General features: G+C 37.5%; 1 long non-coding RNA gene across 1 annotated transcript; it reads right to left on the minus strand.

Annotated features, from left to right (window-relative positions):
* Positions 1-4,818: 4,818 nt before the first annotated feature.
* LOC119714628 (uncharacterized) lies at positions 4,819-56,909 on the minus strand. Its single transcript, XR_005261984.2, has 3 exons — positions 56,826-56,909; positions 9,493-9,624; positions 4,819-5,258 (listed from the first exon to the last, which is right to left on the minus strand). It is a non-coding gene; the product is annotated as an uncharacterized lncRNA (long non-coding RNA).
* Between the last annotated feature and the right edge of the window lie 15,180 nt (positions 56,910-72,089).

Raw genomic sequence — 72,089 nt, forward strand, 5'->3', positions numbered from 1 at the left:
GCCTGTTCTCCCACGTGCCGGGTGACAGGACGAGGGGGAATGGGCTTAAGTTGCGCCAGGGGAGTTTTAGGTTGGATCTTAGGAAGAACTTCTTTACCAAAGGGGTTGTTAGACACTGGAATGGGCTGGCCAGGGAAGTGGTGGAGTCACCATCCCTGGAAGTCTTTAAAAGACGTTTAGATGTAGAGCTTAGGGATATGGTTTAGTGGGGACTGTTAGTGTTAGGTCAGAGGTTGGACTCGATGATCTTGATGTTTCTTCCAACCTAGAAGTTCTGTGATTCTGTGATTCTGTGTAATCTGATCTGGTGGGTGGCGTCCCTGCCTATGTCAGGGGTTTTGGAACTGGATGATCTTTAAGGTCCCTTCCACCCTGAGCCATTCTATGATTTTATGATTCTATACACATATCCTTGGAAGTTATTTCCTGTAAAAGAATAATTAATCTGATGGTCAAGTCAACATTTTTACAGTATAAGTTTAATAAGCCAAGATATTTTTACACTGTTTATGGGAAAATGGGGCCTAATTGAAATGATATATTTAGCTGATTCTTTCTGAAGAACATTTTGTCTCACTCTGTTGGTTTTATGTGGCAAGGTTTTAGTAATGGGGGTTCTGCAGGGGTGACCTTTGTGAGAAGAGTCCAGGGTTTGCCCCATGTCAGACACAGCTGATTGCAAAGACAGAGATTGAAGAGTGAGAAAAATATGAGAAAAACAACCCTGTAGACACCAAGGTCAGCAAAGAAGGAGGGGGAGAAGGTGCTCCAGGTGATGGAGTAGAAGTTCCCCTGCAGCCTGTAGAGAAGACCATGATGGAGAATGTTTTCCCACCACCACCCATGAAGGATAATGTTCACACAGTGATCACTGACACCTGTGGAGGACCTCATGGAGCAGGCTGACATGCCCTGAAAGAAGCTGCAGTTCATGGAGAGACCATGCAGAAGCAGGCTACTGGAAGGAATTGCAGCTCATGAAGGATCCCATGAAGGAGCAGTGTGTTCCTGAACAATGGCACCATGTGGAAAAAACACATGACAGAGCAGTTCGTGAAGAGCTGCAGCCCATGGAAAGGACCAATGTTGAGCAGTTCATGAAAGACTATATCCCCTGGGAGGGAGTCTACACTGGAGCAGACAAAGAGTGTGACAAATAAAGAGTGGCAGAGACAAAGATTTATGAACAGACTGCAACATCCATTCCCCATCCCTCTGCACCACTTGGGGTGGGGGAGGACGTAGAAGAATGTAGAATGAAGTTGAACCTGGGAAGAAGGGGTGGGAAAGAGGGAAAGGTGTTTTTAGATTGTTTTAAGTTTTCAGTATTCTGTCTGTTATTAATTGGAAATAAATTAAATTAATCTTCCCCAAGTGGAGCCTGTTTTGCCTTGGACAGTAAGTCTCCCTGTGCTTATCTCTACCCATGAGTTTTTCAGCCCATTTTATCCACCTGTCTTTGCTGTAGCATGGTCAGCATGGGACAGTCAGACAAGGTTAACCCACCACAAACATTTTTTTCACATCTCAAATGTATGGGGATATATAAAATATAAATATAAATAGTACAGAAATTATAGGTGATTATTTTGAAAATATTTCAATAATTTTTAGTCTTATTAATCTTTTGCCCTGTATTATAAAGAAACAACACTACCATGTGCTACAACAAGCACAAAACAGATTTGTTCAAAAGTACTTCTACATATAAGGGAAGATGCCATAACAGTATACTATTGAGTATGAATAGGTCCCCTCCTTTCTTCCTTACTCTTCTTTCTTCTCTCCCTTTTTGTTACGCTTTCTCAATTTAAGTAATTCTGAACAACATAAATCTCAACAAATCTAAACATAAATCTCTCAACACCCATTTCAGGAAAGGAAGCACTGTTTCAATTTCATAGAGACAGCAAAGCATAAATGTGAAGTCCAGGGTCACAGAGGAAGTTTGTGGCTCAGCTGAGTTATCAGCTGAGCATGTTTTTTTTTCTGAGTTTCAGATGAGTACTTCATTCACAACACATTTCAGCCTCCTAATAAAGATTTGTCACCAGTAAGTAAAATTCTACTAGCAGCTGGACTTATAAAGAATTTCTTCACTTTGCAAATGATGGTAACATTTAAAAGAAGTTTCAGGGATCTGCATATGAAAACTTGAGAATCACTACTTACAGAAGAATATACACCTGTAAATCATCAGCCACAAAGAAATTCAATGGGTAGTATTAAAATTAATCAAGAAAAAATCATTAGGATTAATTAAATTTTTCATTAATTAAATTTGTTTAATTTAAATTTAATTAAATTTAAATTTATTTAATTAAATTTTATTTTTTTTCTCTGAGCATAACATACCAACTCTGTCCAACTTCTTGACAAGACCTTTTCTCCCTTATAGCTGTTTGTGCCAGACATAGGTAGCAGATAAGCTTTATGTTATGTGAAGGCAGAAAATAGCTCAGGCAGCAGACAGAGCTATGATGGGGCTGAGGCAGGCTCATCAGACACCAGCTGGACAGCCCTGCAATACACTGCAGCTCCACTCTGGCATATTCCAGAAATGGCATATCAAGAACCTTGGCACTGAGGATGCTCGAGAAGAGTATAACAGGCTCACAAATGCTTAGTAGCTATTCCTCATGTGAAAACACAAACCAGGAAAACAGTTGTGTCTGCTGAGGCAGATTCCCATTCAGGAAACAGAAGTGACCTTTTCCTAGAGGTCTAGCTGGCAATCAGACCTTTAGCTCTGGGGATCAAGAAACACAAAAAAGGGAGAAACATGCTAAGAAAAGCAATATGCAGTTTTACTAGGGTATCCCAAAGGCAAAGTATCCCAAAGTTTGACTAGGGTATCCCAAAGGCAAAGTGCAGTTATTGTTTTTTAAAATCTCTTCATATATAAACTAAACTCAAATCATGCCCCCAGGCATATGAGACTACAAGTAGTATCATGTTAAAAGGAGAGAAAAGTAAAATGTGTCATATTTTTGTCCTGCATTAATAGCAGACAGACAAACTGAGATTGTGTTGTATTCTGTCAAAGCTTCAAGTTTTGAGATATATTAATGTCCTGATTTCAGTTAGAACAAAATTAATTTTCTTAGAAAATTCTTCTAAGGAACCAGCACCTGGTTCCTTAACTGCTTTCAAAGGGAGTTGTGGGTGGTGCCCAGAATCTCTTCAAATTTATGACTGTAATTACAGAAAGCAAATTAATCCCATGTTTCTATTCATTTGCTCTGTGTGAAGAGCATAGAGCTTAAGAGCACATAAGGAAGAGAGTGAAAACAACAAAGGAGTAAGGTTATTATTTTAAGGTAAGTCAATTAAGTTTCCAAAATATCTTCCAGAAACTAACACAGGTCCTCCATAGATGGAGATCTTTTTACTTAAGAATATTTCTTTCTTCTTTTTGCTTATAAAAATGAATTAATTAAGAGAAAACAACCTTAAATGAAATACCTGAGAATGCAGGTAAAGATTAGGAGACCCTACACCATTAAATTCCGAGACATAACTTCCAACCATTAAAATGGTCCCATTATAAATCATAATTTATGTCTGAAATAGAACCAAAGTTTAAGCTTCAAGAGTTTGGCCATTCTGGGTGGAGAACTCTGTTTAGGGCTTCCAACAGATGTTCAACTCTTACAAGCTGGTTACTCAGAAACTGGGTGGGGAGGAAAGAAAGAGCATGTGATTTATATTTGTATGAGAATCAGGGCAACTTATTTTTGAATACTTTTTAATTTGGCTGACATGCAAATTTCCTCAGTTCTCAGTATTTTTCCTCAGTACAAAATTTTCTAAGTACAAAACCATAAATCCGTATTTAATCTGAGAAATCAAGCAGGATACATAGTTTATATGTCACTCATACAAATTCAACAGAAAGACCAGTTTATTTGTTCTAATAAACATGCCTAACTTGTATCTTATGAGTTATATACTTTCTTTCTCCTTCAGCAGACTCACTGATGACTCTACAGATGCCCAGTACCTACACAATGATTACACACAGATAAAACCAGGAGAAACCTGTTATTTGAAAATGGAGGTCAACCATTTGGTTGTTTCAGCTTGTTAGTTTGATTTTAAACAAAAACTGTATTCTTTCATCTCCTCACCTCACCTCACAGTTACAATTGCAGATTTCATGTGAAAGAAACATTTTCCAGTCTAATTTTCAAGGGCAAAATGGCTGTGATAACATCCAGAGCAATGTGGGTGATATAAGGAAAATTGAAGACAAAAATGTCAGTGTGTTGTTAACAACGAGATGGTTGATAGTACTGAATTTTGTTTTTGCACATAGGCTGAAAGGAGAAAGTTACTATGTTAGCATCATGTTTCAATAAAGACAAGCCTCCAGGGAAACAGCTCAAGTACACAAAGAAGCAAGAAGCAAAATGTGCTGGAACCCTCTTGAAGGGGGGAGACAGAAATATGCTGTTTCCATGCTGACTTGGCTTCCTTTTAGGATAATGTGAAAATATACCTCTGTTTTGGCCAACACCATTCCAACACCATTCCAGACCAAAAATACATATTCAGTCTGCCAGTGTAGTATACCCTGCTACTGAATACCTTCTTCACTTATTTTCAGACTTAATAGCCTCACTGACATATGTAGCCTGGAAACTTTTCAAAGCATAAAAATATAAAGAATTGCAATACCAAATCTATGACCAGAGTTACATGGCTCATCAGAATATTCATACTGAAAGTAAAAAAAGTAAGCAAAAGCACCAATAGAATGTAAATATATGTCTCTAGTACAAGCACAAAGAGGAAATGAAGACAGAGATAACAGAGTACATTTAGCATATGTGCTTTTGTTTAATGTACAAATACTACAGTTAGAGATGAACTGCAAAATATAAAAGTATGTGTATAAGTGTTGTGAATCAGAGAAGTACTGAAAATATCTGAGGTCACCAAAGTCTCTGAAAACTACTTACTAACAATGTTTTAACACACACATGCACATAAAAAGATCAACACAAAGACAGTGTTTGAGGAATTGTTTTGTTTTGCATTTTTTAATGTTCATGCTAAAATGGAAAAACTTCGAATGGTAAGTTAATGAATCTGTAAATTTTTTTTGTCAGCAGAAATGATATTACTGGGGAAAAGCTCACCCAGAAATTCTTACTATATTCATTATGTGCAGACTTCATTTCAGGAAACAGGCTTTATATTCTTCTTTCGACTATAAGCTCAAGTAAATCTCTTGGGTGCTTCAGCTTTCTCATCTGCAAAGAGACATGATTAACTTGTTTTATGTGGTAGCTGAGCCAGTGACGCAGAGCGATACATAAAGACAAAGTGTTATTACACAAGTACAAAAAAAAATATGTTTTGAAAATTCATTTGGCTAGAGGTAAATTGATGTTTATTATGATTTACATCTAGTAAGACTATTGATGTAACCCCAATAGTAGAACTACACTGTTAGGGAGAAAATTATCATATAATCATAGAATGGTTTGAGTTGGAAGGGACTTTAAAGATCATCTATTTCCAATTTGAAAATTTAAATGAATACCTAAAATGTGAGTAAGCAGTTACATAATCAGGAAAAAGCAAGTCTTCTTTCAAATACCACTTTAATCAATTATTTGTAAATTGGTTGTTGAAACTATTTAGAAATATTTTTCTTTTCATTTTTACATTATTAGAATATATAGGGTTAAGCAGAAGAAACATATTGCATAGGATTTCACTATGATCTATAGACTGTGAGGTGCGACTCAGATTTTCAATTATGAATGAAAAGTAGAGAATAAGATTAACTTATGTATGTCTACAAATTGAAGGGGCTGCATATTTACAGGAACTCGTGATAATAAACCATTTCAATTGGAGCTGCACCTTGGAGAATGTGGGATCCAATTCAAAATACAATGAACACATAATTTAAGGTGTAGATGATGTATAGGTGCTAAAATAACAGTTCAAAACATAAGTGACATAAGTATTACAAAACTGCACATAAGTCAGCTGTGTCACACTGTTGAAGAAGAGAAGACAAATACATGAAATATGTAGTAAAAGCAGTTTTACTCCTAAGGCATTAAGTAATTCTTCAAACCTGTTGGTATCTGCTGCTTCCCAAAGCATTTTGGTTTTGAATGCTACATTTCAGGAAGATATTAATCAGCTGAAGAGAACCCAGAGATTAGCACTGAGAAGCAGCACAGGTCTAGAAAATCTGATTGATGAAGACACATAAAAAGCATTGTGGTATGAGACATCAGTCTTCAAATGTCTTTAAACTAGTTATAAAGAAGAAAACTATTTTCCTTGTCATTTATGTTAAGGGCAGAGAATAACCTGCTGAAATAGAAGAAGGAAGATCAAGATTAGATTCAATGAAGCACGATATCAATGGAAGTGAATGCCAATGAAAAATATTTGATTTCAATCCTTGCAGCCTTTACAAATATATAGATAGATAGATACTGATTTGAGGTGGGGAATGGTCATTACAATATCTCGATGCCACATCTAGCAAAAAGCAAAGCATTTAACACTGTCTCCCATGATATCCTTGTCATTAAATTGGAGAGGAATGGATTTGATGGATTTAATTCCTTACTCGGTTGGTAAGGAATTGGCTGGATGATCATGCTCAAGCCATTGTGGTCAATGGCTTGATGTCCAGGTGGAGACCATTCACAAGTGGTGTTCCCCAGTGGTCAGTACTGGAACCAGTGCTGTCTACTATCTTTGTCAGTGACATGGGCAGAGGGATTGAGTGCAACCTCAGTAAGTCTGCTGATAACACCAAGCTGTGTGGTGTGGTTGACGTACTGGAGAGAAGGGATGCCATCCAGAGGAACAGGCTTGACAGGCTTGAGAGCTGGGCCTGTGCAAACCTTATGAGGTTCAATAAGGTCAAGTGCAAGGTCCTGCATCTGGGTCAGGACATTCCCAAGTACAAATTGAGGCTGAGCAGGGAATGGATCGAGAGCAACCCTGACTAGAAGGACCTGAGGGTGTTGGTTGACAAGAAGCTCTGCACAAGATAACCATGTGTGTTTGCAGCCCATAAAGTCAACCATATCCTGGACTGCATCAAAAGAAGCATGGCCAGCAGGTCTAGGGAGGTGATTCTCCACCTCTACATGTACTCTGCTCTCATGAGATCCCACCTGAAGTACCGTGTTCAGCTATGGGGCCCCCCAGAGCAAAAGAAGGGCATGAACCTATTAGAACAAGTTCAGAGGAGGGCCACAAAGATGATCAAGGGGGTTGTAGCACTTCCCTTATGAAGACAGACTGAAGGAGTTCAGGTTGTTCAGTCTGGAGAAGAAAAGGCTCCCGGGAGAACTTATAGCAATTTTCCAATACTTAAAGTGGGCCTACAGAAAAGCTGGAGAGGGACTCTTCTGGGAGTGATGGTGGACAGTCGGCTGAATATGAGCCAGCAGTGTGCTCAGGTGGCCAAGAAGGCCAACAGCATCCTGGCTTGTATCAGAAACAGTGTGACCAGCAGGGCTAGGGAGGTGATCGTCCCCCTGTACTCAGCTCTGGTGAGGCCACACCTTGAGTATTGTGTTCAGTTTTGGGCCCCTCGCTACAAGAAGGACATCGAGGTACTTGAGCGGGTCCAAAGAAGGGCAACCAAGCTGGTGAGGGGTCTGGAGAACAAGTCCTACGAGGAGCGGCTGAGGGAGCTGGGCTTGTTCAGCCTGGAGAAGAGGAGGCTCAGGGGCGACCTTATTGCTCTTTACAGATACCTTAAAGGAGGCTGTAGTGAGGTGGGGGTTGGCCTGTTCTCCCACGTGCCTGGTGACAGGATGAGGGGGAATGGGCTTAAGTTGCGCCAGGGGAGTTTTAGGTTGGATCTTAGGAAGAACTTCTTTACTGAAAGGGTTGTTAGACACTGGAATGGGCTGGCCAGGGAAGTGGTGGAGTCACCATCCCTGGAAGTCTTTAAAAGACGTTTAGATGTAGAGCTTAGGGATATGGTTTAGTGGGGACTGTTAGTGTTAGGTCAGAGGTTGGACTCGATGATCTTGAGGTCTCTTCCAACCTAGAAATTCTGTGTGATTCTGTGATTCTTTTACTGGGACTGTAGTGATAGGACAAGGAATAATGGCTTTAAACTAAAAGTAGGTTTAGATTAGGTACAAGGAATAAATTCTTCACTCAGAGGGTGGTGAGGCACTGGCACAGGTTGCCCAGAGAAGCTGTGGATGCCCCATTCCTGGAAGTGTTCAAAGCCAGGTTGGATGGGGCTTTGAGCAACCTGGTCGAGTGGGTCGAGTGTCCCTTCCCACGTCAGGGAGGTTGGAGTTATATGATCACTTACATCCCAAACCATGCTATGATTCTATGAGCCTATGATCTATGCTCAGTGATTTCTGTGTTTATTATAAACAGAGAGAACTGTAAAGCTGAATTAACTCTATTGAAATCATCTGAGTTACTATAGCTGAAGGTGAAAGCATAAACTGTCCTAAAATAACTTTAAAAAACAAAACAAAAATACTGTTTGTTTGTTTTGTTTTGTTTTTCTATTTGTTCAGTCCTCTCAATTTCATTGGTACCTTTGCTACAAACACATCCTTCCAGCTGTTCTGTGCTACTTTCTTTCTCTTGTTTTGAGCAAGCAGCAATAATTTCTTGGCATATGCTGCACACCTGGAAAAAACTTGAGGGTTTTGCTGCATTACACACCTGCAAATAGTTGACAGTTTTTATCTCCCAGCAATCTCCAGGAGAATGACAATAATCAGTGACAGTTTCACCTGCAATTTCAACTCTTTCCTGACACCATGTGTTTTGGAACTGAGGCACCTGAAGCACAACCTGCCTGCTGCTCACTGGGGCAGCAGGCCAAGAAGCCATCACCCAGGGGTACTCCATGGATTTCTCCATGGTTTGCTACAAAGGCTGCTCAGTGTACAATGTGACTTTAAAAAAAATTCTCAGGGTGTCAGTGATATCTTTTACTTTGAATCTGTTAGGTATGGAGATTAGGTATGGGTATGGAGAACCACATATGGAGAATGAGAACCATAAAGTGTGTCATAAGTTCCACCATATGTGGAACCATACAGAGAATGGTGTGGAGAACCATACCATACCATGGTATGGAGAACCATCCTCTCTTCAGAACACTTTTCTGTGAATTTCAGGAAAACAGTGCTGGTTTAAATACAAATCTGATGGAAAAAAGACCTAGTAAAATTTCCATTTAAAAGCTCAGAATTTCATAATCAGAGATAAAGACTCTTTTCTAGTTTGTTTTGTTTTGTTTTCCATTTTTTCCCATATGGTTCCCATATTAAACTCAAAGAAGAGAAAAAAACAGAAAAGGTTGTGATGGTAGCTATTTCTATGTGTTAAAGCAAATTTCAAGAGGGATTTATAATGGAAAGGTTAAAATTATTTGTTGCCAAGAAATCACTGTAAAATCATCCGAAAGCATTTCAGACAGAAAATAATTTAATTTATTAACAGCAAATCTACATTCACCCAAATTCCATTGTCTAAATAAGAGGTGAAAGGGCAGTGTAGGAGGATCTCACTGAAATGACAGCAATGTTACACAGCCTCAAATAATTACTCCAATTCAAAACTCCTTTGTTCCAAGTGATGATTTTCTTCCTGTAATGATGGCAGAGTTAATAATCATTGTCTAGATTTTTATTTGGTAAGTTGAAAGGAATGATTTTATTAGCAAAGCAGTCTTGCTATGCTTTTAAAATGCCAATTTTGAGAGAATCTCATGTATACTATTCCATTAAAAGGCAGGTTGGACTGCCTTATTATTCTTATATGAAAAAAAAAATAAATCTATGTCCCAATTGACATGCTATAGCTAATAAATCTATTTTTAAGAGATTAAATTACTGCATCTGATCAACAACACAGCATCAGAGAGAAAGAGAAATGATTGCAGCATACATTCTGGGTCCTATTCTTCCTATCTACGGCACATAACATTTGCTATTGTCATACTAGCTTTGAAAACTTTTACAATTGTAAATTTAATTAGTAAAGTTCTTTTCTGAAATGAAGCTAGCTTGACTGATACCTTCTTATTTAATATAATACTTTGTGTATTCATTTCATAGTTGTTTACTATTCACATCCACAGTCAAGCTTTTCCCTTTTGCAAATACATTTATTGACAGGCATCAAGAAGCATCATTTTTAGTATATACTGACAATGAAACAACTTTGCTAGCCAAGAGTATGCAACATGTTGTGATTTTTTTTTTCCCTAGAATGAACTTACCATTGCATTGTGTATGCTGTTATTTCAGAAAGTTTTCTTTCTTTAGTAAAAAAAATAATAATCTTGGGACAATTGTTGAACAGTTCATTACCATTTTTTCCCCTACTCTCTAGGAGAGTTAAGACTTCTTGACCAAATTACGTTTGTTTATTATAAAGGAGAGATGAGATATTGTTCTGCTAGAAAGAATTAAGTAACCATAACCTTTTCTATATTTGTAACATTTCTTAATGGAAGGGACCCACACAGAAATATAATAAAGACATGGTTTCATACCACCCAGTGGGTGATAGTGGTTGTAGGGGATGGTCCAGATGATCTTAGAGGTCTTTTCCAACCTTAATAATTCTATTATTCTGTGTTTCCATATTAGCTTGATAGCCCATTTTATCTAATTAAATAGTTATTCAACAGAATTAAAATGTTTTCTCATTTATTAAATCACACCACCATTTTTCTGTCTTAGACCCGTCTGCCAGTCACTTGCAACTTTATTAAATTTAAGCTGTTGAGGTAAGAATTTCCATATGGATTATACCTATTATTATATCTTGGCTTTATTAACTTTGTGAAGATTTTTAATCATTTTAAAGAACAAGACCAAGGGGAAAATGCACTGCTAATTCCTTAATGAATTTTTTCCTTTGTTTGTTTGTTTGGAATGTGGCTTACCCTTACACCCTGAAGAAACTTGAAATTAAGTTAGAAGCCCTCTCCAAGCATCAGACATTCTTTCTGCTGTTTTGAGGCAAAATTTGTTTCAAAGGGAAAAGTTCATGGACAAGATAGACAAGAGTTGTTTTAGAAATTAATTCCCTGGTATGTGCTCACTTCACAGCTAAGAACAGAATTCAGGGTCTTGGTTTTTTTTATCTTATTTTCTGACAGTTTCATCCTTTCATTAAGGCCCACAGAACAAATTACTGCCTACTGCTCTATCAGCTGCTCTGTTAGCTCAGGTGACAGAAGTTTATGTGGTGCATCAAAAGCCCCAGTAACACTGATTATTCACATGGCTATCAGTATAATTCAATATTAAAACAAAAATTATAAAAATAGTAAAAAAAAAAAAAAGTAAAAAAAGTAAAAAAAATAGTAAAAAAAAAAAAAAGAGGCAAAATTAAATTCATTGTATATGAGAGGACATTTCTTTACTGTGAGGGTGACAGAGCACTAGAACAGGTTGCCCAGAGAAATTATGGAGGAGTCTCCTTCTCTAGAGATATTCAAAACCCACTTGGATGCCATCCTGTGCAAAGTGCTCTAGGTGATCCTGTTTAGCAGGAGGGTTGGACTAGGTGATATTCAGAGGTCCCTTCCAACCTCAGCCTTTCTGTGATTCTATGAAGATGAGAAGTGCCACAATCAAGACTGTGTTTATAAATATAATTCAGCCCCTTCTGTACATTATGACATTTTTTTTTTTTAATTTTTTCTTCCCTGCAGAATTTCAGGAAAACAGAAGGGACCAGGCTGAAAAATGAAACATGATGTAGGAATGATGGGGCAATGAAGGAGACTCTTGCCTCAAGGTGCCCTAGTTCATTTGTAGCAGGAAGTAGTAGACATTGAAGACTGCTGGAGATGATCACTGTAATTGTATATTCCTTATTTTCTGAGTGTCTGTCTTAAGACATCTGCAACTTAAGTTGCAGAGCTGCTGTATACTCACGGCTGCATATGAAGTCAATGGAAACTGCTGAAATATGTGAAAGCTATGCAATATTAGAGACAGATGAGACAAATCCCAAGTGCTTCAAGCTAAACAACTTAAAAGTAATAGTTCTTTAGACAATAACGTCTGTGACTCTCAATCCCCATCTATATAAAAAAGATACAAACGAAGTCTTTTCTCACAGTGTTGTCAGAACACAGACATTATTGTTTATGAACCACTCATCTGTGAATATGAACCCCAAAGTAAAATCTACAAGGAAAACCAGTTTGGCCACTGCGGAGGTAAAAAATGTTCATCCAAACTCCTCGTGGCAGTGTTCATTAGGGCAGCATTGTGAATTCTGCACAAACTCTATGCTGCATACGTGGGGAGAAGCAGCAAAAATAAGATGGGATTTCAAAACATAATCAGAATGTCTGCAAATGAAGACAACCTCTACTTTGATTCTAGCATCATCTAAGTAGAAAGTAATTTAATGTACAATATAATAGGTGTTATACTAACACAAACTTATTATTTTATGTACAAATTGTATGAAGATAATGTTATACATCAAAAAGTTTTCTTATTTTTGAGGATTAGCCTTAATAGTAGATTATTGTTGCAGGGAACACCTAAGAAAGAAAAGTCCAGTCTTGGGAGAGTGAGAAACCATTCAACACTCAAACCACACCTCTATAAAAAGGTTGGAAGGTGATGGGATTGTTTTTCCATTTCTTTCTTCTCTATTAATGTTGCTGTATTCATGAAGATTACTGGACAAGTAGATGAAATATGCCCACTCTTTCACATCACAAAGCTTACTCTTATCAAAAGTTCTTTCTGAATGCAGTTAAATGGTTATTTTTTAGTTGATACATGTCAGTTCAAAACAGAACACACAGAGAGGCATACTTAGCATTCATATCAATGTATTATTTGTCACACTTTCTTAAAGTGTATACTGACTCTCATTTAGATGCATATGTCTATTATGTCAGACCCAGGCTCTCTCTTATTTCATAAAGAATGTCAGAATCATTTTGATGAAAAGGTTGGTTTGCTTCCTTTCTTACAGTTTTTCTTTTCTTCTATTTCATCATTCATGGTGAAACACAGCAAAAAAGTGTTAACAACATCCAGCAGTCCCAGTGATGAGGATCATGTATGTACAAAGACACATGTTCATTTTGTTATTACACAGTTTTAGGTCTCCTGAAAAGTGCATATTACAAAAAACATCTGAGAAATGTTGACAGCTAGCAAATACTCTGAAACATTGACAGAGAGAAACAATATACATTAATTGAAATGCATCTGTATGTCATGCATATAGTCAGACCATTGGAGCCCTGCTATCCAGTGTTCTTCTCAAAGAAACCCACTCCCTATGAGTTTGCATTATACAATTCCCACAATAGCTTTTCTAATTAAACAAACCACTTTACACCCTTAACAGAGTACTTGCATTGTGCACTAAAACTTATGAGTCTAGAAGCTATCTGGTGTATCTTATGATTCCTATGGGGAGCAGTTATCTAATATGCATATGCATTAATGTAGTTTTTAGAAATGATGTTCACTAAATCTTTTGGGCTTGATATTTTTACTGCACGGCTAACAATTCTGTGTGTTTTAACCTACCAAGCAGCAGAGAAAGGTTGTAGAAATTCCTGACCTTCCAGTTTAAAATTGAGTGGTTTCAGCTTTCTTTCAGCTCATTCTAAATCCCTTTTCAGTATCCTAAGATATGTTGTAAGCTATCTGAAAAGGATTAATAAATCACTACCCCTCTCACCTTCACTTCTGCCTCTCCTTGTGTTCTACTTTTAGACACTGCTGTTACTGTATCCTCTCAAAGGTCAGATGGATGCTCTTGTAAGCAAAGATCATGTCTTCCTATGAAATCCAATTCCCTTCTTCCCCTAAAAATAGTAATAAAAAAACATACCAAGAAAACAGAAAAAAAAAATATGATTCTGACATGCATTACTTCTAAACACATCTGTATGAACCCAGTTTCCAAGGAAATCTGTCAAAGGACTAACAGAATATATACTCTGGCAACAATATAAAACCTATGATCTCATAGTGAGGCCATAAAAGAAGATGGGGAATCACGGTTGGCATCTCAGCAATGCCTCCTCTACGGATAAATCAGAGGTGCAGGTGGTGTGATCAGTGTGTTGCCTGCAACCATAGCATTGCCCCACATCAGGGGAAATAAAGTAGGCAGGTGTCCACATCCCCATGCAATTCTCTGCTGAGCATACTTTGCCTCAGACACAGACACAGAACAGTGCTCAGGTCTCCTCCTTGGTGTAGACCAGGGGTGTCTCCACAGAGACATTCCAGAAGCCAAATCTCAGAACACCGTGTTCTGGCCATATAAATCCATACACTACGATTGCACAGTGCTTGCAAAATAGCATGTGTTGTTCCATGGCAAGAGAGAAGATTCCTTAATTCCCAGGTAGCCTTAAATTACTAGCAAGGCTCAAGTTCTTATTTGCTGCAAGATCAAGCATGCATTCCTGTTTTATGGGATGCAGTAATAGATGAACTCAGCAGTCCACCCATCATTGCTAGTTTCTTACATCATTCTGTCAAAGTTCTGCTATTATAGAGCCTGGGATCAATTTTAAATATAATTATCCAGTACAGGAAGGATTCTACATTTCTAAAATGTAGAAAAGGTCAGCATGAACAAACAAGGAGAAATAAAGCAATAAAAGACAATCCCATTAAGTGAAGAAATTTAATAGAAAAAGTAATCTATACATATGTTTCTTTATATTGTAAAATGAGAAAACATGTCCTGTACTTTACAACAATGAAGCATGGCAGGTAAATTTTAAAGCAGTAAAGGCACCAAAAACACAGCTGCTAAATAAAATTCAATTTTAATCAAAGATACTTATGTTTAGGAAGCCATTTAGAGGCAAAGGAGACGCCTGCCATTTCTTCATTTATTTTAAATGTATTAGGAGTTAATTCAGTGGGCCAAAATTTCCAGAAGCACTGTAATAATGTGCTCTATTACAACAAAATGACCACAGAACACAGCATAAAAATCATAGAAGGTAAGGTGAAAAGTATCTTCTATTTAATTTTCCTGCTAATAAACAATGTGCCTCAAAGCACAATCTCAAGGGTTTAGTTCGGTTTAATTTTAAATGTCCAGAGAGAGGGATATTTCATCCGTTCTCTTGAGATTGTAATACACTTCCTTATAAACATTTCAGAATCTTTTCTTGACATTCAGCCTTACCTCAGAAAAAAACAATCAAGTTTGTCTCACAAGAATTCCTTTCATCTACCCTTAGTGCCCTGTGACTGTGTTTATCTAAATAGCAAAGTAAAGAGTTACCCAAGTAGAAAGATGTTTCTAAAACAAAGAAAAAGTATGGATTCTAAGAAAATAATTTATTCTTATTTTATTTTTGTTCTTCAGTGAAATCATAACACTCAACTTGAAAGACAGTACTTGTAGAAAATAAGACCCCATCAGGCTCTCTCCCTGAAGAAAAATTTAAGTGCTAACAGAGAAAGATAAAACTTTTGGTCAGATCTTAATCTGATATAAAACTTTCTGTATGTATTAACTTGAGTGCAGGTCAGCCAAGTGAAGATCTGAGGATTTGGACCATTAGGTTAAACACAGTCTTTGGAATGGGATAATCATCGTTGATTAAACTTTATCATTTGTATTATATAAATGTCTCTGAGAACAACTCTTTCTGGATTTTGCTTAACTTCTTCTCATAATGATTTTGCACTGTGAAGGGAGCAATTTTAGGTGAAAGTGGCACAACAACGATGAACAAGGATTTGTTCATGCTAGTATGAATATTTTGACAATGTAAATTTTTTGGATAAAGCTCATAAATGTGTGAAGATAACTACTCTTCTTTTCAGATAGTGGCTAATTTCAAGTCTTAATATGAAATTACATGAGCATATCAAGTCTGAGAATGTTCCAGAGACCACAAAAGTAACATTTTTGGCTAAATAAGTAATTTATGTTTTATAGAAAACTTAAGAATCATTTTCAACCAGGTGGGATTTAGGGCCTGAAAAAAATAGTTACAGAGGATCAGTAGTTCATGGCTGAGACTTCCACATATCTTAACATCATTAATATTTAGTGAAGATCAAGCTCATAAGCAATGGACTTAGAAACCTTTTGTACTTTACGTCACTGAGCCTTCAATCTCCACCCCAAACAACTCGTATTTTCCACTTGCATAAGTGAAATCAACACATCATACATCTGGAAGTAAGCCACTTGGAAATAAAGAACTCACAGTTGTATACTTGATCATCTTATCAGAAATCAAATATCTCAGGGCATATGTCTGATGAGGCTGCTGCTGTGACAGAGAACTTTCTAACTGGGTTTATAAATTGGCTATTGCCATCAACAACACAGTGTAAAAAATGAGTTAGATATAAACCTCAAAGGAGACGTGTTGCCTTGATAAAACTGTTTTCCAAAGTTTTTGTCAATACGACATTATATAATTCATTCTTATGTCTCAAGCCCACTCTCTAATTCTGGCAATGCGAAACCATTTACATGGTCCATAAGACATTGCAGTAGCAACATAAAGCCGTACTAATTGCTTAACTTAATGCATAATCAGTAGTCCTAAGGAGTTCAGTAACACCACTTGCATAGATAAGGACAGTAAAAGTACAGTTTTTGCAGGAGAGTTAAGGAGAAATGATGACAGTCAAGGACTGAATATATTAATATATTGTGTGAACTGTACCTCATAAGTGGCTTTTGAATGTATAATTTATTTTTTTTTCAGAGGAAAACCTTTAAAAAATAAAAACAACTTTACTAAATAGATACAACAACTTTAGTAAAACTCTAAAATGAAATGGCATTTTGTATCAAAAGATACGTTCTGTAAAACTAAACAAAAAATAAATAAATAAATTGATTTTTCGGAAATATTTTTTTTCTGATCAAAACGCTTTATATTATTGATTTCTGATCTCCACATGGAATTTAAAGATCATTGAAATGTAGTACAAATCAGTAAAGGATTTTAAAAAGGGGAAAAAAAAAGAAAAAGAAATTTCAGAAATTTCAGTGAAAGTATAGATTTCCTTGCTCATGCAACAGCCTTCAGACCTTATAATAATGATCTTGGTACATCTATAAATATCCATATAGATATATACATATATGAAGGAAATTGATATTGTGTCCCTAATTATGGAAGTATGAGCAGAATATTTCTGAATAATTGCTGAATGAAAGAAATTGGTAGTTGTCTGATCTAAAGACTTCTGCTATGATCAGAAAAGAGTAAATTCAAACAAGAACCCATCTCTGCTAGTGGAGAAGTGCATTCAATGGATGATAGAAGAGGAAGTGAATGAATGGACCTCCTTTGGACAGAAACTCCTGAAGAAACATAGAGGCAGAAGCAGGGACAGAAACAAAGGGCCCATTTTATGATTATGGAGACTACACTTGGGGTAAGAACAAGTAAAAAAGGTATTATTTTAATAAGACGTAATTATGTGACTTGTGTATTTTTAAAAGTAGAAATGTGAAATACCTGCCATCTTCTGAAACTCAATAGTTACAGTAACAGCTTCTTAGAAGCACTAAAAATCTCATTGATGCCAGCAACTCAAGCAACCTTTTGAGGTATTATGGTATAGAAAAAGATGACTGTGGTAACTTCAACAGTGTGAACTATAAAAAACTCACGTAAGGGTTCTTGAAAGATGTTTATAATAGAAATGCATTTTATAGCCTATCATTTAAGATATTCACAAAAGTTATTGATGTTATAGTTTTATAGTCAGATGGAAATTACCAGAAGATTTAGTTTGTGAATCTCTAACAGTAAAATACACACAGTGCCTGAACTTTAAATGTGACTTTGCAATAGCAATATCATCTGCTACTTGTTAGCAAAGCTAATGGAAATATAAAAGTTTATTTTTTCATAGACATGATGAGGAAAAAAAAATCTTTAGAAAGGCTGTGAAACTTAATTACTCTATGAGCTACTTATCATGTCTGAGTTAAACCATTTCAATTCCTATTTTCATGATTAGTAGGATATTCACTGTAAAGAAATAAAAGATAAATTCTTGATCTTTATCACCCTGAATTTCTTACTATAGTACAAGATTTCTCTCTAATTATTAGAGAGAGTCAGCTTTTCCAAGCGCTCAAAATATTGGTAATATGCTAAGTATAAAATAGACCATATATTTAACTTTGCTACTAATCTACCATGGCAAAAATGTCAGATTAATTAGCATTTGATCTGTAGAATGTATAAGTTATGGTCTAGCTTAAATTTTTACTTTCAAATATACAGTTTTTGTGAATACCACCAACTTTTTTGGGTATCAATTCTCCACCAAGCTGTGATAGGACTTGATGTGACAGTGTACTCTCCTTCACAACCTCCCTGTTTAAGTAGAGAATCCAGCCTAAGCAGATAACCATCAATTCATGATGGAAGTGTCTGGTCATGATGGCTGTACCCTGGAGGCAGGAGAGTGTGGTAGTTTTACCGTGCTGGGCAGCTAAACCCCACAACCACTCTCTCACTCCCCCTCCTTTAGATGAGGAGGGGGAGAAGTAAAGCAAAGAACAACTCACGGGTTGAGATAAGGATAATTTAATTAAAGGGAAATAATTATAATAATTAAATAAAGACTACCATGAACTAAACAATTTAACTAAGGGGAAATAAAAAGGGAAAGGGGAAAAGGGAGGGGAAAAGGAAAAATAAAAAGAAGGGAGGAAAACAAACAAACAAAATAAAGCTATATGGAAGTGCAGAGGAAAGAAATTACTCTCTACTTCCCACAAATGAGCGATGATTGACCAGGTCCTTGAAGCAAGGCCTCAACGCACGCAGCCGGTGTTCGAGAGGAGGACAGACGTCTTCTCAAAGAGAGCCCACCCCTCCCCTCTTCTTCCTGTTTCCACCTTTTATTGCTGAGTGTGACATCACATGGTATGAAATAACCCTTTGGTTGGTTTAGGTCAGCTGCCCTAGTGATGTTTCTCTCCTCACTTTTTGCCCACCCCCTAGGAGGGTTAGAGAAAGGCCTAATACTGTGCCACTGCTGCTCAGCAGTAGACACAACACTGGTGTGATAACACTGCTGTTCCAGCTACAAGTACAGAGTACGGCACTGTATGGGCTGCTGCTGAGAAAGTTAACATTCCAGCCAGACCCAGTACAGAGAGACAGAACACAAATAGCCAAGGTCCAGTTTAAGCAATGCACACACCCCCACCCTTCCAACCCTAACCACAGCACTGGCCAAATTTGGAAGAAAATAACATCTGTATGCAAATGTGACCAAAAGTCAATCATCTTATCCCACAAAGAGTGAGCAGCCCAGAAGCCCTTTGTGCTCTGCTGACACTACAGCAGGCTGCACACCAGGACCTCCCCTTGGGCAGAGATGCCTCCCAAAATTACTTCTGCAGATTGAGAGGACCCTTACTGCTACAGAGTCAGTAAGCAGGCTGGGAAAATAACAACATGCTAATGCACTGTAATGGTGCTTTATGATCACTCTAAGATCTTAGCTAAGTAGCATACAGGATTTACGTAATTCATATAATCTTTTAAACATAATCCGTTGACCAAATCTGGGAATAGGAATGGATTCTGCCACACCTAGGCTCTTTATCTCTTTAGTTCAAAGAGTTTAGAAAGCAAGGAGGTCTGAACGTCATAACTCAACAGAAGAGACTCCTTGATGCAATGTTGCCTAACCTAGTTCCTTTTATGCAGTCTTCATGTAGTATAATGTCTTTCACTTAGTGTCTTTGAGGAGTATATAGTGTGTTTTATATAGTGTATGATTGTAAATATCTTCCAATTATAATCAGGTGTATCTTGTCATCATCAAATCTTTAAGTCACATGAGCTTTTTTGTCAATAAATCATATTGCTGTTTCGCTCTTTTGAGTGAAGTACATATCATTCTTCTTTTCCTTTTTCCACTGTGACACTTGGTAAATAAAAAATCAGAGAAAAAAAAAAAAAAGACTTTAAGCTGTCCTAATGTGTAATGCAGCAAATATTATAAGCAATGATCAGACTTGAGGATAAATGGACATTTCAGGATACTCCTGGAAATATCACAGCAAGAGTTTAGTCTACAGGCATGTCTCCTCTTTAGCTGATGCTAATATTAAATGGTAACTGACATCAAGAAGGAGTTGAATGAGGAGAAAAAATAATAATAATAAAAAATTAGAAGCAGAGCAGTGTCTGGAAACTTAAAATTTTCAATAGAAAAAATGATGAAATCAGAAATATTTGGTTTAAAGTAAACTAAAGTAAAGTAAGAATAGCAAAGTAAGTTAAGTCTAACCAACTACTTCTTGAACAACCAATATATTTCCTATTTTGTTTTAATTTTCCTGACATCTTAGCACACCTTGTTGTCCTACCAAAGTGACCCTCCCTGTTAGCTTGCTGAAGTGAAAATCAGGACAGAAATCACATAGCTTAATGAAGAAATTTGTCTGTCTTTCAAAAAAAACAAACAAACAAAATGATGAGGAACCTGCACTGAGTGTGCTGTACATGACTGTGAAGGCTTGTTCTGCTCAATAGCCACTCAGATTTTGATCCTACTGTTTCCTCTCCAAGTAAAAGTTAAGTATGTACTGGGATATTTTACTTTTTTTTTTTTTTTTCCTTCAAAGAACAGAAACTTTCATGTAACAGCAGGACACGATTTTCATGCAAAATCTAAATTTAAAATGATCACATTTTTTGGATGTGGTACTGAGTTTCCTAATCAACTTCCCGTTCATTACAATATCCCCTTTTTAACCTAGTGCCTAAATCAAATTTATAATGCATTTACAGGTAAATGCAGGTAGGAATAGAATCACAGAATTGTTTGTACTGGAAGGGACCTTGAAGATCATCTAACTCCAACTTCCCCTGCCATAGGCAGGGATGCCACCCACTAGATCAGGTTAGTCAAAGCCCCATCCAGCTTGGCCCTGAACACCTCCAGGGATGGGGCATCCACAACCTCTCTGAGCAACCTGTTCCAGTGCCTCATCACCCTCCAAGTAAAGAAATTTCCTCCTAACCCTCTTTTAGTTTAAAACCATACCCCTTTGTCCTATCATTATCTACCCAAGAAAAGAGTCCTTCTCCAACTTTTTTACAAGACCATTTTAAGTATTGAAATGTTGCAATGAGGTCTCAGACCCTTCTCTTCTGCAGGCTGAACATACCCAACTCTTTCAGCCTGTCTTCATAGGAAAGGTGCTCCAGCCCTCTGATAATCTTCATGGCCCTCCTCCGGACTCACTCTGACAGGTCCACATCCTTCTGGTGCTCTGGGCTGCAAACCTGGATGCAGTACTCCAGGTGGGACCTCATGGGAGAAGAGTAGAGGGGGACAATCACCTCCCTCGACTTGCTGATCACACCTCTGCTGATGCAGCTCAGGATGCAACTGGCCTTCTGGGCTGCAAGTATACACTGCCTTTCATCCACCAGAACCCCTAAATCTCTCTCTGCAGGGTTGCTTTCAAAGAGTTCTCCCAGTCTGTACTCCTGTCTGGGATTGCACTGACCCAGGTGCACCAACTTGCATGTGGATTTGCTAAACCTCATTTGGTTCACATGGGTCCACTTCTCCAGCCTGTCCAGGTCCCTTTGAATGGCATATCTTCCTTCATTGTTATCAACTCTACCACTCAGCTTGATGTCATGTGCAAACTTGCTGAGGGTTCACGCAATCTCTCTGCCATTGATGAACATATTGAACAGTGCCAGACCACTGAGGGACATTGCTTGTCACTAGCCTCCACCTGGACATGGAACCATTGACCATTACTCTCTGGCCTTTGAAGAAATTCCTTACCCACCAGATGGTCCACCCTTCACAGGAGGGACTACCATTATCCTTCACTTGCATTTTATATTTCAAACTCATTGTCCATTTAAAAAATAAAACCTGTACATAGAGTGAATATTCAAATAATATATTTGATAATCAATTCTTCATGTTAACACTGCTTCTTCTTGTTAACACTGCTTATACTAACCTTCATTGTAACATGTAAGCTTTCAGACTAGAGCCAGTGATATATATGATTAATTTCAATATCAACAGTAAAATTAAAAGATACTAGGCTGCATGGAAGAAGCACATGTATATGTTTTACTTAATGAAATGGATCATTCGATTATTTTTAAGAAAAATGAAACGATACATCCTTGCTATACCAAAAACACAGAATTCTACATTTGTACCCACTGAAATTTAGATGATGTATGGGTAGGTTTGACATTGCTTTGTTTAATACAGATCCTTGTTTGTCCAATCATGTTTCCTATGGTAACTCATACCCTTTCAGGCTCATCCCTATTTTTTCCAGCTTTCATTTTCTCAGCAAGAAATTCAAGAGAAAATTCATAATATTTTGTTATGTTGCGGTGGCTTAGCCCCATCAGGCAGCTCAATATCACACAGCTGCTCTCTCACTCTCACCAGGTGGGTTGGGGGAGAGAATCATAAAGGTGAAAATGCAAGAACTCTTGTTGAGATAGACAGCTCACTAGGTAAAGCAATAGCCAGGCATGCAAGCAAAGCAAAACTAAGAATTCATTCACTATTTCCCATTGGCTGGCAGGTGTTCAGCAACATCCAGGAAAGCAGCGTTCATCATTCATAATGGCTTCTTAGGAACACAAATGCCATCACTCTGAAAGTCCTCCCAATTCTTTTTCTCTAATCAATCTATTATTGCCAAGCATGATGGCATATGGCATGGAATATCTCTTTGTTCTGTCGGGGTCAGCTGTCACGGCTGTGTCCCCTTACAGCCTCTTGTGCACCCTCAGCCTCTTTGCCGACAGGGCAGCATGAGAACCTGAAAAGTCCTTGACTTAGTGAAAGCACTGCTCTGCAACAACTAAAAACATTGCTACATTATCCCCACTATTTTCTTCAAAAATACAAAACATAGCATTGTGTGAGCCTCTATGACGAAAATTAACTCTATCCCAGCCAAACTCATGATATACGTTTTGCAGCTAGGATAATAATTCTGTTTTTAGAATAGCACAAAGTATATATGTGGTTAATGTTTCAGTATTTTGCTTACAGCTGAACCTGAAATAATTTAATACTAACCACAGAAGGAGGTAAGGAACATTTAAGGCTAACTTTATTATGGTTAGTGGACCATGTTATTAAAGATACTTTTTTAAAGAGACATGTTTTTCAATTTCTGTTGACTGTTATGTTGAAAGGAACACAATGAATATTGATTTGATTGCATGCTATGGGTTTGACCTAGATTTAAAATTGTTAACTACAGTAACTAAATATGGAACATTAACACAAATAGCATATACATGACTATACAATAACAGAAAAAAAAGAATGAATGAGCTGATGGAACTTCCATTCTAAGCTGGCAATACCCAATCTTCTTCCCACCTTGTTCACCAGCTGCAGAAAAGCCTACTCTCAGCTGCATTCATATGCCTGATATGTTTCCTGCTCAGTTGGGCAGCAGGCTAAGGACAGTGATTTGAGGTGGAGCACCTTCCCCCGTCCTTTTGACAGCTGGTTGCATGACTGCTTGTAAATGAATGTGAATAACCTCATATTTTGGGAAATACAGGAGTATTAACTGATGAATTTTATGTCAAATACATGGACTGAATTTTGAGCTTTACCTTAGGCAAATTCAAATATTCTTTCCAGGCATGGCAAAAGATGGAGTATCTGGAGTTGTCTTAGCTTGAAATGGTTTCTAAGGGACCTCACATACAGAAAATTTGCATTATATAGCTCTGCAATTACATATTCCTTCTATGCATGTATTCCTTTCTCTTTCCCCAGAAGATGGATATAGAAGATTATCTAGGTAAATGTTTCTCTTTAAAACCTTTTTGTCTATGGAAAAAAGTCAATCCATATTCTGACCAACTGAGATTAATAGGAAATACATTCTTTATAAGCAGAAATGAAATATTTAGACATCAGAAATTCTGTATCTTCTTATCTTCACTTCAATAATAGACCAGAATCATGTTAATCACTCCAGATAGAACAACATGTTATATTTTAAATCCTTTTCTTTGAAAATCTGTCATAATTAGCATTTGATCTAGATTTGATCTGATGACAGTTTCACAAACTCAGTCAGCCAATGGAAATATTAACCACTCCTTATTAATCCTAAGGAATTCCTATTTATGTAACTTCAGGATGCATTTAACTCAGAAACATATTTATTTATTTATTATTTGTTGCACATGTGTGTTGTGGAGTAAGCAGAGATCAGCTCAGGAGATCAGATGAATTAGCATTAGAATGTATTATATCACAACCAGATTAGCATTATGGGACCCATAGAAATAGATATTATTGATCTATCACAATTTCTATAATTAAAAAATAGCTGCTCTTGATTCAAATTAAGTGAAAGATTCTCATTTTTAACACATTATTTAAGACTTATTTTAGTTTCCATCACCATTATTTTCTTCATCTTTCATTCAAAATATTTTGAGGTAAATGGCTGCAAATTTTAATTGTTATTTTTTCAACATTTTCTCGAAATAGAAAAACTGTGTAATAGGAGCAAACAAAGCAAGAATACATATTAATAAGAAGCAGGAAGGCCATTTGCATTTTCCAGATTGCCAAACAAACTCAGATATCATGCTGGAGACCTTTAACAATAAAGTGGCTTTTTGGGACAGAATATAATAAAGTTACTTAAATACAAAGACAGTGATAAATTATAGAGACATAAAGAATACTCTGCAATGCCTTTTTTTTTCATGACCATGATAAAATTATTTTGTTTCTTTAAGGAAATAATGACTTCTAATCTTACAAATCTTACAAATCCTGATTAGGTAGCTCTGATTCATGTTGAAATCTAAGTCTAAAAATCATATGAGTCTTCAAGTCCTTTAATAAACTATGGACTTCTAACATTGTAAGACAATAATCTTGATTCTTATTTACTCAACAGAAGAATATGTCATGTTTTATGAGCACAGCACATTTTTAGTATTATCACCATTTACTAAAGAGAAATGGTGTGTCAGAGAGTATATCTGGGCTACTTTCCATATAGCTTCACATTTAAGGAAAAACATTTAAACTTCCATTACACAAACACCAAAAAAAAAAAAAAAAATCAGAAAATTTTATAAAGAAAATGCAATAATGTTTTATATGAGATTTTACCACTGCATAAACCATAATGTACATTTTATGAAAACACTTGTTTCAAACTTTCACTGTGGTAAACACATTTTTTTTCTTTAAACTCTGAATGCCTGTGTCGCTTGCTCCTGTAATGCACAGACTTATTAACAATATGGGTGAAATCCTGACACTACTGTAGTTGTGGGGAAAAGTACCATTGGCTTCAAAGAACCCAAGACTTTAAAACTGAAGGACAGGAGAACAAAGATATATTATAAGGAAGGTAAACTATTATAAGCTGGGGCATTATGAAACCCTCTACCTTCACATCTTTTTTACATTGCTGTAAATAGAGCACTTTTGAGCTCTGAATTTATCATTTATTTTTTGACCTCTCTCAGTTTCAACACAGTGAGAAATGACTGATGTTCTCCTATTAAGCACATGATTAACTTCTAAAAGGAGAGATTCATAACAAATCCAGGCAATTGAGTTGAAGGGCACAGTAATCGGAAAGCATATAAATGGTAGCTTTTTCCAGAAGAAAGCAAACAAAATTCAGCAGTAGAGTAATGAATTTTAGAGTGACCATGAGCTGCTAAATGAGAACAGGTGGCTGTTTCCACAAAGAAAGCTATTTGTAATAAACTTTAAATTAGCAGGGGGGAGGTATAATCTTCAAATACTTTTGAAATCTCACAAGTGTGAAAGACTTCATACATCATAACTGAAATAAAGAAAGGTGATTAATAATTGTCCTTTACCTAAATGAGCTGCCAGATGTACTGACTCTCAAGTGGAAAAAAAAAAAAAATCTTGAAAAAGTAGGTATTCCTGATGCAAAATTTTTCATGTTAACCCTAGTGAGATGGAAGTCAGCAATTGTTAAAATCTCCACAGGAAACCATAGAATTACTTAAGGACTTTTGTGTGAAAAGATAGCTGGGTTCACTGGTTTTGTTTCTCCAGTGTAACATCTGCATAACTCTCACTCATGCATAACAACACATAAGTAATACTATTGACGTGAACACACTTATCTCATATGCTTAAATCATTTGCTAAATTCAGGTTCTAAATTTGCATTTATTATCCCACTGCGGAGGTAAATGTTACTGTGGTACTGTTTGTATTTTCTAGTTATTGTGATGTTTAAAATTGGACTAGCTGCATTTATTCAGGTTCTTTGACTTCGTCAACTTAAAATGTATTTGGAGATATTTTCTCAGATTTGTGTGAAAGAAGGTTGGAGAAATTAAGTCTTCCAGTCAACAGATAAAAGCAGAAGACAGACATAATCTTTCAGGTTCCGGGCAAGGCTGTGAAATTACTACAATGGCAATTAGGGATTATTCAGGTGCAGGAATCCTGGCAGGAAAAGAGTGGTGTTACAATAGAAGGATTTTGGAGTTAACACAAATTTGAAGACATGCAAAAACATTCTGGTAACACACTTGATTCCTAAAGCTCCACTTCACTTTGTGACTGTGGCCATATTTTCCACATCACTGCTTCACTGGAAAAATCTGTTTTTAAGATGTGGTCAGGACAGAAAAACAGCTATGGTGGTACCAGACTACTATGATAGTTTGCTTATAGCCAAGCACGCAAAAATATATCCTTTCCTCAGGTCTTGCTACCAGACATTCTCTTCTATAAAAAAGAACACTAAAAGCCTGTATCTCATTTTTCTTTTCTTTGAAATTATCTAACTCTAATTTTAAACATAGAAGTAGTTTTTTGCACTTCCTACAACCAGATATGTTTTACATTTGTACATGTATGTAATACGCATGTAGTACACATGCGTTACTATTTTTTTGTTACTGAAGTATCAAATTACTCAAAAGAATTCAAGATTCATTCAACATGTTGATGAAATCTTAAACACATAAATGTACATTAAACTGAAGCATATTAATTACATGAGATGTCATCAATTGAGTAAAATGGGTTAAAGTATCACTTCCTTTCATTTTCAGATTTTACAATATTCATATTTCTTCACCCATGATCTTATTTGACAAGCATGTCCTTGTGGGGCACATCACTTAAACCGTGAAATTTATTTTCATGTAAAATTTTATACCTAGTAGCTATATCTCAATCTTATTTCCATAACAATCCTTTAAGTTAGACTTTCTTTAAACAGTATATGGGAAAATTAATGCTCACACTTCAGAAAAACTTTTAATATTAAAAATATCTATTCGCAATAATAAATAGTATGACAGTTTTCATACTGAAATGCCTCTCAAAAAAGACTGTGTCAGGGTTTTTTGACATTCATAAAAGGTGTTCAACTGAGTTTGAAATAAAGAAAAAAATTTTTTTTTTGAAAAATAAGGAATAAAGAAAGCACTGACTTTTACATTAATAAGAAATGCCTATGGACTTCAAGGCTAGTTAAATTAAATAAACCTCATATTATCTATCTCTACAGCTTGTTGCTCTGGTAATATTAGTGTCAGCATAGAGCTGGACTGAACACTGGTCTAATCCAGTGTATATATTTTTTCTTAAATTACCTATTGTCAATATTTTATTTTTTTTTAGAAAGGACTGAAGCTCTCTGCCAAGTGCTGAGAAATGCTACTGAGTTATTGTAAGGATGACTTTTCGAATCAACACCTCTTCTCAGTTTTGTACAAATCTTCAAATTCAGCTTTTTAAGGAGAATGTATCAGACTTTGTGCAAACCTGATTTTGAAAAATTACTTTAGTAATAATAATAATAAAACACTAAGTATGTAAGTTGCATTTCCTGCAACTGTATTTATTCAGAACTGATGCAATATTCATCCATCTGGATTCAGACTAAATTAAATGACTGTCCTGAAAACCACTTGAAAGAGCAGAGAGTTTTTTGTAACTGAATTTTGTTATATTTGATTTGTGGCTACCAAGGGACATTTTAGAAGATGGTCAGGTGTCCTTCTTCACCACTGAAGGTTTAAATAAATTCTGCAGTTGCCATAACCTTCTTAATTCTCATCTAGCAAGGCAAGTGATAAAACCAATGTATTACACCTGACCTTAGGAATATCACTCCTTGTGAAGTAACTACTCCTTCATCTTCTGCCTGTTTCCTCTTCTAGATGTAATTGAAGAAGGGGCTGTCGAGCCTGGCTGTGTTCTACAAAGTCAAGAACAAGCCTCAAGGTTTGCTGCAGATAAAATGTTCCCCAAATGCCATTTGCAAGAATTCGTGTCATAGGTCTACTGCTTCAGTTCTAAAATATTACTGAGAAATATTTAAGTTCTTACAAAAGTTTATTAGACAGCAATGCTACTCAAACTTATATAAAGATACTATACTAATATAAAATAGCTCTTCCATCTCGATTTCACCAGTGCTATGCAGACTCATAATTGCTAAGATACCATTTATTTTCTCACACCCACCTCAATCTAGTGTTCTCTGTTTTAAGGGGTTAAAACAGAAAAGGTGTATATTGTGAAAATACTTAAATATCAGATGCATGTCAGCCTGCCTCAGAAACAAGTATGGGTAAAACAGTAAAACAGTCCTCCTTCTGCTGGGATGGTAGCTGTTTTTGAGATACACCTTGGTGAGGAAAAACTATCTGTGATAATGATTTATTAGCTTACTTCACTACTGTTAGTTTGGTTAATTATTGGTTTCTTTGGTTACTTTTTGTTTCAGTGTTTGCCACACGTTTGTGGCTAGATAACTATATATAGTCTGGAGTAGACCAGAAGTTGTTATAGTCTGCATTTGTATTATAACTTGGTCCAATGGGTTTGGATCTTTAGCATAAATTGGTGCTGAGGACCTAACATCCGTATCATACACACTGAGGGCAGGTGCTGCTTCACAGTAGGTATAAACCGAACATATGGGCTAAAGACCCATCTTCTAGTTTAATTGTATCTCAGAGAAATTTACCTTGCATGTTCCATTATTGCACTGCAGAGTAAAACAAAGCTCACTAAGGAGGAGCGATTGGGGAATTTTTATATAGCATGACCTTGATCCCAATTAGCTTATCGATTCATACACATGTATTTCAAAAGAATAAGAAGAAAAGTGAGGTCTGGAAAAGGAAAATGGATATAGTATTCTTTTTTTCATTTCTAGGTATATTTCAGCTCCATTAAAAAAAAAAAAAAAAAAGGATGTCTTGTTCTCAGATACCACTATGCAACTTTATAACCTATGGGCCAAAAGGATATCCCTGAATTGTCAAGAAGAAGACAAAAAAAAATCACTAAGCAATTAACAAAAGTGCATGTCACATTACACAGTTGGAGTACTTGAAAGATTAAGATGAGTTCTTAACCTTAGGTTAGGCTTCTGTGGTTCTTTTCCTCAAGGCACCTTTAAAACATATTAATGTCTTTCCTGAGTGTTATATTGACATGAGCAGTTCGTTCCTACTTATGATGTCTTGGAAAAATGTATTTAACACATTAGACTTGAGTGTCTGAGAATGGAACTCTAGAATATGTGACTTGACTTTCAGAAGTGTCAAGTACAATCTGACTTTTGTGAATGAGGAGGTTTACTTTGGTAACCTCATGAGAACTAGATTATCTAGTTTTTAAGGCTCTATTTTCAAAAATAGATTTGTAAAATTCACAGAATCACAGAATCACAGAATTTCTAGGTTGGAAGAGACCTCAAGATTATTGAGTCCAACCTCTGACCTAACGCTAACAGTCCCCACTAAACCATATCCCTAAGCTCTACATCTAAACGTCTTTTAAAGACTTCCAGGGATGGTGACTCCACCACTTCCCTGGGCAGCCCGTTCCAATGCCTCACAACCCTTTCAGTAAAGAAGTTCTTCCTAACATCTAACCTAAAACTCCCCTGGCGCAACTTTAGCCCATTTTCCCTCATCCTGTCACCAGGCACGTGGGAGAATAGACCAACCCCCACCTCACTACAGCCTCCTTTAAGGTATCTGTAGAGAGCAATAAGGTCGCCCCTGAGCCTCCTTTTCTCCAGGCTGAACAAGCCCAGCTCCCTCAGCCGCTCCTCGTAGGACTTGTTCTCCAGACCCCTCACCAGCTTCGTCGCCCTTCTCTGGACCCTCTCAAGAACCTCGATGTCCTTCTTGTAGCGAGGGGCCCAAAACTGAACACAGTACTCAAGGTGCAGCCTCACCATAGCCGAGTACAGGAGATTCTCCTTAGTCCTCTATTTTGCATTGATGTATTTGTAAAAAGATTTTTTGTTGTCTTTAACGGCAGTAGCCAGATTGAGCTCCAGATGAGCTTTGGCCTTTCTAATTTTGTTCCTGCACAGTCTTGCAACATCCTTATAGTCCTCCTCAGTGGCCCACCCTTTTTTCCAAAGATTATAAACCGTATTTTTTCTCCTGAGCTCAAGCTGCAACTCTCTGCTGAGCCAGGCCGGTCTTCTTCCACACCAGCTCATCTTTGGGCACGTAGGGACAGACTGTTCCTGTGCCATTAGGATTTCCTTCTTGAAGAGCACCCAGCCTTCCTGGACTCCTCTGCCCTTCAGAACCGCCTCCCAAGGGACTCTACCAACCAGTGTCCTGAACAGCTCAAAGTCAGCCCGCCGGAAGTCCAATACAATGGTTTTACTGGTCCCCTCCCTGGCCTCGCCAGGAATAGAGAACTCCACCATTTTGTGGTCACTCTGCCCAAGACAGCTCCCGACAATCACATCCTCCACCAGTCCTTCTCTGTTTGTGAAGAGAAGGTCTAGCGGGGCACCACCCCTGGTAGGCTCACTAACCAGCTGCGTCAGGAAACTATCTTCCACGCTCTCCAGAAACCTCCAGGACTGCTTTATCTGGGTTGTGTTGTGCTTCCAGGATATGTCAGGGAAGTTGAAGTCCCCCACGAGAACAAGCGCTGACGATTTCGCAACTTCTGTCAGCTGCCTGTAGAACTCCTCATCCATCTCCTCATCCTGGTTAGGCGGTCTATAACAGACCCCACCAGGACGCTAGCCTTGTTGGCCTTCCCACCGATCCTAACACAAAGGGACTCAACCTTGTCATTCCCAGCCTCGAGTTCCACAACATCGAAAGATTCTCTAATATAGAAAAACACACCACCACCCCTTCTGTGCTGCCTGTCCCTTCTGAAGAGCTTATGGCCAGTCATTGCAGCATTCCAGTCATGAGAGTGGTCCCACCATGTCTCCGTGATGGCAACCAACTCATAGGCTGCCTGCTGCACGATGGCTTCCAGCTCCTCCTGTTTGTTACCCATGCTGTCTCCATTCCTCCTCAACTCCCAGGTCCCCTCCCTCTGCCCGACAGCAACAGAAAGACATATAATGTAATGCATCATAGAATAATTGCCCAATGAATCATCAATATAAAACTTAATAAGGGGGAGTTAAAATTTCTAAACAGATCAAAGAACAAAATTAAAATAAAAATATGATAATCTGATCACTTGGGGAAAAAAAAATGGTATCCCAAAGAGAGTCAGTATGGCAGATGGATTTGTGATACAAGGTAAATTAGGCACAAAAATCTAATATCATAGATTTTAATTTACCAGGAAGCTTAAGTGATATTATCTCTATTACCACTGATAGATTGGATCTGCTGCCACCATACAAGTCTCTGCTGAACACGTTTATGAATGCTCCAATTTCTAACGCAGAAAACAATAACAGTCAAGAAATAAATAGCAATCACTTGGAAATATAAAGCATAAGCCCAGTTTTGAATCTGTGTTTGGGTTTTCTTTTGCGTGTTTTCTCAGGTTTCTAATATTATTGTGTTGTGTTTGTTTTGTGGTTTTTGTTTGTTTGTTTGTTTGTTTGTTCTTCCCTAGATGTGTGATGTATACAAGTATCATAACTAGTTAACTAGTTAGCTACTGTGGTCAAAGAAAGTCTTCATGGGTACAGAAGACTGGTTTCTGGTTTACAGGATTTTTGTTTGTTTGTTTATTTGTAATGTTTAAAGATCAGAGAGCTAAGCTCAGGTTTAAGTCTTTCTATTCTGGGAGAAAAATCATAGATAAAAAATAATTGCTGAAATTAAGAAGCAGACAGGTGACTGATTGATGCAGAATAAGATTTAATATCTCCTGAAATCTAGATTGCTTGTCTAGCCTGTTCAGGACATTAAGCTGAAAAGATGTGGTTTGAATATGCGATTGAATATTTTGTCAAAATAGCTTTGCCTTCAGTATGACTTTGGTTTGTTCAGAGTAATAGAACTTTCCAATTAATTCTTTACTGATATGTTGATTTTACTGGTCATATGGACTTGTTCACAGTAATTGAATGATTTTTATTATAACTTGTCTACTGTGCATTGAGTCGGATTATCATGACAGAGGAATAAATCACTCTTTATCCAGAACAGCAGTGTTCATTCATTGAGTCATCACAAACCTACTGTATTTTACATTTACCCTTCATCTTAATCCAAGTTCATTCTCAGGTGTTGACGAACAATCGAAGACATTTGTGGTGTGTGCTGTGATTCTGAAAATATATGCTTTTCCGTGTTTATTGGAGCCAAATGTCTCCATATGCATGGAGGTATCCATATGCAGTATATGCACAATTAATATATATATATATATATCACTTTCTATATGCTCTATATGTTCCATCAAGAAACTAAAAAATACAAATTAAGAAAAATACACATATGACAAATACAGAATCTCCCATGTCCAAACCAGGGCACTTAGAGCACATATATTAATCAAAATCATCTTAAGAACTTCATATTTCTAGTAGTTAAACATTAAAAATTCCAATTCTGATTAGTAGAGAAATATCTTCAGATGCTTTGGTAGCAGCTGAAACCCAGTCTTCATTATTTGAAAATTGCATGAACAAAGTGAGTTGATATTCACTATGAGAGAAAGTGGCAACAGGAGAACACTAAAGTGAATATCAATTTCCTCCAGAAGGTAATGTCAGGGTGGGAAAAAAAAAATAATTAGAAAGCTCAAAAAAATAAATACAAGACGTTTTAATAAATACAAGATGCTTTTTCAGTTGATTAGAATGTTTGATGAGAATAATTGAGTAGATTTATTTAAAATTATATTGCTTATATAGTGAAAATTTTGAGGACTTTAATCTCCTGAAATTCCATTAGTTAGTTTATCTTGCTTTTTGTGTGTGTGTGTGGTTGGAGGAAGCAAGAATGTTTTTTTCTCTCCAAACTGATTCAGGAAACAAACACAAGCAAACAAACAACAACTAAACAACAACAAAAACACAAGGAAACCACTTGGGTTTTCAGCTTACATTTATAGGATTAAAATAATAATAATAGTAAAATAAAATTATTCACTGGAACTGTTTTGGTATTTATTGTATGTTCATTCTTGTAAACTTATTTTGTCCTTATTTTGTTTATCTCTATAGCTACCTGAAATAAAACCTTTCCAATCAATGCAAAAGTTGTTCTCCTATGCCTATCAAGATTTTGACTTAAGTCAATGTAATATTATGCAACTAACACATCTGAGATAACCATTGCAAAACATCTATTGAATTATAGGAGAAGAATAATTAGGTAAGAAAATCAGTCCTGGTCTCAATTGCTAGCTAAGGAAGAAATTTTCTCTCATAACTGACTCTCCTTCCCTGGAAATATTCAAAACACACCTGAATATGATCCTGTGCATTATGCTCTAGGTGGTGACTCTGCTTGTCAGGTGGTTTGGACTAAATGATCTCCAGAGGCCCCTTCCAGCCTTAACCATTCTATGATTCTGTGATTCTGTGAAAATGGAATACTCCTATATGACACCATAACAGAAATAAGACATTGAGAATCACATTCAGTAATACAATCTGCAATGTCCTTTGGAGGAAGAAAAAAAAATAAAAAATAATAAAATAAAATTAAAAAAAAAAAAAAGCAGGCGTGAAGAAGACACTGATAATTTAGGTAGTAAGCAGCATATGCTTGTGTCTGACTTTTGTTACTGTCATTCAACAATTATCTGCTTAGTTGCTATTACTAAATGCTAACTAAATGCTAATACTTATCAGTGGGCTATTGCTGATAGGAAATTGCAGACCAAAGATTAAAGCCTGGAATTTAAATGAAATAGATAGAAGAACACAAGCAAGGTATTTGAGTTGTTGGCAGTAACTGTACGACATCATTTTACCTACAAAGTGGTATTTAGGTAAGCTCTGGAAAAATAGCAGCAGCAGCGGGCATTAGTATACTTTTTTGTCTTACTTTTTGTGAATCAAGGAAACTTAACCCCTACTGCAAATCACTCTATTATTAACTTAAAAAACACTTCCTTTTTCTCTTTCCTGACTCTCAGGGTCTTATCAACACGCTTATCAGTTTATCAGCTGAAACTGATTAACACTTAATCCAAATGTCACCCTTTCCAAAATTGGATTTATACACAGAAGACACTTTAACTTTTTCTTTATGAAAACCCATGCTTGACTTTTCTTTCATTTCCTTCTGGGGTGCATTTCTGTTTCATCCTAGCTATTTTGCTGCAGGCAGCAGTAACATATATTCAACTGGGGTCCACCTATCCCTGTGAGTCGTAGTAATTGGCTTTGCAGTATGCCATCAGATAGAATGGTGTAGGCAACAGAGGGAACCCCACCAGTCTTCTGTGTTCTAGAGATTTTCTTACCCAGCTGGGCCCTGCAAATACTTAATGCAATGAAAAAGAAAGTAAAAGCAAAAGAAGCAGAAACAGAAGCAGAAAAAGCAAAAGAAGCAGAAACAGAAGCAGAAACAGAAGCAGAAACAGAAGCAGAAAAAGCAAAAGAAGCAGAAATGAAGCAGAAGCGGAAAAGGAAAAGGAAAAGGAAAAGGAAAAGGAAAAGGAAAAGGAAAAGGAAAAGGAAAAGGAAAAGGAAAAGGAAAAGGAAAAGGAAAAGGAAAAGGAAAAGGAAAAGGAAAAGGAAAAGGAAAAGGAAAAGTTCTGACAAATCAGTCTTTCTTCATTAAAAGAGTGTATTAGATGTAGTTGTCAAGGTCATTTGCAGACAGAAAGGGACTACTAGTATCAGCCAGTTCCAGCCAGCTCTGATGGACCCACACAGCTAAGCTCCTCAGTCTTCTGATGGTGGCATCTCATAGAATACGTATTTAAGAAAGCACAAAATACTGCATAGCAGTGAGGCAGTGAAACAAAGTGTATGAAAGAATAGCTTTCCCAGAGAAGTTGCAGATGCCCCTTTCCTGGAAGTGTTCAAGGCCAGGTTGGATGGGGTTTTGAGCAACCTGGTCTAGTGGGTGGCATCTCTGACAATGGCAGGGGGCTTGGAACTACATGATCTTTAAGGTCCATTCCAAACCAAATCATTCTATGATTCTATGATTCTATGATTCTGTGATTCTATGAAATGTGGCCTGTGGAGAAACCACACAGGAGGAAATTTACCTTAAAAGGACTGCAGCCTGTGGAGAGGACCTACACTGGTACAGGGGAAAAGAGTGGGGAGGAAGGAACAACAAAGAGGAAGTGAAATGAACTGACCATAATCCACCATTCCCCATCCTCCCTGCAATGCCTGGTTGGGCAGGAGGTAGAGGAGTATGGACTGAAGAAGTGATGATGTACCTGGGAAGAAGGGGGTTTAGAGTTGAATGGTGAGAAACAGACAAAAACTACTTTAATTGGAAATAAATTACACAAGTCAAGACTGTTTTGATGATGATCATAATCAGTAAGCGACCACCCTAGCTTTATCTCAACACATTAACTTTTCAGTCTTATTTTCTCACCTCATTGTTTTGAGTAGGCAGAGTGAAAGAAAGGCTGGGTGGGCAGTTGGCAGATGGCCAAGGTCAACCAACACCACAGACACTTTGCACACAGACATTGCACTAGACAATCTTTCAAGGTCCCTTCCAACTCCTAACAGCTTAGCCTAACAGGCAGAAATCACATGTATAAAAGTTGATGTGTATTATTGCAATGATGTCCTGTGTCAGTTACTATAGGCCTACTGGTACTGAACATTAAAGTAGGGGAGCAAAATTTTCCTTAAAAACTGCCCATACTTTCTATAAATTGCATAATAACAAGAAGTCTCAGGGCTAGAAATGATGTTTAAAGAGCATATTATTTATACAGTGACTAGATTAACATTAAAAAGTATGCAAGGTTGCATAAACAAATGCTCAGCTTCCTGAAGCCTGTCCTACCTGATAGAACATTTTGCTCCCTCAAATTAATTTTTTAAGGCTACTTTCAATATTCAGTTAACTTACAATCAGATAAATATTCTACACCATGTAATTTTTGTGCTTGCTGGACACTTTATCTACACCCAGTTCCAAATTAACACAATTTTCATTTATCTCTTCATTTGAACTTGCTGATATAATTGTAGCTGTTGATGTTTCATATCAGACCTTGCCTGCACCTTGCACCAACATCTCTTCTCCCTTTGCCTTCAGAATTTCCCTTAACATTTTTTTAATGTTCACATTTTCCTCTTACTGCCTTGGTGAGCACTGCAGCTTTTTCACATTCTTGGATCCTAAGACACTGTTACAAGTGCATGCAGACATGCATTCAGTAAAATAAGTTCACCCTCAGAAGGCTCTAGGAGGAAAAAAAAAAACATAATATTTAAACAGCAACCATCATTCCAGAAAACAATTTCTTACCAAAGCTTTGCTGTTGTGTTCCATATTTTAAAATTCTGAAATGGGGCATAAACTAGTTGTTTGTACATTTTTGGTAATTCTGGGACATAAACAAATAGTTTGTACATTTTTGGTCATTTATATTGGCCTGTTGAGACTGCAGACTAAAGCACACATTTATTAATTCTAGGGGAGGAATGAAGAAAGGAGATCACAGAATGGTTTCTATTGGAAAAGACCTTAAAGATCATCTAATTCTAACACCCTGCCATGGGCAGGGACATCTTCCACTAGACCAGGTTGCTCAGATCTTTAATTATCACAAAAGCACAGGCATGTTGAAAGGAAGTTTTATAATTGGCCCCAGGGTTGAGGTTCATACATCAGAGAATAATTAAATTTCATTGTTAAAATATGTAACAGGCCCCAAGCCACTAAATTAATTAACTTTAGGAACATTATTGAGCTAGAATTTATAATCAAATAGACAGACGGTATTTTAAAAGCCTCTTTAGGCATGAAGTTTAGTTTTATTTTTGAGGAATTTGATGATTTAAAGATTGGCCAGCATTTATAACTAGCTTGTTGATATTCTGACAGTAGTGACTTATTCTTCATTTTGTTAAATATCAACCACAGCTCTACTCTAAGGATATATTTTCTTGATATTATTAAGCTTATTTAACAAGTTTCAACATACTGTATAAAACAACAACACACCTTTCAAAGCTCATATCCTTCTAAATTATACATGGAACCATACAATTCTAAACACCCTCTGAACAGAGACAAGAAATCTTCTATTTGACCTTTAATAGAAAATGCATTTTTCCATGTATATGAGGAAAGCTTTATATTTTTAATGACATTGTTAAACACTGTTTTAGTGATAGGTTGTAATTCTGATTAGACCCATGTGAAGACATCATATTTCAGAATGCTAAATTTTAACATTAATGTTATATAGCTCTGAGAAGATTCAGTTTCACTTGAGATTTAAAGTCAAAGATTGTCAAGTAAAATTAGCTAAGCCATGTGATTTCTGAAGTCAGCAGTCAGAAAAGAGAAGTCTAAATTTTTTCAGAGTTCCTGAAAAATATTGATTTTGCCTTTATTTTTAGTATAAATATTTTTGTTGATACTGCAAGGAGAGGACAGAAATAAGAATATTGTTTTCCAAAAAAGGGATGAAATAATATTCTCCTTTTCTGATATTTGTGATGAAAACAGAACAAAACAAAAAAGTAGCAAACAAGCCCCCATCTTCTAAATATAGTGAAATTTATGAGATATTTTCTTGTTTTCTTTCAATTTGCCTATATTCACATTAACAACTTCAAGAATAGGACTCAAGAGTTCTTCTATCAGTCAAAGTAGGGAAGATCTAATAATGGTCCTATCAATTAAATGTTTAAATGCTGAAGATCATGGTATGAAATCTATGTTTCTGAGTAACGCACATTGTCAATAGAAGAGAGAAGAATTCAGAAAGGAAGAAAAGGGGATGATTATCCATATAATAAGAAAGTCAGGTTTCACTGAGTTGCTGGTTACTTAGATGAACATTCACATCTTATAATGCAAAAGCTGAATATATGTCCTTGATGGAATTAACAATTTATATTTTTAACAGGAGTATTGTCCATCATATTTTCTTCATATCACTCTCATGTTGTGTATCTTCAGTAATTTACAATAAAAATATTTAGAATAAAGTCCTCATAGTATCATAGACTTGTGTAATGGTTTGGGTTGCAAGAGACCTTAAAGATTATTTAATTCCACGCTGACACGGGCAGGGACAACTTCATGTAGACCAGGTTGCTCAAAGCCCCACCAACCTGGCCTTGAACACTTGCAGGGATGGGGCATACACAGCTTCTCTGGGCAACCTGTTCCTGTGCCTCACCACCCTCTGATTAAAGAATTTCTTCCTTAAATATGTTTCAATTAAATTTTGAACACACACAGTTTTTACAGGTTTCAAAAATGAACTGATCTTTCTGTTTCTCATTTGGAAATCAGGGGTAACCACATGGAAATCAGAACAGTAAAACATTCACATTCAAAAACCAGTGCAAGTAACAAAATAAAGATATTATAGTCAGACAAAAGTATAGGCTGAAAATCCTGAGCTAGAAGCAGTATATTTCTGTAATCATGGAACCTAACAGATACAAAAATAAAAGACCACATTCAGAAAGAAACTTCAGATCCTGGTTATGGATTTGAAATGCTTTTTGATTTTGTAAAAAAAAAAAAAAAAAGCCTGAAAATGGAAGTGTGGAATATTGGAATATCTGCCAGGCAGAAAAAAAAGAAGAGCTTAAAAAGACAACTATGAGCTGGTTTACCAAGTCATTAAACAGCAACTTTTAACCCCCTTCCTTCTAAACCATGTACACACAAAAAGTATTTCAGAAACAGACTTCAGAATTGACTCAAGTTCAAAGAAGCTCCTGGGAACAGCTCTTCCCAAGCACCTCACTTCTTCAAAGTGCTAATGAGGTAGAAAGAAGAATTTACAAAGCAATTACTATGTCCAAGCGATCAAGTATGGCAAATTCCAAGCTGTAGGATATGTTGAAAACAAAAAAATAGAAATAATTAAAAAAAAAAAAAAAAGTGTGTAAGAGAAAAAAGAAATGAGTAGAGATAAATATAGGAGGGAAGGAAAGATAATTATAGCAGGCATTCTACTCTATATTAATATGTATCCATAGATAATGAATACAAAAAGAAGGGCATGACAAAGCTGACCAACGCAATACCTATGATGGAGAATGGCACGAGAAAAGTGCAAGGAACCTACAATCCTGTAAAATTAACCTCAGTCCCAGGAAAGGTTATGGCAAAGATTGTCCTGGGTGCTGTTGAAAGGCAGTTAAAGAACAAAGCTACGATCAGGCATAGTCAACATGGGTTCATCAAGGGTAAGTCCTGTCTTAGTAATTTGATCTCCTTCTACAATAAGGTCACTTGGTGGATAAAGGGAAGACCATGGACCATCCCTCACAGCATCCTTCTAGATAAATGTTCCAACTGGGAGATAAACAGGTTCACGTTATGCTGGTTGATGAACTGGCTCAACAGTAGAGCTCAAAAGGTTGTAGTGAACGGGGCTATATCTGATGGGCAGCTGGTCACCAGCGGTGTTCCCCAGGGCTCAATTCTGTGTCCAGTCCTGTTCAATGTTTTTATCAATGATCTGGATGCAGGAATGGAGTGCATCCTCGGCAAGTTTGCTGATGATCCTGAACTGGGAGGTGCTGTTGACTCCCTGGAGGGGTGAGAGATCTTGCAAAGAGTTCTGCATAGATTGGAGCACTGGGCGATTACTGATGTCATGAAGTTCCACAAAGGAAAATGCCAGGTTCTGCACCTGGGATGGAGTAGCACCGGCCACATGCACAGACAGGGAGACAAGTGTCTGGAGAACAGCTCTCCAGAAAGGGATCTGGGGGTGCTGGTAGACAGCAGGCTCAACATGAGCCAGCAGTGTGCCCTGGTAACCAGGAGGGCAAACTGCATTTTGGGATGCATTAAACACAGCATAGCTATCTGGCAAAAAGGGGTGATTCTCCCACCATATTCAATACTAGTGCAACCTCACCTTGAATATTGCGTGTGGTTCTGGGCTCCACATTATAGGAAGGATGTTAAAATCCTTGAAAGCACCCAGAAGAGGGCAACAGAACTGGTAAAATGGCTGAAAGGCGTGTCCTGTGAGGAGAGGCTGAGCGTTGTCCAGTCGTGAGAAAAGAAAGCTGAGAGGTGACCTCATTGCTCTCTGCAACTCCCTGAAGAGGGTTAGTGGAGAGGGAGGTGGCAGTCTCTGCTCGCTGGTCATCTATGACAGGACACATGGGAACAAAGCTGTTCCAGGAGAGGTTCAGACTGACCATTAGGAAACCTTTCTTTACCATACATGAGGAGGTTGGTCAAAAAATGGAACTGTCTTCCTAGGGAGGTGGTTGATGCCCCGTGCCTGTCAGCGTTCAACAGGCATTTGGACAATGCCCTCAATAACATGCTTTAACTTTTGGTTAGTCCTGAAGTGGTCAAGCAGTTGGACCTGATGATATTTTTGCATTGGGCTTCCATGGCAAGGTTTTGGTAGAGAAAGGGTTGCAGGTGTGGCCTCAGTGAGAAGAATCCAGAAGCCCATGTTAGATAAGAGCCAGTCCCAGTTTCTTTCAAAAGGTTCCTGCTACTGGCCAAAGCTGAGCCAATGAAAGATTCTGGTTGCACCTCTGTGATAGCATATTTTAAAAAGTGACTGCAGCTGGGAGTGACAAGTGATAAAATCTACAGAGAAATAATCCCACAGACACCAAAGTCGGTGCAGGAGAAAGACAGGAGGTGTTTCAGGTGCCAGAGCAGAAGTTCCCCTGGGGCCTGTGGAGAGGCCCATGTTGGAGCAGACAATCCCCCTGCAGCCTGTGGGGTACTACAGTGGAGCAGATCTCCATGCTGCTGCCTGTGGAGGAGCCCATGGTAGAGCAGATGGACCTGAAAGAGGAGCCCAGGCAGGAGTGGGTGGTATGTTGGGAGCTGCTGCCTGTGCGGAATCCATGCTGGAGTAGTTTGCTCTTTACAGATGGACCCCATGGTATGGACCCATGTTCGAGCAGTTCTTGAAGAACTACAGTCTGTGGGAATCCCACAATGGATAATTTCAGGAAGGACTGCATGCTGTGGGACAGACCCCACATTGGAATAAGGGTGATGATGGAGGAGCAGCAGATTTCAAAACTGTATAGACTAACCATAACTCTAATTCCCTGTTGCTTTGTGCCACTCAGAGAAAGGAGCCAGAAGACAGAAGGTGTCTTCTCTTCTCTTCTCTTCTCTTCTCTTCTCTTCTCTTCTCTTCTCTTCTCTTCTCTTCTCTTCTCTTCTCTTCTCTTCTCTTCTCTTCTCTTCTCTTCTCTTCTCTTCTCTTCTCTTCTCTTCTCTTCTCTTCTCTTCTCTTCTCTTCTCTTCTCTTCTCTTCTCTTCTCTTCTCTTCTCTTCTCTTCTCTTCTCTTCTCTTCTCTTCTCTTCTCTTCTCTTCTCTTCTCTTCTCTTCTCTTCTCTTCTCTTCTCTTCTCTTCTCTTCTCTTCTCTTCTCTTCTCTTCTCTTCTCTTCTCTTCTCTTCTCTTCTCTTCTCTTCTCTTCTCTTCTCTTCTCTTCTCTTCTCTTCTCTTCTCTTCTCTTCTCTTCTCTTCTCTTCTCTTCTCTTCTCTTCTCTTCTCTTCTCTTCTCTTCTCTTCTCTTCTCTTCTCTTCTTCTTCTCCTCTTCTCTCCTCTTCTCTCCTCTTCTCTCCTCTTCTCTCCTCTTCTCTCCTCTTCGCTTCGCTCGTCTTGGAGGACAGACATCATAAGGAGAGCCCCGAGCCCCACCCCCCCTTCTCTTTTCCCACTTTTTATTGCTGTGTGACATCACATGCTGTGGAATAACCCTTTGGTCAGTTTAGGTCAGCTGCCCCGGTGATGGCCCCTCCCCACTTTTCCACCCTCAGTCTACTGGCTTTGGGGGTTCGTAGGGAGTCTGAATGCTGTGCCAGCATTGTTCAGCGATAGACAAAACAATAGTGATATCAATGCTGTTATAGCTACAGGTGCAGTGTACAGCACTACAGAGGCTGCTGTAGGGAAAATTAACTCCATCCCAGCCAGACCCAGTACAGCTCAAAGTGAAAAGTAAACCTACAAATACTAGTACACATATTATGTATACTGTTGTATACATAATATACTGTTATAGGTTGACTATACATATATTATGTATATGTTTAGTCAACTATACTGTTGACTTCTCTGAAGATCTGAACTTACAATCAAGAGCTAGAGAATTTGGCTCTTCTCTGTCCCTAAGTGTGTCTATAACTGGAGTCAAGAATATTTGCATTGTCCAGGGTACCCTACAGGGAGAAGGTCATCTTCACTGCTGGGAGCAGTGTAGTTGAAGAACTGCTGTTATCACAAGATAAAAGCTTTTAAAAAATGAAGTAAGGCTATCAGCTTCTTCGGGTGTTTTGTATTTTATTTGTCCTAACATTTTGGAAGAAGCAAGGGATAATTTTTCGCTTTGTTTTTGGGGGCTGCGATGTGGTGTGTGTATGTTGTTTGCTATTTTTTCATGCTGCCCAGAACAATTTTTGTAGCTGTTATTTTTGCTACATTTAGCACAGCCAGTTCCCTTTCTTCATGGAAATGTCAGTAGTGCAGTTATCGTTTTCTTCCAGTGTGTCAGTGTGTCAGCTTCTATAAGTAACTGCTGTCCTCTGCTCTTCACAGAGGAGTGAGCTCTACTAGAAGGGCTAGTACAAGACAACAGTTGCTATCCTTCCCCATCTCTTCCATCTCTTAGTTACATTATGATTATTTTATGTTAATGTATATAACTTTATTAGCATTTTATTTTACCATGTAGCCTCTTAAATGTGTCAAAAGAGCAGCATCTCCTACTTTGGGAACTGAAGGTTAAAAGACACACTGTTTGCAAATGATACAGTGCCAGAGTGAGACTTGTGAAAATGAAAGCAGGAAAGAATCCGGCTACTGAAAGTAACTTTTTATTTCTATTTTTTTAATAGCAAAAACAAAACCTCTCCAGAAGATGGCCTTAAATGGACAAGACATAAGATAGCTGACCATTTATCTTCTGAAACACTATATTTCCATTGTGTTTTCTGAATTAACCATTAAGCAAGTTTTTATTCCTCTTACAAATGAGGCTGTTGGTTATATTATGTTTCTCCCACCTTTGGAAGGTCAGTGTGTTGTGTTTAGGTATTTCCTAGCTGGGGTGCACCAGGTAAGAGGTAGTTTGGAGGAAGGCTGTAGACCAGAGGAGGGAATGGAGACAAGGCATAGCTGAACTGTTCTGTGTAGCACATTCAGTTGTGAGTATTTTATCTGATTTTTTTTTTCATTTGATGGTGTTCATCCAAAAAAAAAAAATATATATATATATATATATATATTTCCTATGGAATCTAGTTTAAGAAAATACCTATAAACCTAACAACTTATATTCAGTATAAACTTATGTTTCATGCAGCTTGGTTACCTAGAATACTTCTGATGACTGTTACATATAGGACAGTTGTCCCAGCCTTCTAGTCTTTTTGCTTTGGATGAAACAGTGCTGTCCACCTTTCAATAGGAGGTCCAAACATAAAACAAAAAGATCAGAGAGTGTCAGTCAATTACTTGGGGACTATTTTATACCTCTGTTCACTTAGGTCTTTATTTCTTTTCTCAGAAAACAGTGGGTTCCCTTCCTGAGTAGTCTGTCACGAAGACTGAAATCTGTTCTTCTTTGGTTTGTATTTCTGTGAAGAAAACAGTTTGAGGGATTGGTAGAGAAACTTCTTACCTAGGTATGAGTATCTGCTCTTTGCTATGCATTTGGCTGTAGTTTGCAGTTATTTCCTTATATGATCATTTTTCTCTGAAATGTCCAAATGTATAAAAGCAAATGAAACAAAGTAACATGAATCCTTTTGGAACTTTGTTAGTTTGTGAAGGACTAAAGAAAATGGTTTTTTTTTTTCCAATGGATAAATATATACACCCAGCTGTATCCAGTAAACAATATTGAAACACCAAGAGTTTGATTAATCAGAAGTTTGACGGACCCTGCTTTGTCCCCAAACAGAGACCCTTTCTGAAGTCAAGCTAGCAATATCTGTATGTGCTTACTTGCCTGCTGAACTTCTGTTCCAGAATAGAATATTCTGGAACTTCTGTTCCAGAATAGTAGAAATTATTAGCCATATGATTTTGTGGTGCAGCAAGAAAGAATTCTGGGTCTTCTTGGTCTTCTACCACAATGAACTGTGCAAAGTTCAAAGGAACTGAAAGTTCGAATGGCTCTGTAGTACAGAAACATCATATATTTTGAAGTGAAATAACTAGCAAAAGAACTTATCATTTTACTATTTTATTTTATTTTATTTTATTTCATTTTATTTCACTGCAGGCATGGATTTACTGTGAAACTGTAATTTATTTATTTTTCCATGGCATTGTAGGGAATTAATATGCTGCCTACCACCATGGTTGAAAAATCTAATTAGCTGTCAAAAATAAAAATTTTCCTCAACTGTAATTATTTATGAAATTAAATGCAAACAAGCATCTACATGGAGTGAAAACAAGCAACAAAGTCCCATTTAAGCCTTCAGGAAAGGGTGAATCCTGAAAGGTATACCTGTGCTGATCCAGCTCTTTCTGAAGACATGCAGTTAATTCCATGTGAAAGTTAAAATAAGTTTAAGATATATAAGTTTCCCTAAGAGCCTGAAAAGGTTGTAGGTCATCACCCTTACAGGTAACCATCATTGCAATTCCCCCTCTGGATGAAAACAGTAACAAGTGATCTCTGGGGTTTTGTATGCTGCAGTTCAGTTGTTCAATGCATATGCACTATCAATAAGTATTCTCACGACATGTTAAACCTGATCAGAACTTAGTATTGTATTCATTGGTAGGAACATTTATACTAATATGAGTATGAATTTACCAGTGGTAGAACTAAGAGAATTCTCAGCAGTATGTTTCTGTCAAAAGGAAGAATGGAGTTAAAAAGTAGACAGAATTTTTTTTTGCTGTATTTCAGAAAATTCAGCTGACAAATCCTGCCTTGAGAACATGAGATGGGATTTTTCTCATTTGGTGTCTTCAAGAGAAAAGTTTGCTAAGCCTTTGGAGCTGCAAGCACCTAGCTCTTCACCTGTACTGTTTAGCAAAATAAAGGTCAAATAATGCACATCAACATAAAAAAAATAAATGTTTCTTTGCCAAGAATACCCACATTTCTCATATAATTTGGTCAGAACTGAACAAAACTAGGTCAGGTTATGGTTGTTACCTTCAGATGAGCGCACAGCAAAGCTGAAGAATAGAAATTAGGTTTTAATGAAAAAGAGATAATTCCACAAGATTTCAGTCTTTACATGTTTGAATTGTACTATAGTGATAAATATTCTTTTATCTCAAAAAATATGCAGAGCATTTAGAAAAATAGAATCTGTAGTTCACAAAAATAATTGATGCTAGAAGTTGTCAGTGAAGAGGTGGCTGACCTGCTGTACACCTTGCCCTGCTTAGCAACATCCCTTAGCAACAACAGATTATTAGCACATATCATCAAATAGGAGAGAATCATGGATAACAAAATGCTAATAGTTTTTTGTATCAAATGGGAGGTGGAAATGAACCTTCAAGACTTTTTTTTTTTTTTTTTTTTGCTATTGTTTGGATAAAGTCACTATTCGCCTAGAGTTGTCTTTTTCATTAAATATTTAACTATTTTTAAATGTAAATTTTTGGTTTTGGCTTCTCATGTTCACACATTGTGTCAATAATTTATACTTAAATTCTCCTAAGATTCTATATTTGTTTCTTATGGCCATGAAATTCCCTCCTATGGTCCTCTGCAGTCATTACTTTGTATATAAAGTTAAGTCATACCGATTTTATTTGAGACCCTTGAATATCTGAATCTGAAAATTCAATTATATACTCCAATTTCTATTTGTTCTCACAAATTTAATGCCAGGCATCTCCTCCCTATGTGCAGGAGGTACAGAGGTTTTACCAGTCTTCATTAAAGAAAAAAAAAAAAAACTTGTCATCGTGTAGGGATATGGTTTAGTGGGGACTGTTAGTGTTAGGTTAGAGGTTGGACTCGATGATCTTGAGGTCTCTTCCAACCTAGAAATTCTGTGTGTGTGTGTGTGTGTGTGTGTGTGAGAAAAAATATTTTTTTAATACTGTTAGAAGACATCATGAGATTCCCTTTTGCTCAAAGATTACAAAATAAGAACTGCAGGCAAAAAGCAGTCTGATAGGATTTTCCTGAGTAGGCTTGGGCTGTTGCTGTAGATCAGTGACCCTGAGTGGAAGCAGAGTTGTGTGACTTGACTCCATCAAGGGAAAATGCATCGGGGTTCATGGCAGACTAGAATGTATTTAGTACAGAGAGAGAGTATCAGCTAACCTTGAAATGGAAGCAGTATCTCCAGATATAATGGGGTCAAATCCAAGAATGGACACTCTGATCTCCTCTAGGGTCTAACAGAATTTCTCAAGTGCCACATTTAGCTTTTCTGGAGTACTGATGCTCTTTAACTGTTTTGTAAAAATGGAATCTGTCTGCTGTGCTACATGTGAGGTGCCTCAGTTTGCTTCATTTCTATAATAAAATACATTTTTTGAAACTCAATACAGTTTCTTTTTGTTTTGAAGAAAAATCCTCTACTTTGTTTGAAAATATATATCAGGAAGGAATAATACTTATGCTTAATTCACAAGGCTTTTTTTTTTTCTTCTATATAGTAATTAATGGACACACAAGTCATGCCAATATAGTCTGCAGTATTCTTTAGTAATGTAAAAATCTCTTGAATTTTTGGAGAAATTTTAGGTATTGAATGATCTACTGTGCTTCTCTAGTACATAAACAAACAAAATAAAACCCCACCTTTATTAGTTTCCATAACTATATTTTATTGCAGGAACAACAGTTGTGTTGTATTCAAATGTGATTAATACAGTTGAATACATATATAATATAACAAGTTATTTGCTGTACTGCAAGCAAGAGAAAAAAAATAAGAATTTTGTCCCATGGCTTTAATACTCTAATACTCATTAAACAATGGTACAAGTAATAACAAACATGATCTTCTGGAGAACCCAGCCTGTCTGTTGCACAGCCACAAATTGCTCTGTTGCATCTAGCATGTGTTTTTTAAGTAGCTGTGTTGTGCTCCCACATGAAAAATACTGGTATATTTCAGTTTCCCTGGGCCTGACTGGGACATACATACCTTGGCAGCCCTTCAGTGTTCAGGTTGTGAATGTTGCTGCTTAACTGAAATGGAAGCTTTCTGCTGCAAGAACCAAGGACTAATTCTCAGCTCATTAACTTATACATGAAAATTAGACTGTCTAGTCTCGCTTTTTGGACACTGTGGCTTTCTATCACTAGTCAGAGATGCTTGATGGCCATGGTAAATGACTGCACAGACCTTGTAGAATAAAACTCTGAAATTATCATTTTGCTCTTTAGCTGGAACAAGATAATAGATGAAGTAAAAAAAAAAAAAAAAGAAGAATTAAAAAAAGAAAGAGAGAGAGGGAGCGAAAGAAAGCTATATCTATGTTTGAATGTTCCCATAATGTTTCTGTAACTCTGGTAATTTCATACGGGATTTTCTCAACATTCCAGTGAACTGGACCTCTCCATGAACACTTCCTCTTACCCTCCCTCTTGCACAATCACTGTCCTACTAGCTGTTGCACAAATCCTCTCTCCATCCAGCCTTTTCCCTTTGAACTCTTGAGTTTCCCCATTTCCATTATAGATATTCTTGATTTTCTTTAAAAATGAAATGCTACTCTTCAAACCTTTGAGAAGGGATTGGTGAGAAAAAGAAAAGCAAAAACTTGTTAGTATAAATCCATGCAATGATGTTATTATAAAAATATATCATCATAAAATTAAGGAACATATTGCATGTATAAGATAGTAGAATTAAGTTAGACATAGGTTATTTCAGTTGGTTCCCAGTGGCAGAACAAGAGACAGTGAGCACAAACTGACACACAGAAGGTTCTGTTTGAACATCATAAACACCATTTCTTTACTGTATGTATAACTGAGCACTTGTACAGGTTGCCCAGAGAGGTGGCGAATCCCCATGCTTGAAAATATCCAAGAACCATCTGGACATGGTTCCGTGCAAGCAGCTGTAGATGGCCCTGCTTGAGCAGAGGATTATACCAGATGACCTCTGGAGGTCCATTCCTGCCTCAACCACTCTGATTCTGTGACTCCGTGAAACTATAAATCAGGATCAATTGGCAGTTACAGAGGCAAAACGAGTATTATCTGATATTGTTTGCAAGTTTTTTGATGCTTGCTTTACTTTATTGGGTTGTCAGATATAATCATTTTGAGTTTCCATCCGTGGCATCAATGCAACAAAAGTCTTTATAGTTGTTATAGTCTTGAATATTTTAAAATTCACTACTCCTCCAGAGAAACTAGGAAAAAAAAAAAGTTTTCTAGAATGATATTATTCATTCTTCATGGAGTCAGTATTTTTCTAAGATAGGAAATGATCTTAAAATTACTTGAAGTACCTCAACTGCTGTCATTTTATAATTAACAGTTTGCTATTTAATTAGCAGGTTTCAATGCATTTTATTAGTGAATTACTGATGAGTAAATATGAATAGCTTGTATTATTTTGTTGATAACATACACTTAGTGCATTGTTAATCTGATAAAATGTCTCTAGGGTACTATGCTTATCTGTTCCAGCCCAAATGATTGCAGTTGTATTGCACAAAATGATCTTAGCTGGTTAAAGGCTCTGAGCACTGAGAATTGTACCTGGAAGCAGCATTGATAAATGTATAAGGAAGTAAAGGTCATGGTAGGTCAATGCCAAGGATTCTGCCCTGGGAGAACAGGCAAACACAGAGAAAAGTTGGACTTGCTTACCTTTCTTTCATATAACATCTACCACAAATATCTGGAACATAGAAGGATGACCTGGTACCTTATTAAATTTTTCTCAGCAACAGGATATCCTTATAACCTGGAAACTTTGAAAGACTGACCAGCTCTTGGGAAAAGCAGGCAGCCTGTTTCCTTCCTGAAATGACAGTTGGGTTACAGATCATGGGGCTTTCAACTCCAATAAAAACTCCAGTAAGAACAAAATCAAAACAAAACAAAACAAAAAAAACCACCACTGCTAAACAGTAGAAAATGTACGAAAATACAGGTCACCCTGTGAGAACTGAACATTTCAGTGCAGCTTCCTCTAGGAATTTCCATCAGGAAATGAGCGTTTCATCTCATGAATGAGATTTCATCTTCCTCCAGTAAGAAAGGAATATTTCATACACCTTCTTAGGTTTAGAGATTCACTGATGATTCACTGATGTCTTTTGAACATTAGAAAAGCATAAAATAGGCAAATTAAACAAACCACAGGAATGACTGATACTAGATATCTCTGGAGATATTCAAGGCTTGTCTGGACGCCTACCTGGGCAGCCTGCTCTGAGAAACCTGCTTTGGCAGGGGGGTTGGACCCGATGATCTTTCTATGTCCCTTCCAACCCCTATAGTTCTGTGTGATTCTGTGTGATTCTGTAAATTGGGCTTAATAAAAAAATCCTTCGGTAAACTCAACTTTCATAACTGAGATACAAAGAAGTATTAGCTTAATTTTAGATGAATATATTCTACGAGAACATGACTGGTTACAGTGTTCAGCATTCATGATAAGGTAAAAGCACATCTTCATCAGGGATCTGAAGCACATCTAAGGTTAACAAAATGCTGACATACTTTTTGTTGCTAGTAACACTAAGGGCAAAGCCTCAACAGAGTTCAGCAAAGCCTTTAACTATATTTAACTTTAAACACCTTAGTTTTCCCTTTGCCTTCAAACCTTTTTCAGCTATATTGCAACAGACATCTTTAAGACATTTTAAGACCATCTCCTGCTCTATTCTGTGCTGGTGTGGCCTCACCTCGAGTACTGTGTGCAATCCTGGGCACCACAGTACAAAAAGGATGTAAAACTGTTGGATGTAAAACTCTACTTCTGGAGTGTCCAGAAGAGGGTAATGAAGATGGTGAAGGGCCTAGAGGGGAAGATGTATGAGGAGCGGTTGAGGTCGCTTGGCCTGTTCAGCCTGGAGAAGAGGAGGCTAAGGGAGGACCTTATAGCAGTCTACAGCTTCCTCAAAAGGGGAAGTGGTGGAGCAGGCACTGACCTATTCTCCTTAATCACCAGTGATAGAACCTTTGAGAATAGTGTCAAGCTGAGGCAGAGGAGGTTCAGGCTAGACATCAGGAAGAGGTTCTTCACTGAAAGCATAGTTGTACACTGGAACAGGCTCCCCAGGAAAGTAGTCACTGCACTGAGCCTGTCTGAATTTAAGTGTTTGGCCTGTGCACTTACTCACATGGTCTAAAATTTTGGGTAGACCTGTGTGGTGCCAGGAGCTGGACTTGATGATCCTTATGGGTCCCTTCCAACTAGGTATATTCTGTGATTCTGTGATTCTGTGACACTGGTATTCTCACAGCACCTTATTAAGTTTGTTTTAAAATCTCTAAAATTAATCCATTTTCCTCCTAGCAAAGAAAAATTAGGATTATCATATCAGTTTATAGTGTGTCTGTGCTGATGTTAAGTGTAAAGTTTTTCTGATTGGTATTAAGCTTATGCTATGCTCATTTTGCTTTTTTTTTTTTTTTTTTTTTTTTTTTTTTTTTTTTTTTTGGTAAGGATAGCAAATTGATAAGCTTGTAATGAAAATACTTTCAACATCTTCCTTAAAGCTCAAGTACCAATTGAGTTACATGAAGAGTCATATATTCCTTTTTGATAAGCAGCTTCCCTAGGTATTTTTTATATTGGTAGTCTCCAGCTGAGATAGGAAATCTCCAGTCATCCATATAGTGTACTAGATCCAGTAGTCCAAGGTGCTTAGATTTATTACAACTTATTCTTTACAGTACGATCTCTCAAACTCTGATATACTGGTTTTATCCTCAATGCATAAGAACATCCCATAAATACCCTACTGCTGCACAGTTCTCCCAAAGAAACCATATTTGGGAATCACTGCTTTCTAAATCTCCAGAGACAGTGTTTATGTACAGAGTGATAGTGATGAAAATCCAGTGAGAAGGAAGGTTTTATGGCGCACAAAACTTCTGAGGACAGGATTCTGTCAGGTGGCCAAGGTGTGCTGCCTCTTCATAGCCTCCATGCCTAGACTCTTGCGCTTAGTTGGGAAGAGGCATAAATGTTTTCTTGGATTTGTCTGCCTTGTCAAATATTCACATAAAGTAGAACATACTTTTAAAATCAATTGGTTACTAACTTTCCTTAAAGCAGCTAGAAATATCTCATTCTGAGAATATTTTTTTAGTTCCTGTATCTTTATATATTGAATGCTGAGTCTTTCTTGGACATCTGATTTTGTAACCTTAGCTTTTATGTAATACTGAGGTTAATTTAAACAATTCCTTTGGTAGTTTCTGTTGTCAGACTAGATATTCAACCCTCACTTATTAAATGATAGACTTGCTTCTCCTACATAAACTCCTTGGTTTTGTCCAGCATTTATGTTGCAACAGAGAGGCTGTTATCATGTCACAATATGGTATCCCACTGGCATTATCTCCTTACAAGAGTAAATATCTGTATAAATAGTTGTGGAGAAAAAAATATTTTGGGAGTATATGCATATTACCTCTGAGCACTGTGCTTAAGCTACCATACTGACATTTTTCACTTCTGCTCTTGCTGAATTTGAACTGCAGTTGCAAAAATTAATGGCTGCTTTTTTATTTTGTCCTTCAGTTTCAGCATCCTTTTTGCACAATGAGTTTCTGAGACATTCTATGGTTGTCAAAACATGTGCAAAATACTGAAACAGTAGTAAATATAAATTAACCATCTAGATAAATATAGGCCTTACTGGAGAACAATAAAAAGATGCAGACAATAGAAGGCAGGACTATTGAAACAACGGTTTCCATCATATCCCTTCAGTTCCAAAAATATCACTAAAAGGTACAATTGTTCTTGTCAATCACACCTTTGTCTCAATTTGACTAAAACCTTCCACCTACATTAGAAATCCATTAGCCATACTGTTTTTATGACAGGTTCATTACTCCACGAGGCGGGATTTTTTTCCCCCTATTTATCAAATCATTCTTTAGACTCCATTTTTGTGTCTATTTTACATGGCAGCCTGAGACCACAGAGCTGCCTGTGTGCAATGATTTAGGGGAACTCAAACAGGACCAAACAAAATAGATGGTCACTGTGAATAATTCATGACATTTCTTCAATTTCTTCAGCATATATCCAAGAGGCAAGGCTACTGATGGTAGGAAATGTTTTTGATTATGAGGGCATTATGAAGATTTGAGATTGAAGTTAACAAAAAGAAATAAACTCAGACCCTGACAGATGAGTTGAAATGATTAAGTTATCAAAAAATAATTATGTTCCTGAATACAGGGTGAGATATTGTCTCAAACTATTATTGAATGATGGAAGTTTGTACTAACTGGTGACTGTGGGCATCCAGTCTTGGGAATTTTGAACTGAAAAGATTTTCAGAGATAATATTTCACTTTTGGAAAATAAGGTTTTATGGGGATTTCAAGTCTAAAACCATAGGCAACTTTTGAAACAAATTTGCCCTGATTTTGGTTTCATTTTCTAATGAAAAGTGACTGAAAAAAAATGTTTTTTAAGTTATTTTAGAATACAAGCTCCATTTAAAAAATGTCCTTAAGTACTTTTGAAAACTATGACCTTTGTACATTTCACAAGAAACAAAGAAAAAAAAAAGAATGGAATTGACAGAATGTTTGAAAGACTAGCAAACTACATGTATATACTCTGAGAGGGAAAACCGTTTTTTATCTGTTATGTTTTCAGCTTTTTGTATACATACATGACTGTAGTTCAAGAAGAGATAGTGCATAAATTATGACCTATTTTTGATAGATTTTGAATAATATTAAAGGAAGGTAAATTTACCTTTCCAAAATGTCTGTGTTCATTAAAAAGTTTAAAAGTGCTGATAGTGAACTCAGAGAAGAGAAATATTAGTATGTGTTTTCTGCACTGAACAGAAAACTCTTAGCAATACATGTACAGATATAAATCTCAAATTAATAATTTGCCATAAAATTTTCAGAGCTGTACTGAAGATTCAAAAGGTCTGTCAATGACCTTTGTGTGGGTTGTTAAATAAATAACCAGACATGTAGATCCCAGTGCACAGTGCCTGTCTACACAATAGACACCCAGACTAGTTCAGTGGAAGGGCTTATGCTAGCTTACAACTGGTGCTGTGCAGTTACAGTGCTTATGGTCTCCAGCTGTCCTGTCTAGAGTATTCCACAGAATTGTGACATATGGGTTTACCAGATTGGCCAAGCTAACAGTAATTTCTGTGATCCTTTAAGGATGTGTCCCAGAAGTTTACTTGGCATTTGTCAGCTAATGCCTGACAATTAAACTACAATGTTTCCCATCAAAAAATATTGATCCTCGATAATGAATCTTGCTAGATTGTTTATTTGGGGGATTGAAACAAGAGAAACACAGTCTATCCATCAAACATAAAACATTAACAAAATAAAAATTCATTGCAACACTGGATTGAATTTGAAAAGTAATTCTTAATTAAAAAGTATTACTTGCAATGAACTCTCAATGTTGCATTTGCAATTTTCTAGCTTATAGTTTCTGAACAGTTAGAACATTGTTTCAAAATGATGTCATGGCTTAAATTAACCTATACTTTAAATAATCTGGGTGGTGGTAGTATTTTTGTTTAAAGAATTAGATTAGATAATTACAAATGAATAAACTATTTTGCTCTGCTAGGCAAATAAAGGTTTCACTTCTACTGAAATTAAATGGAGCACTACAAATTCAGCTGTAACAAAATATTCATTTTTGTTGATTTCACAGCATCTCTGAAAATGTCATCTGAGCTAATATTTTTGTCTTCTCCTTTTCATACCAGTCACTGTACCTCCTGAAAACTACAGAATGGAAAAGACTTGAAATTTGAAAAAATATTTAAAACTGAGTTTACAAGTCTTCTGAATGTGTTTTCAAAGATGATGAAAAAAAATAAAAAAAAAAAAGTATATATATTTAATTAAGTATTTTATTTATCTACTGAAGACCAGCAGTTAAATGGCAATAGAGAAGCACTGGAAAGAACAGATTCTTTTCCATAGAAAGGTAGACTTCTAGATGTTGACTGGGAGAGCACTAATGCTCAAGTGGCTTTCCTTCAATATGGATGAAATATTTACCTAGTGAAGTAATGTGAGGAATAAATAATTTTATCAAAAGGAATGGAATAGAATGGAACGGAACGGAACATAATAGTTCTGCTGGAAGGGACCTACTATGGTGTTTTCATAGCAATGCGTGGCTAAGGTGCTAAGGTCTACCACACCACTCTCTCACTCCCCCTCTTCAGCAGAACAGGGGTGGAAAATATGAAGGGAAAAAAAAAAAAAAAAAAAAAAAAAAAAAAAAAAAAAACAGAAATTGCTCACTAATTACCATTATGGGCAAAATAGTCACAGCAATGAATGACAATTCATAACTGATTAGAGCAGAAACTAAAGGCAAACTAAAGACACCTTCTGTCTTCTGGCTCCTTTCTCTGAGTGGCACAAAGCAACAGGGAATTAGAGTTATGGTTAGTCTATACAGTTTTGAAATCTGCTGCTCCTCCATCATCACCCTTATTCCAATGTGGGGTCTGTCCCACAGCATGCAGTCCTTCCTGAAATTATCCATTGTGGGATTCCCACAGACTGTAGTTCTTCAAGAACTGCTCGAACATGGGTCCATACCATGGGGTCCATCTGTAAAGAGCAAACTACTCCAGCATGGATTCCGCACAGGCAGCAGCTCCCAACATACCACCCACTCCTGCCTGGGCTCCTCTTTCAGGTCCATCTGCTCTACCATGGGCTCCTCCACAGGCAGCAGCATGGAGATCTGCTCCACTGTAGTACCCCACAGGCTGCAGGGGGATTGTCTGCTCCAACATGGGCCTCTCCACAGGCCCCAGGGGAACTTCTGCTCTGGCACCTGAAACACCTCCTGTCTTTCTCCTGCACCGACTTTGGTGCTTGTGGGATTATTTCTCTGTAGATTTTATCACTTGTCACTCCCAGCTGCAGTCACTTTTTAAAATATGCTATCACAGAGGTGCAACCAGAATCTTTCATTGGCTCAGCTTTGGCCAGTAGCAGGAACCTTTTGAAAGAAGCTGGGACTGGCTCTTATCTAACATGGGCTTCTGGATTCTTCTCACTGAGGCCACACCTGCAACCCTTTCTCTACCAAAACCTTGCCATGGAAGCCCAATGCAAAAATATCATCAGGTCCAACTGCTTGACCACTTCAGGACTAACCAAAAGTTAAAGCATGTTATTGAGGGCATTGTCCAAATGCCTGTTGAACGCTGACAGGCACGGGGCATCAACCACCTCCCTAGGAAGACAGTTCCATTTTTTGACCAACCTCCTCATGTATGGTAAAGAAAGGTTTCCTAATGGTCAGTCTGAACCTCTCCTGGAACAGCTTTGTTCCCATGTGTCCTGTCATAGATGACCAGCGAGCAGAGACTGCCACCTCCCTCTCCACTTCCCCTCTTCAGGGAGTTGCAGAGAGCAATGAGGTCACCTCTCAGCTTTCTTTTCTCACGACTGGACAACGCTCAGCCTCTCCTCACAGGACACGCCTTTCAGCCATTTTACCAGTTCTGTTGCCCTCTTCTGGGTGCTTTCAAGGATTTTAACATCCTTCCTATAATGTGGAGCCCAGAACCACACGCAATATTCAAGGTGAGGTTGCACTAGTATTGAATATGGTGGGAGAATCACCCCTTTTTGCCAGATAGCTATGCTGTGTTTAATGCATCCCAAAATGCAGTTTGCTCTCCTGGTTACCAGGGCACACTGCTGGCTCATGTTGAGCCTGCTGTCTACCAGCACCCCCAGATCCCTTTCTGGAGAGCTGTTCTCCAGACACTTGTCTCCCTGTCTGTGCATGTGGCCGGTGCTACTCCATCCCAGGTGCAGAACCTGGCATTTTCCTTTGTGGAACTTCATGACATCAGTAATCGCCCAGTGCTCCAATCTATGCAGAACTCTTTGCAAGATCTCTCACCCCTCCAGGGAGTCAACAGCACCTCCCAGTTCAGGATCATCAGCAAACTTGCCGAGGATGCACTCCATTCCTGCATCCAGATCATTGATAAAAACATTGAACAGGACTGGACACAGAATTGAGCCCTGGGGAACACCGCTGGTGACCAGCTGCCCATCAGATATAGCCCCGTTCACTACAACCTTTTGAGCTCTACTGTTGAGCCAGTTCATCAACCAGCATAACGTGAACCTGTTTATCTCCCAGTTGGAACATTTATCTAGAAGGATGCTGTGAGGGATGGTCCATGGTCTTCCCTTTATCCACCAAGTGACCTTATTGTAGAAGGAGATCAAATTACTAAGACAGGACTTACCCTTGATGAACCCATGTTGACTATGCCTGATCGTAGCTTTGTTCTTTAACTGCCTTTCAACAGCACCCAGGACAATCTTTGGACTAATAAAAATGAATAAACAAATAAAATTGCATGCCTAAAGTAAAATTCTTCAATTTTCAATACTAGCAATGTATTTTCTTTCCTTTTTTAGGGGTAAAGTGTCTTAAAGAGTTTTAAAAGAAATTAGTTTAAAAATTACCAGCTGAATTTACATGCTACATTCCCACCTCCAAGTAGGCATTTTAGTCTGAATCTTGATGAAAATTAATTAATTTTAAATTTATAATACCATCAACGTAACACTTTTCAAACACTTATATATGGCCTGTGAAAAGCTAGGATTCTGGACAACTCTTGCCTCATATAACAGTTTCATTGGCAAACCTGCCAGGCATCAGGGTTTGAATTTATTTTTCAAGGTTCTAATCTTTAAATTATCATTTGGATTTCTTCTTGAAATACATTTAATACTAAATCTTTTTAATTAAATATTTTTGTATTACTCCTTTCATATTTCATGAAGAAAAAAAATAAATAATGACTGCATATTTAGTTCCAGTTGGGATTAAAATTCTCTACAAACTTGACCTTGTCATAAAACCAGTTTTCTGTACCTTGGATACATGTCTTGGCATAAGCATTAACCCAAACACATCAAGACAGATTTAAACTCCCAAAACATACGTGAAATTATTCCTAAAAATAGGTTCTATATACTTTATAAACTAAGATATAATTTAAATCATATTCCTCATACATGCATTCCTATTCAGTGTTTTCAACAAGGAACAACTAGAAATAAATTCCTGTCAAGGCAATCAGAACTAATTCTAAACAGCACATCACTTTGTCCTCTCAAACTATTTAAATTTTAGTCCCTTGCATTTTTCTCATTACATCATAAAGAATTAATATGCAATGAATTCTGCTTGAGAATATCTCTTTACAATTCAAAGTATATTGCCTAAATTGTAGTCTATTATCATTTTTGTCCTTTCAAATACATTAACATTTACTGTGTTGCATGGATAGTTTTCTCTATTTTGTATTATATGGTACTTCCAAACCACACAAAATTGTGATGGTGGTATTGTAATATATGGGCAGAACCAAGTGTTTAATGTTTATCTGTACCACTGCAGTTGGAAAAAAATATATTCTACTGCAGTCCATAATATGAGTCTCACAAATGTAATATTTCCCATTAAACTACTCATTTGATAGGCACAAGTAAAGCAACCTAGTTTCCTTCATTTTCCTACATTAATTAAGAGAGAGATTAGACACAAAAAGAAACTAACAACAAAAAGTAAAAACGTTTATTTCTAAGCCCTGAGTTTGATAAGTCAATGTCTAAATTACAGAAGATGTGTATAATGGCCTATTGGTATAGCCCGTGACATAAACAGAGAGGAACATTTGAGAAGTTACTTATATTGTGCTAAAAACTGCAATAATGTATTTCATTTTTTGTAATATCAATTATAAACGGACTTCAAAGTAACACACTTAAAGTTCTCTTTAATTTAGGATATATGCAGACTCTCACAAAAGTGTTTTTTTACAATATGTCAGAAAGAGAAAACAGACAAATCAATACCACCATCACCATTTTGTGGGAAAAAAAAAAAAAGGTATCAAACAGTGCTTATAAGTATATCGTGGTTTAGCCCAGCTGGCAGCTAAACACCACACACACACAGCCGTTCACACACCCTCCCCCGTCCCTCTCTGGGACGGGGGAGAGAAATGGAAAGTGAAGCCCGTGAGTTGAGATAAAGACAGTTTAATAAGACAGGAAAATAATAATAACGATAATAATAATAATAATAATAACAATAATAATAATAGTACAATGATGATAATAGTACTACTAATAATAATGTGTACAAACAAGTGATGCACAATGCAATTGCTCACCACCCACTGACCGACGCCCAGCCTAACCCCAAGCAGTCCAGCCCCCTCCCCCAGCTAGCCACCCCTATATATTTTTTAGCATGACGTCAAATGGTATGGAATACCCCTTTGGCTAGTTTGGGTAACCTGTTCTGGGTCTGTCCCCTCCCAGCTCTTGCTGCACCCCCAGCCTGCCCGTTGGCAGGACAGAGCGAGAAGCTGAAACGTCCTTGGCTTGGTGTAAGCACTGCTCTGCAACAATTAAAACATCAGCATGTTATCACCACTCTTCTCATCCTAAGCCAAAACATAGCACCCTACCAGCTACTAGGAAGAAAATTAACTCTGTTCTAAATGAAACCGGGACAAAGTATTTAACAACGTATATTAAACTGTAAGTCCTGTTATCAGTTTCATGTGGGCAGACATTCTGAATGCATGAAGCCAATTTTTTTATGATTTACAGATGACATAATTAGGCCTCTTTGTATAATAGGTTAACTGGAATAAGAATACTTATACAGATAAAAATACTCGATGAAAGCAGTTTTAGTTCATATATGGTAATGACAACATGTTCCATAGTTTGTGGTATGCTGTGGTGTCTGAACTAAAACCCATCAGAGTCAATTAGACTGCTTAAGGTATTCAAAGTTAAAGATATTTTGAAGTGCTTGGTTGAAATTATGAGCTGAAAGAAAAAAATTATATATACCTTTTGAGGTAACAACTTCTTACAGAAAATTGTTCAGATTCAAATTCTAAGAAACTGCTCATTTTAGTAAGGAAATATGTTCTGTAATACCAGAAATTATCATTCTCACTGAGAATGTGGTTACACTCAATTATTGAGAAAATGATATAATCACTTAGATTGGAAAAAACCTCTAAGATCATCTAGTCCAACAGAAGACAGAATTTGAAAACCTGTGTTTATGTATGCACATATTTATGTCTACAGAGTGTGATGAGTACAAGCATCCTGTGGTGGGTTAAACTTGGCTGACAGTCATACTCTCACCCAGATGCCCCCTCCCTCCTGCCACCCTGCCTCCTCAGCAGGGTGGAGGACGTAGAGGGGAGAAAACCAGGAAAGAGGGAATGAAGAAGTTTGCAGGTCAAGATAAAAACATGCAAATTACTTGTCAATTACCATCACAGACAAAACAGACTCAACTTGGGGAAAATTAACTTAATTTATTGCAAATTATTAATATTCAGGAATTGAGAGTACATATACATACATACATATATATATATATATGTATGTAAACTTAAAACACTTTTCCTACCACTTTCACAGGCTTCTTTACTCCAGACTCCACTACTCCTTCCTGGCATAGCACAGTGTGGATGGCATGTGGGAGAGGGTTATGATCAGTTAGTAGTGGTTTCTCTGCTGCTCCTTCCTCCTCACACTTTTCCACTGCTCCAGCATGGGCTCCCCACAGGATGCATCTCCTTCAGGGCTTATCAGCTTGCCCTGGCATGGGTCCTCCATCCACTCTGGTGCTGTGGCTCAACTCTTGCTGCTCTGATTGTGGTGTTCCTCTGTTGCTTCTCTCTCTTTTTGTCCCTTCTCCTCCTCTTTCTGTCCATCACTTTCCATCCCCTCCTCCTCAGGTTGTCCCCAAGGTGCCACCATCTTGGCTGCAGGGCTCGGCCATGCCCTGAAGTTGGAGCCAGCTAGGGCTGGCTGAGGCTGACACAGGGCAGCTCTGGCATTGCTTCACTGAGGCATCCCCCAGCAGAACCTGTGCATACTGGCACACAAGTATGGAAATAGTATATGTGCATCTATCCACTCTCTTTTGACATACATTTGTATATAGATATCATCTGTTTTTCATATATGCAAGGAAAATAGAGAAGGGAAAAGAATCAGCATAAAATGCATTCACCAGGAGACATTTCATGCTACAGAAATGCATACACAGAGTAATTTACAACTTGGAAACATAATCATGAAAAAGACAGATGTATATTCATTGAATTCATTCTATTTCATAGCCTGATCAGTGACATATGTGAGTTAAACTGACAAGATTTTACGTTTTTATATTCTGACTGTATCCTACATATTTGTATACAGCAACAGTTTAGATGCCATGGCAGGAAGGTTCCAGTTCATTGTTAAACAGACACTTCTAGTAAAGGTTTATTTTGTATATAAACAAGGTGTGAAATTAAGAGTTTTGTTAGAAGAGATTACTTCAGATGATTACCCTTATGAATTTTCTTTTTCACAGAACATATTTCATTCCACTCAAAGTCAGAACAAAGCGAAAATGTCCTACCAAAATGTCTCACTGGTATTTTGCACTTTATGAACTGTCAGTATGATATAATGTAAAATCAGAAACACATATATAACTATATCACAATCCAGTGGAATGGAAAATCTGCAGAGAAAGCACTAGAAAGAAATTAGGGAGAATGACATAAAATATAAAATTGAATGAAGGATGTTACTGGTAATTTGTGCTGTTGACCAAAGCCTATTTCTGTTCCAACTAACTTGCTCGCCCTAAAATAAAAAGAAAGCTTGTTAAAGATAATAATTTCTGACCCCTACAGCCCAATGCTGGACAGAAAGGACTGGTGATAAACAGGCTGTTTAAGGTCTCCTGGAAGTAAAAGATCTAACATTGCTCTGACAGCACAGAGCTAGAAAGCTGCCCCTCTCACTACATGATGACTTCTTGTGGCCCAAGGACTTACCACCTGGTGAAAAGACATAAAAGCCAGCTGCTGGAGTACAATTTCTCTCCTCATGCTTTTATAGGGGCTGGGCTTGGGACAGCTAAATGTGTTGGCAAAGTGTTGCTATTCCTTTTCTAGAGGATGGCTCTAGCTCATATACTTCATATGCTGCTTTAAACTCTGCCAAGCTCCAAGGTCACCCGAACACTGGCCCTATAATCTGTGAGTCATAACTCACTCCTCCACAGTCCTGCTCTGTTGCACCCAACAGATACTAGGTGAAGTAAAAAATCTGTCCTCGTTTTTAGGAAGCATAATCTTCATGTCATTAAGTAGAAAGATCTCCTGAAATACGATAACATTTTCATTCTTATGACAAAGTTAAACATACTCCCTTACAATCCCCTGAAATAAGAGTTTATATAGCTTCCTTTCCGACAAAAAGATCTTTTCCTTTCTCCTTTCCACCTGTACAGCCTCAAATGACCTTTAATAACTCAGTAGACAGATAAAAATAATAATAATTCTTTTTGTTAGTAGTAAGATTTATTATTCTAGACTATAAGACAAAATATGTGCTCATTTGTCTTCAGCCATCATTCTCTTCTAACCATACATTTCCCTATGGGAAAGAACACAAAGCCAGACGGAAAGACCGAATGTGTTTACAAGATAAGAGAATGTGAATGACATTTAGCCAGGTCACGATCATTTATGCTGATGTAAACTTGGATTAATTCCATGATAATGTTCTTCATAGGGGTGCCACCAGTGTGGAACTCTAGCTGAGCAAAAACTACCAAAGGAGGGCAGGGAGGTACTGTGGCAGGACACATCTGGAGACTTTAGGTTAATAATGGGGTGGGGAGGGAGGGAGAGAATGGACATTTAAGCAAATTGTTTTCAGGATATTTCTATGCTTCCTTTTGTTCCTGAGAAATAAATATTAATCTGTTATTAAATAACGAAGATATCACTTTCTGTGGGAATTTGGATCTGACTCATTGCAAGGGCTAAAATAGATATTTTAGTTTGTGAATGATCCTAGCTAAATTTGCCAACCAAAAGTAGATAGAAAATTTCAGATAAAATTTACAAAGAATCTCTAAACTTGTCATCATATTTGTCTGAGCTGAACTATTAAATTTATATTTTATAATGTAATTATAGTGTAAATATAATGTAATTATATATAAACAAATGTTAAACTAACATATCTTGAAGAAAACACCTTGTTTTTCACATCAAAACCTGATCATCAACCTGGCATCTGAGTTTCAACAGGCTTATATGATTAGATAGCAGTTGTAAGAGTAGAAGATTATTTTATTTTATTTTATTTTATTTTATTTTATTTTATTTTATTTTATTTTATTTTATTTTATTTTATTTGTCTGTGTAGAGCTACATGCAGAACAGAAATAATTTTTGAGAATTTCAATAAAAATTGAAATATAACAACTCTAGCTGATATTTTCTTTCAGTGCATTTCTTCCTGCCATATCACTCAAATTAAATATTTTTTTCTTCATATGTGTACAAATATGTGCATATATGTATATACAATATGTTTATAATGGAAGCAAAAAGGCAAATAAAAAAACTCTATCAAGATTTGTGCTGTCTGGTTGTGTAGGGATGGGATAAGGAAAACGAGGACTCTTGAGCTTGGCAAGAGATGCAAGAAGGGATTCTATAGCTACCTTGACCTGAAAATAAAGGCCAAGGAGAATGTACCCCCTCTGATGGATGAGAGGGGAGAACTGGTAACAACAGACATGGAGAAGGCTCAACAACTTTTTGCCTCAGTCTTCACTGATAGTCAGGCTTCCCACACCTTTTCTTTTCCTGAAACTGTGGATGAGGATGGGGATACCAAAGTCCCACCCACTGTAAGTGAAGAGCAGGTTTGAGACCACCTGATGAAACAGAACAGTTACATATTTGGGACCTGATGATATGCACCCCAAGGTCCTGAGGAAGCTGGGTAATGTAGTTGCCAGCCTCTCCATCACATTTGAAAAGTCATGGCAGTCAAGTGAAGTCCCTGGTGACCAGAAAAAGGGAAACATCACTCCCATTTTTAAAAAGGGTAGAAAGGAGAGCCTGGGGAACTACAGAACGGTGAGCCTCCCCTCTGTGCTTGGAAAGATCATGGAAAAGCTCGTTCTGGAATCAATGTCAAGGCACGTGCAAGACAAAAAGGTGATCTTAGACAGTCAGCATGGCTTCACCAAGTGCAAATCGTTCCTGAACAATCTGGTGATAGGACAAGGGGGAATAGTTTTTAACCAGAAGAGAGGAGATTTAGATTAGAGGTAAGGAGGAAATGTTTCACTCAGGGGGTGGTGAGGCATTGGAACGCATTGCCCAGAGAAGTTGTGAACACCCCATCCCTGGAGATGTTCAAGGCCATATTGGATGGGGCCTTGGCCAACCTGATCTAGTGGTTGGCATCTGTGGTTGGGGGGGAGAAACTAGATGATCTGCAAGTTCCCTTCCAGCCCATGCCATTCTATGATTCTATGATTTCAAACACCATTTAATTTGAAATTTGTAATAGTTTGCTATGTCATCTGCTATCTACTTTCACAGCATGTAAATGAATCTGTAACTGAAACTCAGATGTGTGATCTGAATAATTCCTAAGTAAACTAATACATTCTGAAAAATAACACATTATTGCAGTATAATGAAAGATAATAACCCATGCTGCCAATAACAAAGCCACCCAAAGCAGCACACCTACTCATTAAGTTGTATTATCAATATGGTGCACAAATAAGGAAAATATAAAAGCATAGGTTTTAGTTGTATTTCTAGACTCAGGGCTAAGTCTTTTTCAAAGATTTTGTGGTATAAAGCAAACAAATATTTGTTATATTTCCAAATGTTGAAGTTGTGTGGGTTCCCTTCCAAATATAAATAGATAGATAGATAGATAGATAGATAGATAGATAGATGGATGAATTGACATTCTAGAAGTTCCTTGCAGTGCATAGCTTTAATCCACTAGCTAACCTAAACAGAGCTTTCCCTGGAGTAACCCATTGTCTGGATCAAAGAAAAGAAATTGCAAATGCTTCATGTGGTCTCTAGGTCACAGTCATACCTTGAAACTCTTTGAACCTTTTCTCTCTAACAGGGGAAAGCAGCAATGCCTCTTGGAGTTCTGGAGACAGCAATGCTTTTCTTTAAAGTCTGTATCTGGGTCACAAGACTTTTTGACTCCATTAAGAACCAACATGCAAGTAGGAAAACCACAGTAAATATTAGCTGACCATTTGAGTTTTACAAGCAAAAGGACCTTTTATACCTTTTATCATTTCTTTTCTTTTAGATTTCTTTCTTCAGCTTTAAAAATGCTGAAAACTAAGTATGTTCTCCAGTATATAACAATCAGTACGGAAGCAATTGTATTGCAATGTAGAAGGTGAACAGCATACACACATAAATATATGTACTTATAATGCATATTCTAGAACAAAAATTAGAATGAATCATGCAGAGAAGTCTACTGAAATGGTTAAAATGTATATTAAGTAACATTCTTAAATGTGTTCTACTTTCAGGAGTCCCTGTTGCATTTCAGGTACTTTCTCACTTTGTCAGTCAGCTTTCATGAACTGCTGATCTTTTAGCTAAGTACATCTCCTTAATTCCTTTTACCTGCATATGTTTCCTCTCTTGTCAGGACCTGGCATTTTTATAACCTTTTAGTTATTTCATAATAAAGACATACCATTTTGACCTTATAGCATTTTTTCAATTTTATAGAGCTGTTTTTTACTACATTTTCAAATTAATATTAAGGGAACTTATCTCTGGTACAGTGAATTATTCACCTGTTGGCTGAATAAGAAATTCAGGCTTCTAACTTTTACAGAATATCCCACTAGATCAGGTTTCTCAGGGCCTCATCTAACCTGTTCTTGAACACCTTCTGGGGTGGGGGATTCACAACTTCCTTGGGCAATCTGTTCCAGTGCCTCACTACCTCTTGAGTGAAAAATTTACTCCTAACTACTAATCTAAATCTTCCCTCTATTTAGTTTAAAACCATTCCCCCTTGTCCTGTCATTATCTACCTGGGTAAAGAGTCCTTTTTCATCCTTTTTGTAAGACCCTTTTAAGTATTGAAAGGTTGTGATGAGGTCACCCTCCAGGAGCCTTCTCTTCTGTAGGCTGAACAGCCCCAGCTCTCTCAGCCTGTCTTTGTAGGAGAGGTGCTTTGTGGCAGTCCTCTGGACCTGCTCTAACAGCTCCACATCATTCTTGTGCTGGGGGCTCCAGAACTGGACGCAGTACTCCAAGTGGGGCCTCACAAGGGCAGAGCAGAGTGGGACTATCACCTCCCTTGCCATGCTGTCCATGCCTCTCTTTTGATGCAGCCCAGCATGCAGTTGGCCTTCTGGGCTGCAAGCGCACACTACCAACTCCTGCCAAGCTTTTCAGCTATCAGAACCTCCAAGTGCTTCTCTGCAGGGCTGCTCTCAATGAACTCCTCTCCCAGTCTGTGCTCATGTCTAGGATTGCCATGGCCAAGGTGCAAGCACCCTGCACTTGTACTTCTTGAACCTCATTATGTTCAGGTGGACCCACTTTTCAAGCCTGTCCAGGTCCCTTCAGATGGAATACCTTCCTTCTATCGTATCAACTGCACCACTCAGCTTGGTGTCATCTGCAAATTTGCTGAGGGTTCAGTCGATCCCACTGTCTACATTACTGAGGAAGATATTTAACAGTACCCGTCTGAGGACAGACCCCAGAGGTACATCAATTGTCACCAGCCTCCACTTGGACATAGATCCATTGATCACCACTCTCTAAGTGCAACCTTCAAGCCAATTCCTTATCCACTGAACAATCCACAATTCAAATTCATATCTTGCCATTTTGGAGACCAGGATGTCATGTGGGACTGTGTCAAAGGCCTTGCAGAAGTCCAGGTAGATTACATCGGTCGGTCTTCCTTTGTCAACTGATGCAGTCTCTCCATCGCAGAGAGCCACCAGATTGGTCAGGCCATTCTGGTTGTCTAAGATCACCTTTTTGTCTTGCACGTGCCTTGACATCGATTCCAGAATGAATTTTTCCATGATCTTTCCAAGCACAGAGGGGAGGCTCACCGTTCTGTAGTTCCCCAGGCTCTCCTTTCTACCCTTTTTAAAATGGGAGTGATGTTTCCCTTTTTCTGGTCACCAGGGACTTCACTTGACTGCCATGACTTTTCAAATGTGATGGAGAGGCTTGGCAACTACATCAGCCAATTCCTTGAAGACCCTGGGATGTATGTCATCAGGCCCCATAGACTTGTATGTGTTTAGATTAATCAGGTGATCTCAAACCTGCACTTACAGTGGGTGGGACTTTGGTATCCCCACCCTCATCCACAGTTTCAGGAAAAGAAAAGATGTGGGAAGCCTGACTATCAGTGAAGACTGAGATAAAGTTGTTGAGTACCTCAGCCTACTCCATGTCTGTTGTTACCAGTTCTCCCCTCTCATCCATCAGAGGGGGTACACTCTCCTTGGCCTTTCTTTTCTGAGCAATGTATCTACAGAATCCCTTCCTGTTATTCTTTGCATCCCTTGCCAAGCTCAGTTCCATCTGTGCCTTGGCTTTCCTTATCCCATCCCTGCACATCCAGACTGCATACCTGTACTCTTCTCAGGCCACGTGTCCCTGCTTTCACTGCCTGTGCATTTCCTTCTGCCTCAGTTTGACCAGCAGGTCCTTGTTCAGCCTTCCCGGTTGTCTGCCCTTCCTGCCCATTTTTTTTACTCAGGGGGATGGACAGTTCTTGTGCTCTAAGGAAAACATCCTTAAAGAGTCTCCAGCTCTGCTCAGCTCCTTTGTCCCCAAGGGGATCTCAGCTACCAGGTCTTTAAATAGTTTGAAGTTTGCTCTTTGGAAATTCACGGTCTTGACTTTGTTCTTTGCCAGGCCCATATTCCTCAAGATCATAAACTCAAACGAGGCATGGTCACTGCAGTCCAGACTGCCTCCAATCTTAACTTCTTTAAGGAGATCTTCCACGCTGGTGAGCAACAGGTCAAGTAATGCTTCTCCTCTGGTTCATTTGTCTAGTACCTGGACCAAGAAGTTATCCTCAATGCCTTCTAGGGAACTTTCTTCATCCAGATGTAGTTTATTTTAGTTGGACAAAGTAGGCTAAAATTAAGATAATTAGAATTGTTCCTCAGTGGCATCAGTTCTCAAATTCTGTTAAACACATGCATGATATTCAATTTGGGTCTTCCTACCAACACAGAAATTCAAATTCCATTCGGGGTACATGTTTTTAAAAAATCCCTTTTACCTTCCACCATAAGAACCCTTTTTTAGTATTACTAATTTTGTGAGAAATGTATGGCATTGAACAAATGACATTTCTCAGGATCTTTATCCATCAAAGTCTGAAAATATTATGGTACATTTTTTGTTCATTTTAATGCCAAATTTAGAATTTTTGTATAATTCTTTAAAATATTATGGATTCTATTCACTTCTAAAGTAGTAAACTGCTATTTTTTTCTTTATTGAACACCCATATTCTTATTTTCATTCCCTTCATTTATTCTGTAGTGTTTCAGGTGACAATTATGTTGTATAGTCTTTTCTAAAGTTCTCAGACCTGCTCACCTGTAATTTAAATATCAAAGCCAGATTGTGTTACCAGTTTTAGGTCAGTTTCTATGTGAACTTCTGCTGAAAAATCAATGGTACAGTAGAGTAATGATCCCATTAAAAAATTCCACACAGTGTGTATCATTGACTTGTTTTGCTCTTCATAACTTGCACTAGTATATTTTAGCACCATTGGCAGATGACAGAATAAATTCAGAATTAGAAAGGTTGTCTGTAGTGTTTGTGATATCTAATGAAATCACATATATGATATTCTCATAAATCTCAACTCTACTATTGAGACTCTCTACACTCTATTTCATGTTATTATTACAGTAGTCGTGGTGGTGATTACTATGAATGTGGTGGTAATTACTATGAATCACCACCAAATGGTGGTGATTACTATGAATGACATTGTCATTTTTCTACTCCATTGTGATACCTAACAATCCAAATATGAATGTAGAAAAATTACTGATTTGTGAACCTGACATTTTGACTTACTAAGTCTTTACTCTACTTTAAAGACTAGTAGAGACTTTACTCTACTAAGGCCAAAAAGTAGATTTCTGAAGCTCAGTGACATTTTATTTCATCTTAAAGAGTCAGGCCTTTCCATCTTTCATAAAACTTCTTAATTGCATAGGTAGTACAATTGCTTGATTTATTTTTTGGAGGGTAGGTGAATTCATCACTGAAGCAGGATGTACAGAAAAACTTTTCTCACTGAAATCAGCAAAAATTCTACATTACCCAGAAAGTAAATATATTATTGATAGTTAGAGTATCCTTTGGAGATTTTAATATCTAATGAATCTTCCCCACATGTTGTTCAAACATAATGACATCTTGACATCTTTACCAGGAAAATAAATAAGAGCCTTTTTTTTTTTTTTTTTTTTTTTTTTTTTTTTTTTTTTTTTTAATCCTATATATTTGTGAACAAAGAACTCAGCAGCCCTAGAGAGGGTATTTGGAGATAAAGCCTCCTGACAAAAGTCTCTCTCTCTTTTTTTCCCCTTTGACTATGGAAGGATCTTGTGGAAATTAGTGAATGTGATAAAGGTCATGAAGTTGGAGAATAACCTACTTCCCTCACTAACACAAGAACAAAACTGGGGAAAAAATATTACAAGTAACTTATAGTTGCTCAATAAGCTTCACACATAGGGACACTCTTTTCACAGCTGTAGAAATTCTTGAAATCATTGACTGATAATGCATGTAATACATCTCATTTCCTTTTTTTTTTTTTTTATGACAGTTATGCACTGGCTTCATTTATTCAGGACTGTATTTTAATATCTGATTGAAGAGGATAAAACTTTTACTTCTTTTTAGGCTCTTTAACACTCTTGTTACACAAAGTAGTCCTAAATGAATTCTGATCACCCACTTAAGAGTTTTTCATGGGGATATGGAAATCTCCAGATAGTATCAAACCTATAGCTTTACTGTCAGCACTTGAACTGTTCTTAGTGGTGTGTCATCCTTACAGAAATGGCCCATGGTCTCAGATGAGTGATGAAAATTTCTTGTCAATAAGTGAATGTTTCTGCAAGATTTTTCAAGTAGCACAGTTTGAGTTTACAACATTTTGGTCTTCCATCATTACATTTTTTGGGGGGAAACGTTATGAAAAAGAGCAGTTCAGCTTCACCATTGTAATCTGTTTACTTGTGAGAGCCCTATCTCTCCTGAAGTGAGTAATGGCTCATTGGAACAGGCTGCCCAGGGAAGTGGTGGAGTCACCATCCCTGGAAGTCTTTAAAAGACATTTAGATGTAGAGCTTAGGGATATGGTTTAGTGGGGACTGTTAGCGTTAGGTCAGAGGTTGGACTCGATGATCTTGAGGTCTTTTCCAACCTAGAAATTCTGTGATTCTGTGATTCTGTGGCACTCTGCACTCAATGAGCATACTAATTCACATTTACATGTATTTTAGACCTTTGAGAACCACTTTGTCTAAAGTGTCACTTATTACAAACAGCTAAAAGTTAGAAGAAAAAAAATAAAGAAAAATAAAGTTATCCATTGTTAATCTCTGTTACAATATCTCATGTACAAATGTTCAAAATGCATATCCCTCTAGTGCATTTACACTGTTGCTACAGCTAAAGCACTCATTTAGGGATACCTTGTCAGTAACTGATTTATTGCTACTAGAACTGGGAAATAAAAGACTTCTCCAAATATTAATATGAAATGTGTTTTATTGCTTAAAAAAAAAAAAAAAGCACTGTTTTCCTTCTAGGCAGGTTAGCACAAAGCTTAGACAAAGATAATTTAGTTTCAAAAACTCAGTATGGGGTTGGGAGATGATCCCAATATGAATGTATGACAACATATTAAGAAAGGATAAATTGATTGTGAACATAAGGCAGATTTCAATGACAAGCAGCCAGTCTGGAGAAAGAAAAACTTCAGGCTGCAATACGTCATTTTAGTTTTTGGTGGTGGTGGTTGTTTTTGTTTGTTTGTTATTTTTTGTTTTAATATAGCCTTGTCAGAAATACAATTCAAAAACAACACTGTAAAGAAACATTAAGCACTTTCTATGTTAGCAGAAATTCTGTATTAACAGAAATTACTGTGTCTAGTTCTGGGGTCACCAGTACAAAAGAGACATGGAGATACTGGAGAGAGTCCTGCAAAGGGCCACAAAGATGATTAAGGGATTAAACCGTCTTTCCTATGAGCAAAGGCTGAGAGAGTTGTGACTGTTCAGATTACAGAAGAGAAGACTCGGGGGAATCTTATGAATGTATATAAATACCTGATGGGAGAGGATGCAAAGATGGAGCCAGGCTCTTTTCAGTAGTGCTTGGTGATAGAACAAGAGGCCATGGGTAGAAACTGACACACAGGAGCTTTTGTCTGAACATCAGACATATCACTTCTTTGCTGCATAGATAACTGAGCACTTGCACAGGTTGCCCAGAGAAGCTCTGAAGTCTCCATCCTTGAAGATTTTCAAAAGCCACCTGGACATGGTCCTGTGCAAGCAGCTGTAGATGGCTCTGCTTGATCAGAATCACAGAATCACAGAACGGCTGAGGTTGGAAGGAACCTCTGAAGATCATCTAGTCCAATCCCTCTGCCAAGCAGGATGACCTAGAGCATGCTGTGCAGGATGGCCTCCAGGTAGGCTTTGAATATCTCCAGAGATGAAGATTCCACAACCTCTCTGGGCAGCCTGTTCCAGTGCTCTGTCACCCTCACAGTAAAGAATGTTCTCATACTTGTACTGAAATTCCTGTGCTTCAGTTTGTGCCCATTGCATCTCACCTTCTCACCGGGCACAACTGAAAAGATACTGTCTCCATCCTCTTGACACCTTCCCCTCAGATATTTATATACATTAATGAAGTCTTCTCTCAGTCTTCTCTTTTCCAGGCTAAACAGGCCCAGTTCTCTCATCTTGTCCTCATATGACAGGTGGTCCAGTCCTCTAATCAGCTTTGTAGCCCTCCTCCAGACTCATTCCAGTAGTTCTATGCCCCTCTTGTGCTGGGGAGCCCAGAACTGGACATGGAGCCCAGCTGTGACTTCACCAGGGCTGAGTAGAGGGGGAGTATCACCTCTCTTGACCTGCTGGCAACACTCTTCCAAATGCGCCCCATATCAGGGGGGTTGCAGAAGGTGACCTTCAGATGTCGTTTCCAAACTCAACCATTCTGGTTCTGTGATTCTGTGAAATGCTATGCAATCAAACTAGACTATGCTCACCCCTGGTAATGTCTTTTTCCACTCAAAATGTTATCTACAGAATCCAAATGGAATCATACCATACCCTGTCACACTTTTTATAACAGGGCTTCTCAAAAGCCACATACCTGAAGGTCCAAAGTCTGGATATCTATAGCATGACTTGGGATAGACTGTCAAGCAGAAAACTGGTGGGGAAGAGGGAAGTGTTTAAGCTTCCTTGTCAGGTCCCTACCAATTTAAGCAATAACTTTAATGCAAACATTTTTTGTTCATTTTTAAATGAGAAAAGATTG

The sequence above is a fragment of the Anas platyrhynchos genome, chromosome 1 (genome assembly GCF_047663525.1).
Source record: "Anas platyrhynchos isolate ZD024472 breed Pekin duck chromosome 1, IASCAAS_PekinDuck_T2T, whole genome shotgun sequence".
Taxonomy (NCBI): Eukaryota; Metazoa; Chordata; class Aves; order Anseriformes; family Anatidae; genus Anas; species Anas platyrhynchos.